Raw genomic sequence first — 72,089 nt, 5'->3', positions numbered from 1 at the left:
TAGTGACGCGCATATAAGCACATGTGCCTATGCCCGGGCATAAGCGTACCCTCACAAATATGCGCATGGGCTTATAAGTGAACCAAAATGCAGTACATCCCGCGACACACAGACACCACAAAAACACCATGTTCACATAGTTCAATGTGCATTGCAGTACTGCACTATGTGCATACTTATGCAAGGTACCGGTACACTAGCAACTCGGGTACATGCACCTATGTGTGAGACAAAACAATCCGCAAAATTTAAAAAATAACGTAAAAACTCACTCATAAGCGCATGGGCCTTATGTGCGTCACTACGGTATATCAAAAAGACGAAATGATTTTATCATTCTATTGTTGGTCAGATGCGTAAATTCTGCAAAACTGTAGCCATATTGGCTGTCACTGATCAACAAACTTTTGTGTCCTTCCGCAAAAGCTTTTCTCTCTGTTCACAACCGGATGTTTCCATTGCATTTAATTGCTAAATAGGTGATTCAGTATTTCTGATGGCCTTAGTTAACAGCCATTGAGATGTGAATTGTCCAGTTCTGAGCCACTTTACTTTTTGTTTTGATCATTGAGAATGTATGCATTGAATGAAGAGTGAGTAATGAGTATGGAGGTGTATACGTTTTTAATGGTTGCTAATGATGATTATTGTGCCTGTAGTATTTGGTCTTTCCATGCAGTAGGCATATCTGAAGCAACACAGGTCCTATTGAGCCTAAATAATGACATGTTGTTGGAAAAGATGAGCTGTGTATCTGAACTTTGCTTGAAATAATCTTTTCCAACAACATATTATTTAAGCTCAATATATTATATTGAGCTTAAATAATATGTTGTTGGAAAAGATGAGCTGTACTTTGCTTGAAATATAAAGGCATTACCGCAATAGTTTGATGAATAACACTACAGTCAGTATCGCCTATAGCGTTGGTGTTTGATTTTGAGCATTTTATCACTATAAGCGATATATTACTATGACCGATACTGCATGCAATGTATGCGAGTGGGGTGTCAAACGACTCAGCGCGCCGTGCACATACACACTACATACATGTACAATGTCATGTAGCTGGCTGTAGCTCCTGACACACAAAATCAGGATTTCCTCATGATGGAGGCATATTTTGGCAACTTGTACAAGCAAAACTCACCAAACAACACTCACTGGACAAGTTCTCATAGCCAGCAATCGCATGTCATCTCGTACATTGAAAATCAACATAATTTTGCGAATCGACCTTTTTTCAGGATCACTTTTCAACGAGGACGAAGCAAAGTCGGCCGAACGAAGCCTAGAGGAAGAAAATCACCCTCTCCACTTCACCATCACGATACTGACATAGATACGAGATAACTAAAAAATTCACAAGAAAACTGTACGACCATCATCGCGCTGACTTTGGTCTGACTTTGGTCTGAGAATTTCTATCACGATCAAAAATGTACGAGGAGCACTCAAAAATCAGCCACAGACGTACCTTTATCGCTCTCTACTCCTTTTTCAAGGCACAAAAGTCGACTCTCCACTTTCAAACCAGGAACCAGACATACCGGTGGTCCTTTTCAGCTGCTCCACGAGCGCAGGAAATGTTCACCAAGGGGCGCAGAGCAGCATCCATTCCAGAAAAATAGCTAAAATACGAGTGAGACTGCATGCCTGAGTACATGAGTACATGTATGAGTACATGCAGAAAATAGTCAATTTCAGCGTTTCTGCTCCAAACAGCAACTAGCTTCGACTAGAAACAAAGATTACACCAAAGGATCAAACAACAACCATTTTCTGCAGTTTTTTTGCAGATGGCTTCCTTGTGCTTGGCCCAGCACGCCAAAAATCACACCTCGGAGGAGTACAAAAATTACAACTCTCAGATGTCCTTGATTGCTGGCCATGTTCACGAAGAAGTAACACCCCGTTCTCCTCTGACATCGCTTGATTTTACATCAATCACTATAACCGATGCAAAATAGTGTAATAGACGTCTTTTGAAATATGAATTTGATCACTATAGGCGATATATTACTATAGACGATTATTACTATACGCGATAACTGTGAATACTTAGTTATGGCGAATGAAAATGAACTTGAGAAATTGATCACTATATCCGGTATATTACTATAGCCGCCAACATTATAGGCGATACGGACTGTACTTCTATTTAAGTGAATGCATTTTCGTATTCGCTTTGAAAACTGTGGTTTGGAGGCTTAAATAGTGCATCTAAAGTGCGCACTATTCTCCGACAAATACGGTCTAGTATGACTTGTACTACGGAAATCACACCATATCAAGTTGATGTACTTTTCACTGTACTTTGTGTTTGCATCTGGCAGATGTCTTTCCTGCGGAGTTATTTCAACTTCTAGTGGTGGTCATTTCCGAGAGGGAATAATATTGTAAGCACTATTGACGGAGTAAATTGGTTCTCCGTTTGCTTGCTGATGAGAGCAAATTTTGAGTACGGTATTACCCACCGCGTAACGTTTTCCCACATTCCATGCCAGATCTGGACAGGGATCTGTTCAAGATAGCCATTTCGACAGGGTTCAGCATGGGAACATTAGCAGCCGGGTGGTAAGGGAAAGGTTTGTAAAATGTGACTGGTGTGGTGTTCGCCAGGAAACACAGACATCTGAGAGTTGTAATTTTTACACTCGTCCGTGGTATGATTGCTGGCCTACGTCATGAACAAGAAGCAGCATTCTGCCAAAATGCAACCAAAAACGGTGCATAATGAATAGAGTTTTGATAAGTTGGCCTTTGCTTTTTCGATTTTTCCATTATTTTCTGTATAGACATAATTCAACATCCCTCCAGCATCAGTAACACGAGACCATACAGAAGATATTACAAGGCAAGTGCACCACTGTCTTATTTTGTTGAAGATCAGTGCTGTTGGGTCTTGCATGAATATGATGAATAGAGGTGGCTATAGGTATTAAGGATAGCCATGTGTTGTGCTATCCTGTGATGATATGGCTATCTGTTCTGACGCATGTATTGGGAAAAGGTTGTAGACAAATTGTATTTCAAAATTAGGAAAGATTGGTAGCCGTGCAATCCAGAACAGAACCAATCCAATTTCCTTGTTGGTCTGATGCGTAAATTCTGCAAAACTGTAGCCATATTGGCTGTCACTGATCAACAAGCATTGTGTCCTTCCGCAAAAGCTTTTCTCTCTGTTCAGAACCGGATTTTTTGCATTCCATTTAGTTGTTGACTAGGCGATTCAGTCATCCGATGGCCTTAGTTAGCAGCCATTGAGATGTGAATTGTCCAGTTCTGAGCTACTTACTTTTTGTTTTGATCATTGAGAATGTATGCTTCGAAAGAAGAGTGAGTAATGAGTATGGAGGTGTATCCGTGTATAACGGTTGCTAATGATGATATTGTGCCTGAAATAGTCTTTAGTCTTACCATGCAGTAGGCATATCTGAAGCAACACATGGCCTATTGAGCTTTAATAATGACATGTTGTTAGAAAAGATGAGCTGTACTTTGCTTGAAATATAGAAGCATTACCGCAATAGTTTGATGTATAACACTACTTCTATTTAAGTGTATGCATTTTCGTATTCGCTTTGAAAACTGTGGTTTGGAGGATTAAATAGTGCATCTAAAGTGCGCACTATTCTCCGACAAATACGGTCTAGTATGACTTGTACTACGGAAATCACACCATATCAAGTTGATGTACTTTTCACTGTACTTTGTGTTTGCATCTGGCAGATGTCTTTCCTGCGGAGTTATTTCAACTTCTAGTGGTGGTCATTTCCGAGAGGGAATAATATTGTAAGCACTATTGACGCAGTAAATTGGTTCTCCGTTTGCTGGCTGATGGGAGCAAGTTTTGAGTACGGTATTACCCACCGTGTAACGTTTTCACACATTCCATGCCAGGTCTGGACAGGAATCTGTTCAAGATAGCCATTTTGACAGGGTTAAGCATGGGAACATTAGCAGCCGGGTGGTAAGGAAAATGTTTGTAAAATGTGACTGGTGTGGTGTTAATCTAGTCGAAATGAGGTATGTAACATAGTTTTATAAACATCCGCTTGATCGGGGGAAAGTTTATGAAGGTTATGCAGTTGATGTCATTGATGTCATTTAAGGCAACTACAGTCCGTTTCAAAAAGATTTACAATCCTGGCGATCGCCCGCGGATTTTGGCGTCTTACCGTATGAGCACTCGAGCGCTGCCTGGAAAAACTCACTGTGAACTCGAAGAAATATTCCGCGCGAAAGCAGGAAAAATGACAACTCACTCACGTTGACACAGTCATGTACGTCTGGTTTACAACAAACGAGTTCTTCCTCGTATCGATAATGGAGAGAGGACATGTCGAAACGAAAGTGTTGTAAATGTTGACGAGCTGCATGGGCCCGTTTTGTGACCAAAATAGTTTCTTTGAGCTGCGATGCAATTTACTCACCGTGTGACGAAAACGACATCAACACGGACTCATTCCCAAGGCCATGACTTGGCAAAGCTATCCGTGTGACTTCGACGACATTTTGAGAAAAGCAGACGCTTGTGAATGCTGATCAGGGAGTCGTAAAATACCGGTATTTAAAATACCGGTATTTTACGACTCCCTGTCGCTGATAGAAGACGGCGTTGACTGCTAAATTCAAATAAATTGCCGATCTTGAAATACTAAAATAAATCTCAAAAAGCTACAGCACGATGACTTCCATTATAATTCACTCACACCATTGCAGTGTTGTGGGTGTGTTCACATGGCGTGAGCCAGTCAAGTGTCAGTCAGTTCGGCAGGAAGCGCGAGCTCCAACAACAAGTCGTTTTGTGCAGCCCAGGCATCTTCTTTGTCTTGTACCAGCTTGATCACCAAAACAATGAAAAAACGTTTGATTTGAGGATAGGTTGGGATTTGAACTCCCAACTTCATGGTCAGCAGACAGCATTCATAACCACAAGGCCAAAAATGAAAGGATAAATCGTGGGTTTTGATAAAAAATCGATACTGGCTTCCTGGGCAAATTGTAAACCATGGGAAAAGGCCGGAAACCTGGCCGAAATTCTAACTCCTTAACGGTTGGTCCAATTGTTCCGAAACCTTCACAGAACAATTTTCCGTGTCCTAACAAGCCATTCTATGTACTTTTTTGTCCAAATTTCCCTTATCTTCATACTTTTTAAGACCCAAACCTGATTGTAAATCTTTTTGAAACAGACTATAGCGGATTTGTTTAAGTGTACGGCGCGAGCCGGTCTAGATAAAGAATCATATTGGCATGTTTAGCAGCATCCCAAGTAATGTGTGCATATGATGACATCATCACCTGTAGATTACAAGCTATGATCTCTTCACACTCTGTGAGGACATCAGCCAGGTTTGTTTCCGGTGATTTTTCTGATGCATTCGTAGACCAGCATTGTACACACACTTGTGAGAGTGTGTTTTTGTCTTTTGATACACCGGATGATGTGGTAAACATACCATAGGACTAGAGGTTCAATTCTGCATTGAGACAAAATGCGGGCAGGAACCGCTCTGATTGGTGATGTATACACTGGAGTGTATGTGCAAAGATAGACAATGGCTGAATGGAATGGAGATGCGGAAAGATGCAGAGAAAGAAGAAATGAGCATTGCTATGTGAGACCATGGTGTAAGATGTGAAAACTAGCAAATGTGACTTATCATTGTTATCAATTCATAATAAATTTCATATATTATTTGTTTTCATATTCGGAGAAAAGGAGGTTTGTCAACTGACCATCATTCTATTCAGTTGCTATGAATAGCAGCTACCCGAATAGAGCGGTTGTCAGTTGGAGAAGAAGGAAGTGTTCAAATATTTGGTTATTGAACCGTGCGTGTGCTGCTGTTGCTGATGATGACACTGCTGGGTCCCTCACACTGGTACAAGACTGGACTGGTGCATGGGGTCTGGCCACGGCCTGCTCTTTGCAGTACCGGGTCTGAAGCATGCAGGACTATTGCCTTGCAGCCTTATAGCCATGCCGCCATTCTTGGTCATTGTTTGGTTCTAGTAAAAACCCTCATGATGGGCGAGGCCCGAAAAATTTACTGTTATTTTAAATTGAACCACAGTAAAGAGACTGTTTGGAGTTAAGGAGGTCAGTTTCATAAAATAAATAAGTACAACCAGCAACTTGTTTGTATGTAAACGGGATTCCTCCTGTTATACGAATAATAAAATCTGAAATCTGAATAAAAATCTGATTGGGATCACTTACAGCCTTCTGTTGCACAGTTTCTTTTTTGGAGGTGGCCCCAATGCTTTGCGAACGATTGTACATGTCGTTGCAAACTCGCTGGTTCTAAAAATAGCGCGGATTTTGGGCGGATTTTGGGCGATTTACATTGTGTATGCTATATGTGTAGTGGACAAATGAGGTTTAGCTCTTTCAAAATACTACAATTTACAAATTACAATGGTGGAAATACTGGTGAAAACACGTGATTAAATCGAAGGTAAACACTAGCTGGCCAGTTGTCTGCTCTCTGTTGCTCTATGTGGTGTTGCATGTGGGTTTCCAGTCTGCAAAGAGTGTGTTTTTGGCTCAAACTGTGAGCATGGCTAGAAAACCAGGACATCTGGGAGTTGTAATTTTTAAACTAGTCTGTAGTATGATTGCTGGCCTGGGTCATGAGCAAGGAGCAGTATTCACCCAAATATGGTGCATAATGAATATGAGTTGAGAAGTTGGCCTTTGCGTTTTCGATTTTTGCATTATTTTCTGCACAGGTACAATTCAACATGTCTCCAGCATCAGTAACACGAGACCATACAGAAGATATTGCAAGGCAAGTGCACCACTGTCTTATTTAGTTGAAGATCAGTGCTGTCAGGACTTGCATGCTTATGATGAATAGAGGTGGCTGTAGGTATTCAGGATAGCCATGTGTTGTGCTGTCCTGTGATGATATGGCTATCTGTTCTGACGCATGTACCGTATTTTACCGGTTGTAAGTCGACCCCGGTTATAAGTCGACCCCCCTATCTGGAGGTCTCAATTCTGCGTTTTAAAGTTTTCACCCAAAGAATCACTACTAACCACCTCCTGCTACTAACACATCAACAAATCATGTAAACATTCCTTATTGGAGGATATAACGTCCCAATCCTTGAAAAAGGCCAATAAACTGGCAAAATGTGTAAACATGGTGCACTCGTGCATGCAGTGCAGGTCATTTTTTTGTAAGATACTGATAGTTCCCGGTTATAAGCGAATCCCGGTTGTAAGTCGACCCCCACCCTTTCTCCTTCTATTTTAAGTCGTAAAAGGTCGACTTACAACCGGAAAAATACGGTATTGAGAAAAGGTTATAGAAATAATGTAGGACAAAATTAGGGAAGATTGGCAGCTATGCTGAAAGAAATAAGGCTTTACAATTTTCCAATTTTGATCAGATGCATAGATTCTGCAAACATGTGGCCTTATTGGCTGTCACTGATCAACTGGCTTTTGTGTTCTACCGCAAAAGCTTCCCTCTGTCCAGAACCAGATGTTTTCCATTGTTGATTTTCTGACTAGGTGATTCAGTGTATCTGATGGCCTTAGTTAACAGCCATTGAGATGTGAATTATCCAGTTCTGAGCCACTTTACCTTTTATTTTGATCATTGGGAATGTATGCATTGATATACATGGGGAGATGGATTTGTGAGTATGGAGGAGTATTAGTTTGAAAGGTTGCTCATGATGATATTGTGACTGAAATAGTTTTGTTTTGGTCTGCTTATGCAGTATGTATGTTGAAGCAATCCAGATCATAACTAAGTTATAGTTTTGAAATGAGTTTGACTTTTTTAAGTTATAGTTTTGAAATGAGTTTTGACTTTTTTAAGTTATAGTTGTGAAATGAGTTTGACTTTTGCAGTGTTAATGCAAGAGAGCGTGTGGGCTCTCCTCTTAACTGGTTGTGAAATGAGTTGTAGAAAGTCTCTTTGGACTGCTAGTTGCTCCCTGTTCAGGTTTTTTCACTTTTTATAATATATAAAATATCAGATGTGTTGGATTGAAGGAAGCCAGGATTTCAAATGGCTGATGGTCGTGTAGCTTCTGGAGACAAAGTATGGTCGAAAATCACTTCTGGAGCATTCAATGATTTGAGGATGTTTCTCTTCCTCTGTGTTTGGCCAAGTTTGCTTTGTCCTCCATGAAAAGTGATAGGCTAATTTTCTTTCTGTGTGTGAAGACCTGTGGTTGTTGGCGATAAAGTTGCCCATGTAAAGATAATCCCTCGTACTTTGTTTACATTTGACAGATGACTTGAATTAATCCACCCGTATCATTTTCATCACGTTCACGCTCTATGAGAGCAGTTGTGTTGATAACACAGTCGGTGCAAGCTTGTAGCTTAGCATGTTGGTAAGTTCAATCAATCTGCTTTGTCTTTTGTTCACATTATTCCCTAAACAGTGAAGCTGAAGTGTCCATCCAGGATCTCCTTCCATCATCTCATTGCCGGCAGTGTCATCAGATCACACACAGGTATATTGAACAGGCAAGTACACCAATCTCCAGCCATATAGGTGTTCTTGTAATGCACATCCTAGTACAGACATGCATATGATGAATAGAGGTAGCTACAGCTATTTGGCAGGATTACCATAGGATAAGTATCTGTTCTGATGCATGCACCCCTGTCAGACCCATTGTATGTAACAGTGCATGGCGTGAAGGGTTGTGCAGAGGTTGCATATGGCATACGTTAGGGCGATTGGCAGCTATATTAAACCCATCTGATTCTGAAATTTACCTTTGATGTTGGTCAGATGCATAAATTCTGCAAACTTGTAGCCATTTTGGCTGTCACTGACCAACAGGCTTTTGTGTTCTACCACAAAGGCTTTCCTCTGTTCACAACCGGATGTTTTCAATGGTATTGGGTTATTAAACTGATGGCCTTAGATCACAACCTGTACTATGAAAATGTCCAGTTATGGTCGATGTTACTTTTTGCTTTGATCATTGAGAATGTTTGTACTGAGATCATTCATTGATGTGTGAATGACAATGAAGGTGTGTAAGTTTGCAAGGTTGCTAATGATGAAGTTCTTACTGTATTAGTCTGGTTTCAACATGTCTATACAGTGTGTGCATGTCTGAAGCAATACAGAAAAATGTTGTTGAGTTTAAATGTGAAAAATGATATTGAAAAAGAGCCATGCTATTTCGGAATAGAAGGTGTTGTCCCACTATGTTCTTACTATCTTTTTTTTGACTGCCTGCATATTACAGATGTCTGACTGCCTGCATATTACAGATGTCTGACTGCCTGCATATTACAGATGCAATCTGTAATATGGAATCTAGGAATCCAGGTATACAACGAAGTGTGCCGTACTTTTGTGAGTGAGTATATGTTCTTGTACGTATTCATGGATTTACCAGAGTCCTGTAGCTGAAAGGGTGTGTGAGAGGGTTTCCAGGTAGGGGTCTGGGGTGTCCTAGGCGGGGGTGAATGGGGGGGGGGGGAAGGAGGCAGAGCCCCCCCCCCCAAAAAAAAGGTTGAGAAAATCTTTAAATTCCAAGCTTTTGAGAAACCCTCTCTGGAACTTTACATGACCATTGCCAATGTGTTCTGGTTCATTCACATCTTCGAATTTTGTATCAAAATTTAAAGGCATATTTTCAAAAGGTGTCAGCATCTGCGCTGAATGCCGCAAGGGGATTCCGTGCAACCTGGAAACACTGACAGCTATACACATGTACGCGTGGGAGGATGCAGGCACTGAATATGCTGAGAGTACTGAAGACCGTCAATACCGTGTAGGCAGACATAGTACACTGAAACAAACGCCATGCACAAGGTTAGGCTGTTGCTGGTGCCGAGATTAAAGTTAGTTTTCGTTTCTCTTTTTCTCTTTCGTGCAACTCGAAGAACACTAGAAGGACACTAGAAGGACACTAGAAGGACACTAGAAGGACACTAGAAGGACACTAGAAGGACACTAGAAGGACACTAGAAGGACACTAGAAGGACACTAGAAGGACACTAGAAGGACACTAGAAGGACACTAGAAGGACACTAGAAGGACACTAGAAGGACACTCGACGCTAGAAGGACGCTAGAAGGACACTCGAAGGACACTAGAAGGACGCTAGAAGGACACTAGAAAGACACTAGAAGGACGCTAGAAGGACACTAGAAAGACACTAGGAAGGACACTAGAAGGACACTAGAAGGACACTAGAAGGACACTAGAAGGACACTCGACGCTAGAAGGACGCTAGAAGGACACTCGAAGGACACTAGAAGGACGCTAGAAGGACACTAGAAAGACACTAGAAGGACACTAGAAGGACACTAGAAGGACACTAGAAGGACACTAGAAGGACACTAGAAGGACACTAGAAGGACACTAGAAGGACACTAGAAGGACACTAGAAGGACACTAGAAGGACACTAGAAGGACACTCGACGCTAGAAGGACGCTAGAAGGACACTCGAAGGACACTCGACGCTAGAAGGACGCTAGAAGGACACTAGAAGGACACTAGAAAGACACTAGAAGGACGCTAGAAGGACCCTAGAAGGACACTAGAAGGACGCTAGAAGGACACTAGAAGGACACTAGAAGGACACTAGAAGGACCCTAGAAAGACGCTACAAGGACGCTAGAAGGACACTAGAAGGACATTAGAAGGACGCTAGAAGGACACTAGAAGGACACTAGACTAGAGTAAGTAAAGGATGCAAACTGTAGTACATGTACTGTGTAATTTTGTGATGTTTTTAGTCATCTTGAATCTTGAATCTTGAATCTGGTTAGGCTGTTGTTGGTGTCTAGAACTGGCGACTCGAGTGCATTCGATCAGTTAGGTAAAAAGGTGGTAGTGGTGCTTATAATTTGCACCCCCCCCCCCCCGCACACACCACACCTCCAATAATGAGGTTAGATCTTGTCGGACCAACCGGAATGAGGTTGCTACAGACATGTTCAGTGTGTGCATATGATGACAACATCACCAGGAGCTTACAAGCTATGATCTCTTCACACTCTGAGGACATCGGCCAGGTTTTTTTCCGGTGATTGTTCTGATGCATTCATAGACCAGCATTGTACACACACTTGTGAGAGTGTGTTTTGACTTTTGATACACCGGATGATGTTGTGGTGCACATACCATGTGAGAGGTTCAATTCTGCATTGAGACAAGATGCAGGCAGGGAACCACTCTGATTGGTGATGTGCACTCTGAAGTGTATGTGCAAAGATAGACAATGGCTGAATGGAATGGAGATGTGAAGATTCGGAGAAAAGAAAAAATGAGCATTGTTGTGTGAGACTAAGGTGTAAGATGGGCTTTTAGCAGCTGACCTCATACAACAAAAGTGTGTGTGCTGCTACTAGACTACAAGAAGTATGGGACAGTGACCAATTATGCAATGAAGATGTAACCATTGTAGCCTTCCCATTCTTCCCATTCTTCTCATTTCTTTGTTCATTAGGCTTGTGTGTGTTCTTGGTTACGCATAATAACTTTCAAATATTATTTGTTTTCATATTCGGAGACTGACAAACCATTCTATTCAGTTGCTATGAATAGCAGCTGCCCGAATAGAGTGGTTGTCAGTTGGAGAAGAAGGAAGTGTTCAATTATTTGGTTATTGAACTGTGCGTGTGCTGCTGTTGCTGATGATGACACTGCTGGGTCCCTCACACTTGTACAAGACTGGACTGGTGCATGGGGTCTGGCCACAGCCTGCTCTTTGCAGTGCCAGGTCTGAAGCATGCAGCCTTATAGCAATGCAACACTATAGCCATGTCGCCAATCTTGGTCATTTTTTGGTTGTACATGTAATAAGTACCCTAATGATGGGCCAGGCCCGAAACATTTAGGGCAATTTTAATTTGTAGCCATGTAGCCATACCGCGAGTCTTGGTGTAAGTACCCTGATGATGGGCCGACCCCGAAAAATTTATTGTGATATAAAATTGGAACCGCAGTAAAGAAACAGTTTTTGAGTTGAGAAGTGAAGTTTCACAAATAAGTACAATCAGCAACTTGTTTTTATGTCACCGGAATTCCTCCCGATATAAATAAGAAATCTGAAATCTGAATAAAATATGAATGAAAAATCTGTTTGGGATCACTTACTGTCTTCTGTTGCACAATTCCTGAAGTAACCATGTCTACTGTAAGCTGCCTAACTTTCGCAACAGATTAATGTTCCCTATTTCCGCAAGAAGAGCATAATGTGTATATTCACCAGCGTGAAATCAAACTTCAACCGTAGGTATAACGTATGTGGCCTCAATGCTTCGCGGACTTTTGCGGTTGTAAACTCACTGGTTCTAAGACACAGCAAAATTTGTGAGGCGAATTTTGGGCGAAAATTCATAATGTGCTGAGTATGCTACTAGACAATGAGCTTTTGCTCCTTCAAAATTTTACCATATTCAAACTACTATGGGGGAAATACTGGTGAAAACACGGTGAATAAATCGAAGGAAAACACGAGCTGGCACGTTCTCTGCTCTCTGCTGATCTATGTGGTGTTGCATGTGGGTTTGTAGTCTGGAAAGAGTGTGGTTTGGGCTCAAACTGTGAGCATGGCCAGGACACACGGACATCTGGCAGTTGTAATGTTACACTCTTCTTTGGTACGATTGCTGGCCTGGGTCATGAACAAGGAGCAGCATTCTGCCAAAACTCACCCAAAAAAGGTGGATGATAAATATGATTTTTCAGAAGTTGGTCTCTACTTTTTCGACTTTCACTATTTTTCTCACAGGTACAATTGAACATGCCTCCAGCATCAGTAAAACGAGACCATTCAGAAGATATTGCAAGGCAAGGGCTCCACTGTCTTATTTAGTTGAAGATCAGTGCTGTCAGGTCTTGCATGCATATGATGAATAGAGGTGGCTAAAGGTATTCAGGATAGCCATGTGTTGTGCTGTCCTGTGATGATGTGACTATCTGTTCTGACGCATGTATTGAGAAAAGGTTGTAGACAAATTGTATTTCAAAGTTAGGAAAGATTGGTAGCCATGCAATCCAAGAAAATCATCTTTCATGTTGGTCATATGCAAAGATTCTGCAAAACTTTAGCCATATTGGCTGTCACTGATCAACAGGCTTTTGTGTCCTTCCGCAAAAGCTTTTCTCTCTGTTCAGAACCGGATGTTTTCCATTCCATTGAGTTGTTGACTAGGCGATTCAGTATAATTATCAGATGGCCTTAGTTAACAGCCATTGGGATGTGAATTGTCCAGTTCTGAACCATTTTACTTGTTTTGATCATTAAGAATGTTTGCATTGAAAGCAGAGTGAGTAATGAGTATGGAGGTGTATACGTTTATAACGGTTGCTAATGATGATATTGTGCCTGAAAGAGCCTTTAGTCTAACCATGCAGTAGGCATATCTGAAGCAACACATGGCCTTTTGAGCTTAAACAATGACATGTTGTTAGAAAAGATGAGCTGTACTTTTCTTGAAATATAAAAGCATTACCGCAACAGTTTGATTAACACTACTTTTATTTAAGTGATTGCATTTTTGTATTCACTTTTTGAAACCTGTGGTCTGGAGGCTTAAAAAGTGCATCTAAAGTGCGCACTATTCTCCGACAAATACGATATAGTACGACTTAAACTACGGAAATCACACTAGGTCAAGTTGATGTATTTTCGCTGTACCTTTTGTTTGCACCTGGCAGATGTCTTTCCTGCAGAGTTATTTCAACTTCTAGTGGTGGTCATTTCCGCGACGGAATAATATTGTAAGCACTATTGGCGGAGTATATTGTTTCTCCGTTTCCTGGCCGGTGAGAGCAAATTTTGAATACGGTAGTACCCTCCGTGTAATGTTTTCACACATACCATGCCAGATCTGGACAGGAATCTCTTCAAGATAGCCATTTCGACCGGGTTCAGCATGGGAACAATAGCAGCCGGGTGGTAAGGGAAAGGTTTGTAAAATGTGACTGGTGTGGTGTTGATCTAGTCAAAATGAGGTGGGTAACATAGTTTTATAAACATCCGCTTGATCGGGGAAAAGTTTATGAAGGTTATGCAATTGATGTCATTGAAGGGAACTAGCGGATTTTGTTTAAGTGTACGACACGAGCCGGTCTAGATAAGAATCATATTGGTATGTTTAGCAGTATCCCAAGTATTGTGTGCATATGATGACATCATCACCTGTAGATTACAAGCTATGATCTCATCACACTCTGTGAGGACATCAGCTAGGTTTGTTTCCGGTGATTGTTCTGACGCATTCATAGACCAGCATTTTACACACACTTGTGAGAGTGTGTTTTAACTTTTGATACACCGGATGATGTTGTGGTACACATACCATGTGAGAGGTTCAATAGAGACGAAATGCGGGCAGGAAACCACTCTGATTGGTGATGTGTACTCTATGTGCAATGATAGACAATGGCTGAATGGAATGGAGATGTGGAAAGATGCAGAGAAAGAAGAAATGAGCATATGAGGCACGGTGCGACTCCTTTCAGTTCAGACTTCATACAACGAAAATCATTTTGAGAAGAAGTAGCGACGACTCGGCCATAATGGAATCCAATACATTGTCAGTATCAATCTATATACCGGAATTGTCCTCGCTGTGGTGTTTTTGACATGAGTGCAGAGTTTGGATCGGTCAAGAGCCCAATGTGGTAGTGTGAAGTATGAGAATCATTTTCATATTTTTTTTATAGGCGGAGAAAAGGAGGTTAGTCAACTGACAAACTATCAGTTGCTATGAATAGCAGCTGCACGAATAGAGCGGTTGTCAGTTGGAGAAGAAGGAAGTGTTCAATTATTTGGTTATTGAACCGTGCGTGTGCTGCTGTTGCTGATGATGATACTGCTTGGTCCCTCACACTCGTACAACACTGGACAGGTGCATGGGGTCTGGCCACGGCCTGCTCTTTCCAGTGCCAGGTCTGAAGCATGCAGCCTTATAGCAATACAGCCCTATAGCCATGCCGCCATTCTTGGTCATTCTTTGGTTCTAGTAAGTAGCCCGATGATGGGCCAGGCCCGAAAAATTTAGTGTTATTTAAAATTGAACCACAGTAAAGAGACCTGGACTTAAGGAGGTCAGTTTCATAAATAAGTACAACCAGCAACTTGTTTGTATGTGAACGGGATTCCTCCTGTTATACGATATACAATCGAAAATCTGAATAAAAAATCTGATTGGGATCACTTACAGCCTTCTGTTGCACAATTCCTGAATTGACTATTGTCCACTTTGAGCTGCCTAAAATTCACAGTAGATAAATGTTCCCTATTTTCGTGAGAAGAGCATAACGCGAATATTAACCAGCGTGAAATCAAACTTCAACCATGGGTATGATGGAGGTGGCCCCAATGCTTTGCGAACAATTGTACATGTAGTTGCAAACTCACTGGTTCTAGAAAATTTTGTGAGGCGGATTTTGTGCTTTTGACATAATGTTTGCTACATGTATACTAGACAATGAGGTTTTGCTCCTTCAAAATACTACAATTTGCAAATAATAATGGGGGAAATACTGGTGAAAACACGTGATCAAATCGAAGGAAAACAAGAGTTGGTCAGTTCTCTGCTCTTGGTTGCTCTATGTGGTGTTCAATGGGGGTTTGTAGTCTTCGCAGAGTGTGTTTTTGGCTCTAACTGTGAGCATGGCCAGGGAACACGGACATCTGGGAGATGTTGAACGCCCGTGGTATGATTGCTGGCCTAGGCCAGGAGCAAGGAGTAGCATTCTTCCCAAACTCGCTCAAAAAAGGTGGATGATAAATATGATTTTGTTTTTAACCCAAGAACTTCCAAAATTTCAACTGCCCTAGAAGTACCAGAGGCATCATATGACTCCACTGAACTTAAACATACCTGCTTGGAATTATTTTCAGCAATATGTCCAGAAACAGAAGTCCTTGGGGTAAAAGGTACCTTTTAAAAGGAAGAACCAATGACAGGTCCACTATCTTGGAGACCAGCAGCTGGCATTGCGCGCAGCGAAAGGGTGACCTCTCGTCAGTTTACGGAAAATAAAAGAGCATTTGCTTGCCATGCTCATCCTGCGAACTCTACATTTCAGTCCATTAACCCGGAAATGGCAGCTGCTGAGCCAACCTGCTGGATTATTCTCAGCCAGGTTGGTCATTCTTCGACTACTGTGATAAATACATTTACGAGTGAAAGGAGAATGTGGTGTCGCGACTCATAGCAAACGAATAATTTCCGTTCGACGTAGTGTCCGGAGACCATCTTCGTGATCAAACTTCAAGTAGCAGAGTAGTTCATGGAAACTATTTTTAGGGATTTTACTTGATTATAATTATGGCGTCCATTCCTATCCAGCCGAAGGGCCGTCAGCAGATTATTGCGGGTACAGAGGACGCCCCTTGCGAAAATTTGCGAAACCAATGCCATGATATTGCTTTCACTCAAAGTAGAGTCCTGTCCAATTTTCTGTTTTCCCTCAAAACTTGTGTACTTGACCATGGATCATATTCCGGTCAATAACTGCAAATAATGCATCTGCCCCATCTTCAATATTGTGAATATCTCGGAAAAGCCCGCAAACTTTCGAAGCAACAACCGGTTGCGCGCATTTGCGCTTGCTTGGTGCAACACATTTCCACTATCTACCAATTTTGCCAGGGAACCCAGCTTCATGAAGGAAATCCTGCCCGAGTTTTGGAGATTGATGTTCTGTTATGTGTATGGCTCCATAGCTTTATCACCACCATTATCCTCTTGCTCCCTTGACTCTGGTCCCGTATCAGACTGCTCGAGAAGCCGGAGCAATTAGTATCTTCATCTGGAGCATATAACAATGTGTCTCTGTGTTCGGTCACTTGTAATTGCTCGCGCACAATGCTCCAGGCACTCTCCTCGCATTTATCCCCAAACCCTGCCCAAAAAAATTCAAAATCTTTTATCGGCAGCGACACTGCGCCTACTGAACATGGCTTCCGCCAGACCAACGTAAACTCAAAGGACGTTCCTAGATTATTATAACTGCCCTGGCACTTCATATCGTTCTATGCTGCAGATGACATAGTGAATCACTTTCCAAACTTAGGACAAAGAAATTTGTCTGTTTCGGCAGGATTCGAGATTACGATATAGAATGTCCATATGTACAAATCACCACCTTCATGGTCTCCAATCTCCTTGCTCCCAAATGTATTCCTCTTCACGTTATTCACGTGTGGTTCTAAGCCAAATTCGCCATTTTATTGATGCCTATGGTATGTGGAGTCATATGATGCCGCGCGGTAGTTCTAGGTAGCACCCCCGGCATTTCGGAACTGTTAAAACACAAGCCACTGCCATTAGCAAAATACAAAATAAATTAAAAGTCACAAAATTTGGGGAGGTTCTAAGCCCCCATATAACAGCAATCCCATTTTGAAATTCGCAAATGCATCATAATGCCTCCGGTACTTCTAGGGTTAAAGGGGAAGTTCAGGCGAAAATTAAAACTTCACCAGTTGTAGTCTTCGGGGTGCTGAGTCGAATGGTCTTGGTCCGAAAAAGCTGAGACGCTCCCTTCCTACTTGAATCCCAATCGAACTCGCGCACTTCCACCGAAACTGGGTGACTGCGCCCTACTAGATGGGGATTTGTATGCAAAATGTCACTAAAAGCGCCATTTCGTTCTTATAAAAGCACGGATGACCGCGATTGACCCATACGTTGTAGTCTTTTGGACGCTGAGTCGACTGGTTTTGGTCCGAAAAGGCTGCGATGCAGCGTTCCTCCATTATTCCCAATCGAACATGGTTGAACAAGCGGTCACGTGCTCCTGGGTGCCCAAATCACCTGGTCACCACGCCAGCAGGCGACAACTTTCACACCAAGGTTCAACTCGAGTTCAACTCGAGTGACAGGACTGCACCCAAAAAAGGTCAAATAGGCTAGTAAGTTGTACCCTGCAGGCACGGTGACCAGGTGACTGGCGTACGCAGGAGCACGTGACCGCTTGTTCAACCATGTTCGATTGGGAATAAAGGAGGAGCATTGCAGCCTTTTCGGACCAAAACCAATAGACTCAGCGTCCAAAAGACTACAACATATGGGCCAATCGCGGTCATCCATGGTTTTATAAGAACGAAATGGCGCTTTTAGTGACATTTTGCATACAAATCCCCATCTAGTAGGGCGCAGTCACCCAGTTTCGGTGGAAGTGCGCGAGTTCGATTGGGATTCAAGTAGGAAGGGACCGCCTCAGCTTCCTTGGACCACGACCATTCGACTCAGCACCCCGAAGACTACAACTGGTGAACTTCTAATTTTTGCCTTAACTTCCCCTTTGAATGGTCTCTACTTTTTCGACTTTCCATTATTTTCTGCACAGGTACAATTCAACATGCCTCCAGCATCAGTAACACGAGACCATTCAGAAGATATTGCAAGGCAAGTGCATCACTGTATTAGTAATTTGAAGATCAGTGCTGTCGGGTCTTGCATGCATATGATGAATAGGGATGGCTATAGGTATTCAGGATAGCCATGTGTTGTGCTGTCCTGTGATTATATGGCTATCTGTTCTGACGCATGTATTGGGAAAAGGTTGTAGACAAATTGTATTTCAAACTTAGGAAAGGTTGGTAGCCATGCAATCCAGAACAGAAATTTCCATGTTGGTCAGATGCATAAATTCTGCAAAACTGTAGCCATATTGGCTGTCACTGATCAACAAACTTTTGTGTCCTTCCGCAAAAGCTTTTCTCTCTGTTCAGAACCGGATGTTTTCCATTGCATTGAGTTGTTGACCAGGCGATTCAGTAACTTATATCCGATGGCCTTAGTTAACAACCATTGAGATGTGAATTGTCAAGTTCTGAGCTACTTACTTTTTGTTTTGATCATTGAGAATGTATGAATTGAAAGAAGAGTGAGTAATGAGTATGGAGGTGTATACGTTTATAACGGTTGCTAATGATATTGTGCCTGAAAGAGCCTTTAGTCTTACCATGCAATAGGTATATCTGAAGCAATAAATAATGACATGTTGTTAGAAAAGATGAGCTGTAATTTTCTTGAAATATAAAGGCATATTACCCCAACAGTTTGAATAACACTACTTTTATTTAAGTGAATGCATTTTCCTATTCGCTTTGAAACCTGTGGTTTGGTGGCTTAAATAGTGCATCTAAAGTGCGCACTATTCTCCGACAAATAAGATATAGTACGGAAATCACACTAGGTCAAGTTGATGTACTTTTCACTGTACTTTTTGTTTGCATCTGGCAGATGCGGAGTTATTTCTACTTCTAGTGGTGGTCATTTCCGCGAGGGATTAATATTGTAAGCACTATTGACGGAGTATATTGGTTCTCTGTTTCCTGGCCGGTGAGAGCAAATTTTGAATACGGTATTATCCACCGTGTAACGTTTTCACACATTCCATGCCAGATCTGGACAGGAAGCTATGTTATGATCTCTTCACACTCTGAAAGGACATCAGCTAGGTTTGTTTCCGGTGATTGTTCTGATGCATTCATAGAACAGCATTGTACCCCCACTTGTGAGAGTGTGTTTTGACTTTTGATACACCGGATGATGTTGTGGTACACATACCATGTGAGAGGTTCAATTCTTCATTGAGACAAAATGCGGGCAGGGAACTGCTCTGATTTTGTTCATTTGGCTTGTGTGTGTTCTTGGTCACGCATAACAACATTCATATAATTATTTATTTTCATATTCGGAGAAAAGGAGGTTTGTCAACCCGCGATATTCATGTTAAAACAAAATGGCGTCACGATTTATTGAAAGTGGTATAGTTGGTGGTACGAGTGTTCAAAACCATTTGAACTTCATACTGTTCGTCTTCTCTTTGACATGCTCTCTTTCCATCGTCCTTAGCTTTTGTTTGTTGAGAGCTGTTTTGGCTTTCTCCTATACCTCTGGGGGATGCCAAGTGATGGTTTTGAGAGGCTGGTGATGGCTGTGAGCGAGAGTTTGCCGATAGGCGTCGTCCTCGCTATAGCGATGAAAATACTAGTTACTGCGCACCTGGCAGATATCACAACACGTCGGAGCGTCCAGGAGCAAAGGAATCTTGGGTTTTCACTGGAATCTAGTTCCTCCAGCATCGTGTAGCCCACCGTCGGTGAATGGCGGTCCAGAAAGGTCGAACCTGGTCTTCTGCAGGGAGCCCTATGGTATGTGTAGGGCTCCCTGGTCTTCTGCAGCATCTCGCAGTCCTGCGAGGCACACTGAATACGCCTGTCATGTATTCTACAAATAAAAATCACGAAGTAGTGGACTTTACAGTGATGAGTCTATCCTGTATGCTGCAAAAGACGCAGGAAATGTGACTGGTGTCTGTACACTCAGTGACTGGACGCCAACACCCCAGTCTTCTCCTGCAGGATCTGTTTGACATTGACATTATGCAGTAGGTCGGCATTGACCTGGTTTGGCAGCTATCGTAATAGTATCTGCCTGGTTGGATGTAGCAGGTTGGTGTTTGCTCGTCGTCCAGTCCGGAATTTTCTTGTAACTCACGGTGGAGTACGCGCAGGGTTTGTGATCATCCCTGTTCACTTCAATATTATCAAACACAACGTTCCCTTTGTCACTCATCTTATCCTGAGTACTGAATTTGCTGACAATATTGCACCACACTTGTCACAACCTACCGCCACTGCTGGCAGTGGCGACTGGTTCGTCAATGGCGGTGACCAGGCTGACTGACTAGCTTCGAGACAGCGGCCTCGTTGTCAACCCCGCGGCAGCCTAAAGCCGGGTTGATTTTATCGATCCAGCCTCAGCGCCATGTTGACGATGCCCTAGTGACTGTGTGTCATGGATTGCCTTGCCATCAGCGGTCATTGCCGTCCACCTTGGTGCAGCCCTCAACAACTGGCTCACCCATGGGAGTCTCAAGTGGACAAAGTTGTTGCCAAAGTAGCTCAGAAGATTGGTGCATCGTGGTGTAGGTGAGCACATAACTAGGACTTCCCAGCGCCTATTTGTCCAGGCTGCGATACTATGTGACATGCTGTACTGCACATTCTTTTCAGCACTGCAAGGCCGGCAGCTGGACCGACTGCAGGGGCCGCGCACATGCAGGCCGCCTGTTGCCAGAGCAGCGTTCTGGAACGTTCCTTCCTTCTGAGATCCGTGGAATAATAACTTTCTTTGCTTCAAAGCAAGTTGCTTACCTTTCTGTTGTGCTCCCAGTGTCCTTACAACAATAACCTACAGCAATGTTCTATTTTCCATTCCCCAACCAATGAATACTACGATGTTGATTATATTTCTGAATACTTTAGTGTGTGCCCGCGCACGCACGTGTGTGTGTGTGTATACCTCACTCGCCACTCGAAGTTCTGTTCCCCATCACTGGAACACTGCCTGTTCGTTCAGGACCTGCCATCATCTGCGGATGGGCATTCAATGATTGTATTGTGTGTGTGTGTTTCATTCAGAATCAGATCCGCTATCGTTGCTATAAGAGAAAATCTGTGGGTTCACATCCAGTGCATTTGTAGATTTGCGTGATTTTCTCGCCACGGGCGCATACATGGGACATTGTGTGTGTGTGTGTGTGCGTCTGTGTGTATGGGGATATTGTCTGTATCGGCTTTTGGTACTAATGTTCAGGTCTGTGCTTGCATGTGTGAACATGAAATTGTTCGGTTCTGTGCATGCTATTGCTATGTTGTATATTATTGTATGTATGTGTGCATTTCCACGAACAGTGTAGATGAGCGTGGAGAGTGCATTCATCCCTCATCAACCACTTCCCCTTGGGCTTACGAGAGTTTTTTCTGCGTACCTCTCATTTTTGTTTGTTTATCTCTGATACTGTATTGATGCCGGTACCTGTAACTCGATGTGTTCCTCTATCTGCAGTCGCCTTTAACCTTCGGTCAAGTTAACGTTTATTGTGCTCTATTTATCGTGTGAATCAAAATAAACAATAATAACACAAGTCATGCTAGAGTGACGACATGTGCGTGTAGTAGGGTTGATGCAATGGGACGTTATAATTATGTGGAACAGAACACACATTGGGCAGATTGATTGGGCATCATTGATTGTGCTCAGTCTAAACAGTGAACGTAATAATTATCTCCAGTGACAGACTGTAGCGGCTAGCCTCCAATAGGTAGCTGGCACTAGTCGCTACTGCTTGTTTGACAGGTGCCGCCAGAACCCCTGTTGTGTCATGCTATAGATGCACATGCCCTATTCTGGAGCATACTAAGGTACTTTGATTTTGTTGACTGCATGTAGACAGCATCCAATAGTAGTATTCGTAGACCTTGGCTCTTTGTAGGTCAACCACCATCGCATGGATCGATCGGTGACTACACTTGGAGGTTGGAATAGCCCGCGCTGAACAGATCTTGCCATGGCCCAGGGAGTGAACTCGCTTACTCGACTATCCCGGTTTTAGTTAACCAGCATGAGTGGTGCAATTTGTCCATACCATGTTGCGAGCTCACAGTTGTTTGGGCAGGTTTTGAGCTGCACCACGGAACAAAGCGAAATAACGGCGTGACTGTAGAGCAAGGAAGCGGCGAGATGGCACTTCCAGGACGAGACAGGCAGTAGAGATGTGTTCACAGCACGAGCAACCTCTCAAACCCTGCCGGTACTCCACAGTGACAAGAAGAAGTCGGACTGGACGACGCGCCAATGCAAACCTGCTACATCCACCCACGCCAGATAGCTGCCCAACCAGGCCAATGTCGACCCACTGCATACCGGTATGTCAATGTCAAACAGATCCTGCAGGAGAAGACTGGGATGATATTGGCGTCCAGTGTACGGACACCAGTCACATTTCCTGCGTCTTTTGCAGCATACAGGATAGACTCATCACTGTAAAGTCCACTACTTCGTGATCTTTATTTGTAGAATACATGACAGGCGTATTCAGTGTGCCTCGCAGGACTGCGAGATGCTGCAGAAGACCAGGTTCGACCTTTCTGGACCGCCATTCACCGACGGTGGGCTACACGATGCTGGAGGAACTAGATTCCAGTGAAAACCCAAGATTCCTTTGCTCCTGGACGCTCCGACGTGTTGTGATATCTGCCAGGTGCGCAGTAACTAGTATTTTCATCGCTATAGCGAGGACGACGCCGATCGGCAAACTCTCGCTCACAGCCATCACCAGCCTCTCAAAACCATCACTTGGCATCCCCCAGAGGTATAGGAGAAAGCCAAAACAGCTCTCAACAAACAAAAGCTAAGGACGAGGGAAAGAGAGCATATCAAAAAGAAGACGAACAGTATGAAGTTCAAATGGGTTTGAACACTCGTACCACCAACTATACCACTTTCAATAAATCGTGACGCCATTTTGTTTTAACACGCATACGGTCCACTGACAAACCATTCTATTCAGTTGCTATGAATAGCAGCTGCCCGAATAGAGCGGTTGTTAGTTGGAGAAGAAGGAAGTGTTCAAATATTTGGTTATTGAACCGTGCGTGGGCTGCTGTTGCTGTTGATGACACTGCTGGGCCCCTCACACTGGTACAAGACTGGAATGGTATATGGGGTCTGTCCACAACCTGCTTTTTGCAGTGCCAGGTCTGAAGCATGCAGCCCTATAGCAATGCAGTCCTATAGCTTTGCCGCCATTCTTGGTCATTGTTTGGTTCTAGTAAAAACCCTCATGATGGGTGAGGCCCGAAAAATTTACTGTTATTTTAAATTGAACCACAGTAAAGAGACTGTTTTGGAGTTTAAGGAGGTCAGGTTTCATAATATTAATAAGTACAACCAGCAACCTGTTTGTATGTGAACGGGATTCCTCCTGTTAAACGAATAATACAATCTGAAATATGACTGAAACATCTGATTGGGATCACTTATGGCCGTCTGGTGCACAATTCTTGATGTGACCATTGTTTACTGTAAGCTGTCTAATATTCACAGCAGACTAATGTTCCCTATTTCCGTGAGAAGAGCGTAACGCGAATATTAACCAGCGTGAAATCAAACTTCAGCCGTGGGTATAATGGAAGTGGCACCAATGCCCCAATGTACATGTAATTGCAAATTCACTGGTTCTACTTGTAGTAAGAAAGCGAAAATTTTGAGGCGGATTTTGGGCGATTTACATGATGTATGCTACATGTGTGCTAGAGGTTTTGCTCCTTCAAGATACTACCATTTACAAATATTAATGGGGGATATATTGGTGAAAACACGTGATTAAAGGAAAACCCGAGCTGGCCAGTTCTCTGCTCTCTGTTGCCCTATGTGCTGCTGCATGTGGGTCATCATGAACAAGGTGCAGCATTCTGCCAAAATGCACCCAAATATGGTGCATAATGAATATGAGTTTTGAGAAGTTGGCCTTTGCTTTTTCGATGTTTCCATCATTTTCTGCACAGGTACAATTGAACATGTCTCCAGCATCAGTAACATGAGACCATTCAGAAGATATTACAAGGCAAGTGCATCACTGTACTAGATATTTGAAGATCAGTGCTGTCAGGTCTTGCATGCATAATATTATGATGAATAGAGATGGCTATAGGTATTCAGGATAGCCATATGTTGTGCTGTCCTGTGATGATATGGCTATCTGTTCTGACGCATGTATTGAGAAAAGGTTGTAGACAAATTGTATTTCAAACTTAGGAAAGATTGGTAGCCATGCAATCCCGAACAAAATATATTTCCATGTTGGTCAGATGCGTAAATTCTGCAAAATTGAAGCCATATTAGCTGTCACTGATCAACTGGCTTTTGTGTTCTACTGCAAAAGCTTTTCTCTCTGTTCAGAACCTGATGTTTTCCATTGCATTGAGTTGTTGACTAGGTGATTCAGTAACTTATATCCGATGGCCTTAGTTAACAGCCATTGAGATGTGAATTGTCCAGTTCGGAGCTACTTACTTTTTGTTTTGATCATTGAGAATGTATGAATTGAAAGAAGAGCGAGTAATGAGTATGGGGGTGACGGTTGCTAATGATATTGTGCCTGAAAGAGCCTTTAGTCTTACCATGCAGTAGGCATATCTGAAGCAACACATGGCCTATTGAGCTTAAATAATGACATGCTGTTAGAAAAGATGAGCTGTACTTTGCTTGAAATATAAAAGCATTACCGCAACAGTTTGATGATTAACACTACTTTTAGATAAGTGAATGCATTTTCGTATTCGTTTGGAACCCTGTGGTTTGGAGGCTTAAATAGTGCATCTAAAGTGCGCACTATTCTCCGACAAATACGATATAGTACGGAAATCACACTAGGTCAAGTTGATGTACTTTTCACTGTACTTTTTGTTTGCATCTGGCAGATGTCTTTCCTGCGGAGTTATTTCAACTTCTAGTGGTGGCCATTTCCGTGAGGGAATAATATTGTAAGCACTATTGATGGAGTAAATTGGTTCTCCGTTTCCTGGCCGGTGAGAGTAAATTTTGAATACGGTATTACCCACCGTGTAACGTTTTCACACATTCCATGCCAGATCTGGACAGGAATCTGTTCAAGATAGCCATTTCGACAGGGTTCAGCATGGGAACAATAGCAGCCGGGTGGTAAGGGAAATCTTTGTAAAATGTGACTGGTGTGGTGTTGATCTAGTCGAAATGAGGTGGGTGACGTAGTTATATTATAAACATCCACTTGATCGGGGGAAGGTTTATGAAGGTTATGCAGTTGATGTCATTGATGTCATTGAAGGGAACTAGAGGATTTGTTTTAGTGTACGACACGAGCCGGTCTAGATAAAGAATCATATTGGCATGTTTAGCAGTATCCCAAGTATTGTGTGCATATGATGACATCATCACCTGTAGATTACAAGCTATGATCTCTTCACACTCTGTGAGGACATGAGTTAGGTTTGTTTCCGGTGATTGATCTGATGCATTCATAGACCAGCATTGTACACACACTTGTGAGAGTGTGTTTTGACTTTTGATACACCGGATGATGTTGTGGTACACATACCATGTGAGAGGTTCAATTCTGCATTGAGACAAAATGCAGGCAGGGAACCGCTCTGATTGGTGATGGGTACTCTGGAGTGTATGTGCAAAGATAGACAATGGCTGAATGGAATGGAGATGTGGAAAGATGCAGAGAAAGAAGAAATGAGCGTTGCTGTGCGAGACTATGGTGTAAGATGGGTTTTAGCTGCTGACCTCATACAACAAAAAGTATGTGTGATGCTACTAGACTACAACAAGTATGGGACCGTGACCAATGCAATAAAGATGTAACCATTGTAGCCTACCCATTCTTCTCATTTCTTTGTTTCTTTTGGCTTGTGTGAAAACTAGTGAAGGTTTTAGTTATCAGCACATAATAATTTTCATATATTATTTGTTTTCATATTCGGAGAAAAGGAGTTGCTATGAATAACAGCTGCCCGAATAGAGCGGTTGTCAGTTGGAGAAGAAGGAAGTGTTCAATTATTTGGTTATTGAACCGTGCGTGTGCTGCTGTTGCTGATGATGACACTCCTGGGCCCTCCACACTGGTACAAGACTGGACTGGTGTATGGGGTCTGGCCATGGCCTGCTCTTTGCAGTGCTAGGTCTGAAGCATGCAGCCCTACAGCTATGCAGCCTTATAGCCATGGCGCCATTCTTGGTCATTGTTTGGTTCTAGTAAGTATCCCGATGATGGGCCAGGCCCGAAAAATTTAGTGTTTTTTTAATTGAACCGCAGTAAAGAGACTGTTTTGGAGTTAAGGAGGTCAGTTTCATAGAAAGTTAATAAGTACAACCAGCAACTTGTTTGTATATAAGCGGGATTCCTCCTGTTATAGGAATAGTAAAATCTGGAATCTGATTAAAAAATCTGATTGGGATCACTTACAGCCTTCTGTTACACAATTCCTGAAGTGACTATTGTCCACTGTAAGCCGCCTAATATTCACAGCAGATAAATGTTCTCTATTTCCGCGAGAAGAGCATAACGTGCATATTAACCAGCGTGAAATCAAACTTCAACCCTGGGTATACAATGGAGGTGGTCCCAAATCTTCGCGAACAATTGTACATGTAGTTGCAGACTCGCTGATTCTTAAAATAGAGAAAATTTTGTGAGGCGGATTGGGCGATTTACATTATGTATGTTTCATGTGTGCTAGACAATGGGGTTTTGCTCCTTCAAGATACTACCATTTACAAATAATAATGAAGGAAATACTGGTGAAAAAACGTGTGTAAATCGCAACCCCGAGCTGGCCAGTTCTCTGCTCTCTGTTGCCCTATGTGCTGCGTCATGAACAAGGAGCAGCAATCTTCCAAAACGCGCCCAAAAAAAGTGGATGATGAATATGATTTTTGAAAAGTGGGTCTCTACTTTTTCGACTCTCTATTATTTTCTGCACAGGTACAATTGAACATGTCTCCAGCATCAGTAACTCGAGACCGTTCAGAACATATTGCAAGGCAAGGGCACCACTGTTTTATTCAATTGAAGATCAGTGCGGTCGGGTCATGCATGAATATGATGAATAGAGATGGCTATAGGTATTCAGGATAGCCATGTGTTGTGCTGTCCTGTGATGATATGGCTATCTGTTCTGACGCATGTATTGGGAAAAAGTTGTAGACAAATTGTATTTCAAAATTAGGAAAGATTGGTAGTTAGGCAAACCAGAATGCAATTTCTTATCCAATGTTGGTCAGATGCAAAGATTCTGCAAAAACTGTAGCCTTATTGGCTGTCACTCCGGATCAACTGGCTTTTGTGGTCTACCGCAAAAGCTTTCCTCTGTTCAGAACCGGATGTTTTCCATTGCATTGAGTTGTTGACTAGGCGATTCAGTATTTCTGATGGCCTTAGTTAACAGCCATTGAGATGTGAATTGTCCAGTTCTGAGCGACTTTACTTTTTGTTTTGATCATTGGGAATGTGTGCATTGATATACATGGGAAGATGGATATGTGATGAGTATGGAGGAGTATCAGTTTGAAAGGTTGCTAATGATGATAATTATGACTGAAATAGTTTTGGTTTTAGTCTGTATATGCAGTATGTATGTCTGAAGCAACCCAGATCCTATTGAGTTTTAGTTGTGAAATGAGTTGTAGAAAAAGTCTCTTTGGACTGCTAGTTGCTCCATGTTCAGGTATTTTCACTTTTTATCTTTTGACTGTTTCCAAATATCAGATGTCTTGGATTGAAGGAAGCCAGGATTTCAAATGGCTGGTGGCCTTGTAGCTTCTGTATGGTCGAAAATCACTTTTGGGACACACAATGATTTGAGGTTCTTTCTCTTCCTCTGCGTTTGGCCAAGTTTGCTTTGTCCTCCATGAAAAGTGATAGGCTGATTTTCTTTCTGTGTGTGAAGACCTGTGGTTGTTGGCGATAAAGCTGCCCGTGTAAAGATAATCTCTCGTACTTTTGACGTTTTATATTTGGCAGATGACTTGAACTAATCCCCCGTGTCATTTTCATCACGTTCACACTCTATGACAGCAGTTGTGTTGATAACAGTCAGTTCAAGCTTGTAGCTTAGCATGTTGGTAAGTTCAATCAGTCTGCTTTGTCTTTTGTTTACATTATTCCCTAAACAGTGAAGCTGAAGTGTCCATCCAGGATCTCCTTCCATCATCTCATTGCCGGCAATGTCATCAGATCACACACAGGTATATTGAACAGGCAAGTACACCAATCTCCAGCCATATAGGTGTTCTTGTCATGCACATCCTAGTACAGACATGCATATGATGAATAGAGGAAGCTACAGCTATTTGGCAGGATAACCATAGGATAACTATTGTTCCGATGCATACACCCCTGTCAGACCAGTTGTATGTAACAGTGCATGGCGTGAAGGGTTGTGCAGAGGTTGTAGACAAAGTGCATATGGCATACGTTAGGTCGATTGGCAGCTATATTATACCAAGAGTACATAACCCAAGAGTGTGCAACTCCAGCTATGGGGTCTGCGACGGCAGAACTTCACATCACGTGATGAACCCGTGCACTCTAGTGCATGATAGATACTGGGTTGTACGCAGCCCAGCTTTGGGTACAACTCTCTTGTGGTCACTTTGCACTGTTTGCCAGCATAACCTTTTGAACCATGTCACGTGATGTGAAGTTCTGCCGTCGCAGCACAGCATAGAGGTTGTGCAGGCAGTTGCACACTCTTGGTTATGTACTCTTGATTATACCCATCTGATTCTGAAATTTACCTTTGATGTTGGTCAGATGCATAAATTCTGCAAACCTGTAGCCATTTTGGCTGTCACTGACCAACAGGCTTTTGTGTTCTACCACAAAGGCTTTCCTCTGTTCACAACCGGGTGTTTTCGGTTGTATTCGGTTATTAACACTGAGGTGTCAGCATTGAACTGATGACCTTTACATAACAACCTGAAATAAGAAACTGTCTAGTTATGACCGCTGTTTATATACTTTTTGCTTTGATCCGAGAATGTATGTACTGAAATAATTGATTGATGTGTGAGTGACAATGAACAGAAGGTGTGTAAGTTTGCAAGGTTGCTAATGATCAAGTTCTTACTGTATTAGTCTGGTTTCGACATGTCTATGTGTGCATGTCTGAAGCAATACAGAAACAGTTGTTGAGTTTTTAAATGTGAAAAGTGATGTTGGAAAAGAGCCATGCTATTTCGGACTAGAAGGTGATGTCCAACTATGTATATACTGTCTTTCTTTTGACTGCCTGCATATTACAGATGTCTTGAGTTGTAGGAATCCAGGTATACAATGAAGCGTGCCGTACTTTTGTGAGTGAGTATATGTTCTTGTACGTATTCATGGCTTTACTAATCCCGTAGCTGAAAGGGTGTGTGAGAGGGTTTCCAGGTGGGGGTCTGGGGTGTCCTAGGCGGGCGTGAATGGGGTGGGAGGGGGGGAGGAGGCAGAGCCCCCCCCCAAAAAAAAAGGTTTGAGAAAATCTTCAAATTCCAAGCTTTTGAGAAACCCCATCTGGAACTTTACATGACCATTGCCAATGTGTTCTGGTTCATTCACATCTTCGAATTTTGTATCAACATTTAGAAGACATATTTTCAAAAGGTTTCAGCATCTGCGCTGCACGCCACAAGTGGATTCCGGGCAACCTGGAAATACTGACAGCTATACATATGAACGCGTGGGAGAATGGAGCCACTGAATGTGCTGAAAGTACAGAATACCGTCAATACCGTGTAGGCAGACATAGTACACAGAAACAAACACCATGCATAAAGTTAGGCTGTTGTTGGTGCCGAGATTAAATTATCATTTCTCTTTTTCTCTTTCGTGCAACTCGAAGAACACTATAAGGACACTATAAGGACACTAGAAGGACACTAGAAGGACACTAGAAGGACACTAGAAGGTCACTAGAAGGTCACTAGAAGGTCACTAGAAGGACACTAGACTAAAGTGAGTAAAGAATGCAAGCTGTAGTACATGTACTGTCTAATTTTGTGATGTGTTTACAAGAATGTGCTGAGAGCATTATGTACCGCTAATACTGTGGAGGCAGACATGTTGACACAGAACAACATGCCATTGGCAAGATTAGGCTGTTGTTGGTGCCGAGATTAAATTGTCATTTCTCTTTTTTTACTCGTGTAACTCGAAGGACACTAGAAGGCACTAGTAAAGGATGCAAACTGTTGTACGTGTACTGTGCAATTTTGTCATGTATTTATATCTTGAATTTTAAATCTGTTCTTAGTGATCTCAGGAGATTGTTGTCTGCGGACTGCTGGGATGTCAGCTCCATGTGATGTTGGTGACTGAGTAGGAGGTAGCCTGCGTTGTTGAACTACTTCTGGAATGAAAAGTCTTGTTTGAAAGACAAGAAATATGCTACTCGGACTCGGTAAGTGTAAGTAAAAAGGCGTTGCGTTGTTTGATGTTGTTGCTGCTACTGGTGCTGCTGCCGCCGTTGCTGCTATGCACATGTAATGGATGTCTTTGTCAACTATCAACATGGCAGTTCCTCTAATCCACTCGCCATAACTTGTATTCGTTGTTCTGTGTGTGCATATGATGACATCATCACCTGTAGCTTACAAGTTATGATCTATTCACACTCTGTGAGGACATCAGCCAGGTTTGCTACCAGTGTTTGTTCTGATGCATTCATAGACCAGCATTGTACACACACTTGTGAGAGTGTGTTTTGACTTTTGATACACCGGATGATGTTGTGGTACACATACCATGTGAGAGGTTCAATTCTGCATTGAGACGAAATGCAGGCGGGGAACCGCTCTGAATGGTGATGGGTACTCTGGAGTGTATGTGCAAAGATAGACAATGGCTGAATGGAATGGAGATGTGAAAAGATGCAGTGAAAAAAGAAAGGAGCATTGCTGTGTAAAAGAGAAACCTTGCTTGGTTAGATCTGAACTTGAGTCCTATCAATTAAATTTTTCATATAATTTTCATAGTCGGAAAAAGGGAGATTCAACTGACAACCACTCTATTCAGTTGCTATGAATAGCCGCTTCTCGAATAGAGCAGTTGTGAGTGGACGAGCCTCATTTCTTTATAGAAGGAAGTGTTCAATTATTTGCTTATTGAACAGTGCGTGTGATTCTGTTGCTGATGATGATACTGCTGGGTCCCTCACACTGGTACAATACTGGACTGGTGCATGGGGTCTGGCCACGACCTGCTCTTTTCAGTGCCAGGTCTGAAGCATGCAGCCCTACAGCCATGCAGCCCTATAGCCATGTCGCCATTCTTGGTCATTCTTTGGTTCTAGTAAGTACCCTAATGATGGGCCAGGCCCGAAAAATTTATTGTTATTTTAAATTGAACCGCAGTAAAGGGACAGTTTTGAAGTGAAGAAGCGAAGTGTCACCAAATTTAATAAGTACAACCAGTAACTTGTTTTATGTCACCGGGATTCCCCCCGTTATATGGATAAGAAATCTGAATAAAAAATGAATAAAAAAAATCTGATTGGGATCAATTACGGCCTTCTGTTGCACAATTCCTGAAGTGACCATTGTCTACTGTTAGCTGCCTCATATTCGCAGCAGATCAATGAACACTATTTTCCCGAGAAGAGCATAATGTGAATATTCACCAGCGCGATTTAAACTTCAACCGTGGGTATTATGTATGTTGCCTCAATGCTTCGCGAACTTTTGCGGTTGTAAACTCGCTGGTTCTAAGAAACAGCAAATTTCGTGAGCGAATTTTGGGCGATTTACATAATGTACTGAGTATGCTAAATGTCTACTAGACAATAAGGTTTTGCTCCTTCAAAATACAGTCGTCCCTCTCTAATCCGGCACCTTTTGCTACGGCGTTTTCTGCTGGATTAACGAGTGTACTGGATTAAGAAATCCTGCCCTCCGACCCGGCCCTACCCAATTGCATGCATGTATCATATGTACGTCAATACGCAGGGTTTTTCCGTGTCGACCCAAGTATTTGGTGCACGGCTTTATATTCTCAATTGTTCTCCGGGAATATACACAGTGATAAAGTGATAAAGTAAAACAGAGAACATGTTTACATGTACTCTTGCACACACACACACGCACACACACACACACCTGAAAATTGGCAGGACACTACTCCTTGCTAAAATAAGAAAGTATGGTTGACTGCCGTTGTCTCCTGGACAAGCCTAGCCTAGCCTGGCCTGGCAAGGAGTGCACCTGTACGGTACGCGATTTGCGACTGCTGGATTATGAAACCAAACTACGTGCAGTTTGAGCGATTTGTTTCAAAAAGTCACTGCCGGAGGCGGAATTCATGTGCCGGATTAAGATATAGGAATTGAACGAAAAAAATCGGTTTCATCAGAAAGTGCGCCGGTTGGCAAGGGTTCCGGATAAACAAGTGCCGGATTAGAGAGGGACGACTGTACTACCAATTAATAATAATGGGGGAAATACTGGTGAAAACACGTGATTAAATCGAAGTTAAACAAGAGCTGGCCAGTTCTCTGCTCACTGTTGCTCTATGTGGTGTTGCATGTGGGTTTGCAGTCTGCAAAGAGTGTGTTTTTGGCTCAAACTGTGAGCATGGTCAGCGGGAAACCAGGACATCTGGGAGTTGTAATTTTTACACATATGTATGATTGCTGGCCTAGGTCATGAACTAGGAGCAGCATTCTTCCAAAATGCACCCAAATATGGTGCATAATGAATATGAGTTTTGAGAAGTTGGCCTCTGCTTTTTCGATTTTTCCATTATTTTCTGCACAGGTACAATTGAACATGTCTCCATCATGAGTAACACGAGACCAAACAGAAGATATTGCAAGGCAAGTGCATCACTGTCTTAGTTATTTGAAGATCAGTGCTGTCGGGTCTTGCATGCATATGATGAATAGAGGTGGCTATAGATATTCAGGACAGTGACTCGGTATATCTTAGGACCTTAGTTGACAATCATTACAAGTGAAAACGTCCAGTTATGAACAAAATTACATTTCTTTCCTCATTGGGAACGTTTGCGTAGAGACATGCAGGTGAAGAAGGAGGTGTGAATAAACATGGAGGTGTGTAACATTACCTTATAAGCTTGCTAATGATGATATTGTGACAGAAATAGTCTTGCTTCAACACCTGTCCATGCCGTAAGCATGTCTGAAGCAACAAAGGTCCTATTGAGCTTCAATGTAATTGGAAAAGATCCGTGCCATCGGGTTTGAACTACTGGGTGGTCCAAGTACAGCCATTTACTCTTTCTTTTGACTGTATTCCAGATGTGTTGTATTGGAGAAAGCCAGGACTACAACTTAGCTTATGCTGTACTTCTGGTGAGTAAGCAGATGTCATTAGTCAGCGAGATCACTTTGTCTTCAAAGCTGATCGTTGCGATGTTGACCAAGACAGATTGCAAATGGGATATCCTTTTGATAGACACTCAACACATTTTAGCAACACAGAAGAAGACAAAAAAAACAGTTTCTCGCAGAGGGAATTAGAGTTTGGTTCAATTGATAACTTTGTGCACACGTCAGACAGTTTCTTGGGATCGGGAGAGCTTGATTTGACTGAATTTGACTGACACTGCACAAGAGGTAAATAATTCTTGTTCTTGCTGTGAACTGAAAGAAGACGACGACTAAAGCGCAAGGCGCTTGCGCAGAGAAAAAAGGAGGAAAAAACATGGAGGAAGTCGCCAAGAGGTGAGTGAGTCAGTAGAAATAATAAACACGCGGCCCAGCTTCGGTGTGGGAACGCGGAAACAAAACCGGGGTAGAGAACACAAACTATGACGTGTACTGCAAATAATCTCATGACGTTGAACATCATGTCAACGTCGTGACACTCCCCCGCAAGAGATGCAGAGAAAAGGAGATAATTCGTAACAAAGTAACGTGGAAACAAAACACAATAAGTGCATATAACATACGCAAGGGTGAAAGAGAGTAGACCGTCACAGAGAGAGAGAGAGAGAGAGAGAGAGAGAGAGAGAGAGAGAGAGAGAGAGAGAGAGAGAGAGAGAGAGAGAGAGAGAGAGAGAGAAAGAGAGAGTTCAGATGTGAACTACCAACTGTCTAGCTGATTCAACTAAACAAGTTCGCTGCCAATTAATTGGCGAAGCGTCTGACGTTGCTTCTTAGCGGCAGCACGCTGTGGACGACTGGGTGGAGCAACAGCTGCTGGAACTGGCAGATCGGCTTGGCCAGTGGTGTGTGTGTCCGGAGCGGTGCTGTTGTTGTTAGCCTCGGAGTTAGCAGCAGGACAGATAGGGTACAGGAGAGACAGGGGTCGTTTGAGCTCTGTCTTCTCTGCAGTGATGACGGTTGCGGAACGTATCTCCATGTCCTTGCTTGTATGGAGAGCGACAATGCGACCAAGTCGCCATGAGCCACGGGGCATGTCATCCCTTATTAGTACAACATCGTCAACGGCTGGCTGTTCTGAAGCGGTAACGCGTGCCTGTCGGAGCTTCCGAGTGTGACTGTTGCGGAGATCAGCCAAGTAGTTGTCTCGCCAGACACGCCAGAACTGGTCCAATGTTCGTTGACCCTTCTTCCAGACAGAGAGAAGATTCTGAGCTGCAGTCGGAACTTCGATGTGGTCCGGATCGCCGTCATCAGCAGTGGGTTGCACGCCACCAGTAGTTGCGGACAGGCACAGAAAATGACTTGGGGTGAGTATCTCCTGCAAGTCATTGTCCACGTACACCAGTGGACGCGAGTTGACGACTGCTGACACTTCCATGAGAATGGTAGTCAGTTGCGACACAGTGAGGAGCGCGCGGCCAACGACCTTCTTCAGGCTTCGTTTGACTGTTCCAACGAGACGCTCGTAGAAACCACCCATCCAAGGTGAGATCGGTGGGTTATAGTGCCACTTCACACCAGTCCTCGACATGTACGACAGGACATCATCACTCGTTGCCATTTCTTCAAAGGCCACATCCAGAACAGACTTAGCTAGGATGAATTGTGGCGCGTTGTCAGACACTACCTCTTCAGGGCAACCACGCAACGACACGAACCTGCGGAACGCTAGCAGGAATTCCTCTGTGGTCATGTCTGCCACCAGTTCTAGATGGACAGCTCTAGTTGCCATACATGTCACTAGGAGGACCCATACCTTCTTGGTACTTGGCTGGTGCTTGACGAGCAGAGGACCGAAGTAATCTAGTCCCACATGGGTGAACGGGATAGATCTTGTTGCGCGGGCAGATGGAAGCGGGGCCATATCTGGGGTGCGGTATGGACCACCGTGGTGCTTCCGGCAAGTCAGGCACTTAGTGATGAATGACTTCACTGTTGCACGCCCTCGTGGTAACCAGTACTCGTAACGCAGTCTTGATAGCGTGTGTGCAACGCCGCCATGCATCGTCATCAGGTGACAATCGTTGATGATGAGCTGGGTGATGGGATGCGTTTGGGGAATCAGTACTGGATACTTTGCTTGATAGCAAAGTTCGGCGTTCTCCAAGCGTCCTCTGCATCTGATGAGGCGGTTCTCATCGAGGAAGAGCCGCAGCTTGTCCTTCGGGCTGTGCTTCTTACAATTTTCGACAGCACTGACGTCTGACAGATTCTGTTGTGCATGGTGTAGCCACATGATTTTGGCTACCTTGACCTCTGAGTTACAACTAGAATCCACCCCGAAGGACTTGCCGCCTTGTGGTCTCAACCTGGAGAGAAACCGCAAACACAGAGCAGAAACACGCACTAAGGCACTGAAAGACGAAAACCTGGCACAATCAATACCAAATGGTGGTTCATCACATGTTTTTTTTTGTTCGTGATGCGCATCAGGCTTTTTTTTCATTTCGGGTGCAAGCTCAGTGTCTGGACCGGTGGACTCTGTTGGGTGTGATACAGGTGCAGGTATCTCCGAAGTGCTTGAAGGACCCTCCCCAGCGGCAACGTTGACATGGTGATCAAGTGCTGGCTCGGCGTGATGGTCAGCAGTGGCAAGGAAGTGTGGACCGTGCCACCATAGCGAGCTGGCTTGAAGGGAAGGAACAGAGACACCGCGTGAAGGCAAGTCGGCGGGATTGTCGGCAGAGCGGACATAGCGATAGGCAACATCGGGAACCGCACGAATGGCATCAATACGGTTGTTGACGAAGACAGGTAGTTTGTCAGAAGAGGCCAGCCAATGGAGAACTGTGGTGGAGTCTGACCATAGAAAGGTAGAGGAGAAAGTGAGCGGAAGTTCCCGACGGACGAATTGGATCAGACGAACACCGAGAAGCGCGGCCATTAATTCCAGACGTGGAATGGTAGGTGAAGCAACAGGTGCAACACGGGACTTGCTGATTAGAAGGTTCGACGTGTGTTGATCGTCAAACGTAGTAGTAAGGTAAGCAACGGCACCGTAAGCCAGCCCAGATGCGTCGCTGAAGACGTGGAGAGAAAACCGAGCGTCGCTGGCACGTGGTGCACTGATGAATCGTGGACATTTCGTTGATGCAGCAAGTTCAAGTTGAGCCGCAATATCACACCATCTACAAATGATGTCTTGTGGAAGGTCGTCGTCCCAGCCGACGTTCAGCTTCCAAAGATCCTGAAGCAGAATCTTCGCACCAACAAGAACAGGAGACTGGAGACCAAGGGGGTCAAAGAATTGGGCAGTATGTCGAAGGATACTCCGCTTCGTTGTGGCCGACTTGGATACGGCACTGACAGGTGCAATATGTAGAGTATCATGTTCTGTATCCCACAGCATACCGAGGCACTTGTGGATAGTACCCTTGGCTCGGTCTGGTTCTGGAATGCTGCTAAGAAACTCTGCAGAATTACTAGACCACTCGCGAACATTCATAGACGCGACACTGAAGAGGCGCTTCGTGGCATCATAGATAGCAATCGCCTCCGTCCCAGAGTTGGCACCAAGGAACAGGTTGTCAACGTAAATATTGCGAGACACTAGGTCGGAATCTGTTGTATCAGCAGCGCTAAGATGATGCTGAATAGTGGCAGCCAAGAGATATGGACTGCTGACAACGCCAAACGGAACACGACAGAAACGAAGTTGTCGTATGTTGTCTGGAGTAGCTGAGCTGGATGCATCGTGCAGCCATAGGAAGCGGGTCACGTCACGATCATGTGAGTGCAGACCAATCTGCAGAAAGGCCTTTTCTACGTCTCCACTTATGGCTACCGGAGAAAGACGAAAACGAAGAAGAATACCGCAAAGGTCTGGAACAAGATTGGGGCCAGCGTGCAAGCAGTCGTTGAGACTGGCGAGTTTTTCGGAACATTTTGCGGACGCATCATACACTACCCTCAGCTTCGTGGTAGTAGCAGTAGGTTTGAGTACTGAATGGTGTGGAAGGTAGTGAATCTGGTTGGTTGTAAAACCACGAGGAACATCTTCTATCATGCCCCTGTCAAGCTGGTCTTGAATCACGGTATCGTACCGGTCAAGAAGTTCCGGATGGGCTTCGAGGCGACGCACTTGTGCCTTCAGGCGACCGAAAGCCAGACCGTAGTTTGTCGGAAGAGGAGGATGTGAGTCCCTCCAGGGCCAACTCACCGCGTACCGACCCTCGGCAAAGGAGATGGAGTTGGCGAAGCGCTCGCCCACAAGATCTTGCGACGACGTGTCGTCAAAAGTACCCAAGCTCTCTGTCGACCAGAACTTACGGAGGTCGAATTCAGGGTCCGTGTCTGTTTGATGAGCAAGACATGACTGCGCCTCTGTGGTGGCAGGCACAGGCAGACTGCCGGTACAGATAAAACCAAGAACGGAGTCGAGCAAGACCAGACCACCGCTTAGTTCGGTGCGGTCCTTGCCGATAATATCATAGTAGTGATCGAGACCAATCAAGACGTCTACGACCATGGGCTCTGCGCTGCTCGAGAGCGGTTCTGCAAGTGGCAGAGACTGTAGAAGAGGAAAAGAAGAAGCAAGTGGACATCGCGCAATTGGAGCGGTTATGTTCGGAAGTACACTGGCCTGAATCTCACGAGTGGACCCATCCTTACACTGCATGGTCAAACTCACCTTGGCGTACACGGTACTTTTTCTTTTGTTGTTCCCAAATGTAGCCAAGGAGAGTGTTTCATTTCCGATTGTGGGCAAATCGAGCTGATCTCGATAAGCTTGCGTGATGTATGTCTTGGTGGAGCCGGTATCAAAGAGAATACGGCCATTGATCGGCTTCAACTTGGAGGAGAGAAACGGTGCCACAGCAGTTTGCATCATGATCTGGTGATCGGCGTTTGCGACCGTGCTCGTGGCAGGCTTGGGTTTGAAGGACTGAGCATTCGGGCTCATAGTGGAAGCTTGCCTCTGAGTGGATGCAGCAGTGAATTTATCTGGACACAAGCTGCTGTGGTGTGCAGGATTGTGGCAATAGAAACACCGCCGTTTGCTAGAGCAATCGTGCACGGAGTGGCCTGATCGCAAACACTTGAAACACCTTTGTTTAGCTACGCTCTTCCTCGCTTCTACTGTAGTGTACTTATTGCATTCGTCAGAGAAATGTGCCTCCGAACTGCAAAAAACACACACTCTCTTGGGCTTCGCTTTTGAAGTAGCTGAAGCTGAGGCAACAAGAGATTGACCGGACGCACTGGCAGATGGTGATTCGTGCGATTTTTTCGGTGGCTGGCTGAGGCGATCTGCTGCTTCATTCGCTATTATGAAGTTGGCTACTGCAGCGCGCAAGTCCGAAACGGTCCAGGATTGTGGCCCCTTTTTTAATTCCAAAGCCGCTAGCGTGGTGCGTGGCAATTTGTTCGTAATCATTGACACAAACACCGCCTGATTAACATTCTCACCAAGCGCTGTGAGGCTTCTCAAGTGCACCTCCAACGCATCGTGCAACCTACGCAAAGATGGAGTAGCGTTGGACGCAGGCGGTAAGTCCATGATTGCCGTGTAGTGTGCATTGACGCGAAGCTGATCATTCCCGAAACGTTTGCGGAGAATGTCAAGCGCGGTTGTGTAGTTGGTATCTGATATGGGCAAGCCAGCTATGGCATCCCGAGCCAAACCCGTTACGTGATCTCTTAGGTACGACAGTTTCTGGACACCCGACAACCCTTGATTCGCATCAATAGACGCAACAAACATATCGTGAAACTCAGCCCATTTCAGGAAATCACCAGAAAATGTTGGTATTTCAAATTTGGGCAATTTGACTGAACTTGTGGGAGCTGGTTGTGGTTGAGGTGATGATGCTTGCATGTGTTGTACGACTAGTTGGTGTTGTTTGATTAGATCCTCTTGCGACTGTAATACTTGCTGGTGTTGACTATGTGTAATAGACTGCGTACGAACAAGATCTCCTATTGACTGTTGGATGCTGGACAAATCAACCATACTAGTTTCTTGTTTGATACCCGCACTGCCCGTACTCTTGGTGCTACTTGGTGAGCTAGTACTAGTAGTAGCAGCTTCTGGACGGTTCGTCTGGGCTCTGTACTGCGGAGATCGCTTGCATTCAACAATTGACCCTCTGATGCGTACCGAATACGCAACCACATCGCAGATCTCCGTTTGCAGAGCCTCATCTGAACCCTCCAGAGTCTCCGAGTCCAAAACACTGGCCAATGCATCACACGCCTCATCATATGCGTACAATTCTTCAACAATACAATCCACAAGTGTACTTAGCTTTTTTGGATCCGAGTCCACGTGTTCTGGCGACAACTCGTCGGCCCTTTGACCTCCTTCCTTCGATAAAAGGAGTTCGGCCTCTTTGACGAGTTCGTCGATGGATCCTTGCAGCTGCGCGATCTTGGCCCGGCGCATGATCTGCGTGCCGGTCGTCACTGCTCTCTTCGGCATGTTAGCTCGACGACCCAAATCGGGCAAGCTGCTTACAAATAATAATTATTTGAGTCGAGTCTATCTTTCTCAAGATTGGAATGGTACGCACGGCTCGTTTCGAGCTCCGGTGCGTCCCGGGTTTCGGCACCACTTTGTGCACACGTCAGACAGTTTCTTGGGATCGGGAGAGCTTGATTTGACTGAATTTGACTGACACTGCACAAGAGGTAAATAATTCTTGTTCTTGCTGTGAACTGAAAGAAGACGACGACTAAAGCGCAAGGCGCTTGCGCAGAGAAAAAAGGAGGAAAAAACATGGAGGAAGTCGCCAAGAGGTGAGTGAGTCAGTAGAAATAATAAACACGCGGCCCAGCTTCGGTGTGGGAACGCGGAAACAAAACCGGGGTAGAGAACACAAACTATGACGTGTACTGCAAATAATCTCATGACGTTGAACATCATGTCAACGTCGTGACAAACTTTGTCCTGGTTGTAATATCCAAGTGTGCAGATAGCCTTTTCAAACTATTGATACTGTGTACTTCAGCATTTCTCCAACTTCATTCAGTACTTGGTGCCATAAGGAAGACACCCAATTGTGGAGATTGTCCAGTTCTGAGCCACTCTTTACTTTATGTTTTGATCTTTGAGAATGTATGCACTGAGATTGTCTGAGTATGCAGGTGTACAAGATTGAAAGGCTGCTTATGATGATATTGGGACTGAAATCCTGTCTTGTTTTAGTCTGTTTATGCAGTATGTATGTCTGATGCAACACACTTGAGTTTTAGTGTTGAAGTTCTATGGGAAAGAGACTTGTCATTTCGGACTGCTAATTGCCACCTGAGCTGATTTATTCCTCTCTGCCTTTCATATTGTAGTTGTCTTGGATTAAAGAAAACCAGGATTCCCCATGGATGGTGGCCTTCTAGATTCTAAGAACAAAGTATGCTCGAGAAGTAATGAAATCTGTATAGAATATACGGTGTACTGCTAAAAGCTACGCATTTCAGAAGTTTGTACGGTTTTGCCTCCCGTACTCTTTCACCTGTACAACTTTTCATTGCCCACACTGGACCACAGCTGGCGGAACCCTATAAAACCCCAAGATCGAACTCATTATATGTACGGAAAGGGAGTTCTCGAAGCCACATGTATGGATATAAATGAAGCTCACAATAAGAGCCCAGCATTTCATTTGCTTATATTCCCATTTTAGTAGTACTCAGAGCTGTTGAGTTACCAGAAGACAATGTTCTTTCACGCCTCACCGATTGTCTTTGCAAACAAACCACAAAACCCAATATAACCAATATAAGGGTACGATGCAATGGAGATAATACAATGTCATATAACCCCGTTCTAAAATAGGTTGTGCATGGAATTCCGTACCCTCGTCAGACAGCACTTCAGTATCTCCCAGTAAACAAAGTCCGTGACAGTCCCCACTTCCGCTGCATAGCTCGCTGAGCATCCCATTGCTTTGTAAGTTGCTAATCCCTTCCCACTTTGTGTACGTGCTTTTCATTTTCTTTTTTTCTCTTCTTCCGTGGTTGGTCTCACCCTCTCCTCAATTCAATTGGCTGTCTTGACATGCCACGAGGTGCAGAAATAAATAAATAAATGGTAGGTCGGGTCTAATGGCTTGTTTGTGCCCTTCAGATTAGCCCTCAGGCTAACCTGTCGGGCACTACCAAGCCATAGGGCTCTCCCTGCCATGCTCTCTAGCCTAGAATTACTAGCGCCGGTCCCACATGCGGTTTGCCTTCCTACAGGGTACCCGCACCAATCTCAGACGTGACTTGCCACTTTTGCGCCATAGTTTCAGCGTGATGCATCTGACGTAATGTTATTACTATATCATACATTATCAAACGAAAATTCCGTGGAACAAAAAGTGATTAAAATTTAATGTCTCTACTCACGAGTTTCATGCGGAAATTCAATCATCAGGAGACATTGAGACATAACTTTCATGCAATGAGTAGAGACATTTGTTTTACAAAAAGTGATTAAAATTATTTTTGTTCCACCGGATTTTCGTTTGTACTAAGCTCTGCACGCCGTGTACTGAGCACTGTGACCGGTAGTTAAGGCGGCAGCCTACCCATAAATTTCATATGGCATTCAATTGACCGTAACTTTGGTGTTTCTTAATGGATTTGAGTGAAATTTTGACCACACGCTCCTGCCACTATGCTGGCCCTCAGGACATGATTTACAAGTTCTTGCGCCTCACTGACAGGCTTTCCAGGCCGGAAAAACTCAAATTTCCGGCATAGTGCCACGGTGTGCGAGCCACCCAGGAGGCGACCAAATGCATTTACAATTTTTTCACATTTTCGTGCCCATTCTGTCCATGCGCGGGACCCAAACCTAAAACAAGTCCAGAAGCAGCCATGGGTGGTGGGGTAGGGCCCCTCAACGTGGCCCTGGAATCTGTCACAACGGAAGGAGTGGGCGTTCTCTCACAGACTCCCACAGACCCATGTCAATTTTTGAATTTTTCTTAGGTTTAGCACGTGCTACGAGGTCGTTCCTTTGATACAACATCCAGTGCTGGGGCGTCCACAGCAAGCAATTTCCACAGCGCTGCACACCAAATCCAGGATACCCTCAGAAACCGGCAAAGACTACCACTCGCGTTCCACGACTGCCTAGTACTGAATCCTACCTGACTTCTTGACACGACTCAAACTTGCCAAAGTCACTAAATCAACGTCAACTACAATAATCAAGCCACATACATGCAACGTCACGAGGGTGCTGGCAAAAGTCCGTGCAGCCCAATACGTGGCTCAAAAACGTGATTTTTTGGACTTGGAGCAAAATTCTGCACACTTTCGCGTGTTTCCATGATACGACAAGTTGCGTACGGTCTGCTCACATTCAAATACAGTGCTGCCAACAAATGACAGCGTGCGACAAAAAATCTTTCCTTGCAAGGGCACATCTTCGGCCATAACTCTTGAACGGCTGGTCAGATCGGGACAAAATCTTCAGAGAATTTGCAGCTATTCATGCACTTTCAACTGATGTAGCACTCGATATGAATATACAAATTCGACTTTTCAGCGAATTTTTGGGTAGTCTACCACCTTAAGGTTCCTCTGTACAGTTATCATAACGTTACTCAATCTGCGGACAGAACTGTTTCGTCATTTGTGGACTCATCAGCACAGCATAGAGAAAATGAGGCCGAGCCTGATAGCAATGGAAAGTAAATTTCCCAAAGCCAGATTTAAACCAGGCCCGAGCGTACCTTGCCAGAGTGCTCAAACTGACAAGTCAGTGAGCTCTGCATAACGCAAACAGCAAAGACCCTAACCCACATGAGAGTGCTCAACTGGTACAAGAGCAGGAGCGATTATTCTCATAACGTTATGTGGAGCGAACAGCGGGTGGAAGGCTATTCCACCTATTGTGGGCAAGAACAAACAAGGACACAGAACCATAGCGTGAGCTGACAGTGGGCAGAACTAAGCCATTCGAGGCGTGGGAGCGAGCAGGGCGTACAGGGTCAGCAGCTGAGTGGAAAACAAACATTGCCCTTGCCACCACCAGAACCGCCACCGGCTCTGCTTGTGGCGGGGGATGGGGTGGATCCACCTACACCCGCGCTGGCATCACCAACTCTCACACGAATTGCCACGGCGCCCGCAGCACCTACTTAGCAAGACAGGCAATGCAGACCTCTCACTGAATCTACACCCTTAATCCAGAGACCTCGGAGGGCAACAGAAAACTACTCCACAGAGATTTATGCCAGAAACGGCCAAGGACCGCCCGTTGCGGACAGTAACAACAGGAGGAGGGTCGAGCAGTATCATGAGTCATTGAGTGAAGCGGATCTGGAGGAACAACTCCGGTCACGGGACGAGCAGCTAGCAAATGGGAGACAAGTGATCTGTACAGAAACGGAGGATGAGACGGATGATCAGTGGATGGAGGGGGAATTGGATGATGAAGCGGTGGGTGAAGAGACAGAGGACGAGGCAGATGATGGTAGTGAGGATGATCGTGAGGATGACGAGTGGAACGAGGAAGAGGGCGATGAGATGGACGAGGAGGAGTCGGATGGGAGAGAGCGAGATGAGGCGGATGAATGTGTTGATCGTAAGAAGTCGGCTGTGTATCTACACTAAGTCTTGTTATCTCGTCCTGACTGTCTTCGTGTGTATGATGACTCTCATTTTTTCGGCACTGTGTCGTGCGCATGTCCAACAGTTGAAAGTCCTTGAGGCAGTTTGTATACGTATTCATAAGCCTGTTTTGTGTAAGCAGAAAGAGCACGTTGTTGCACTGAAGTTGTATTCGTAGGTTGACACTTCGTTCAGTGCCTTCTCACCTTTGGTTACGTATTCTTGTTATGTTGGAGGCTGATAAGGAGTGCAGTGAGACTGAGCATCAAACGGATGATGAGGAAGTGACTGATGATGATGATGGTGGTGATGAGGATGATGATGATGAAGATGAGACGGAGGACGAGGATAGGGCGGAGGAGGTCGAAGGAAAGGAGCGGGATGAGACGGAAGAGAGCGACGTGAGCAAAAAGTCAGCTGTATTTTGTCACTTGTTATCACGTCCAGATTGTCTTAGTGTGTACGATGATTCTCACTTTTCTGTTTTGTGCCGTGCAAGTTATGTTAAGCAGTTGAAGTTTCTGGAAGCTGTATGTATTCGTGTGCATAATCCTGTTCTTTGTAAACAAAAGAAGCACGTAGTCGCGCTTAAGTTGTTCTCGTAGCTGGTTATCAGATGTAAATGTTGTGTCATGTTGCACTGTGTCACCTCTTGCTTTGTGGCTGCACTCAGTTATATACGTTAGCACTATGTTTGACACCTATTATGTAATGCTGTAGCATTTCCTTTGTTGCTCACACTTTTAATTAATTATGCTGTTATAAAATGTTCTATTTCTGTACACAGTACCCTCAGTGCCGATACTATTCACTGATGAGCGGAACACGAAAATCGATTTTGAATAACATAAAAATCCTTAAAAATTCCATGAACTCGTTGTTGTCTGGCCATGTCTGCATCGATTATACTCCTAATTGCACTAATAAAATTGCTTTCTCCACGCCGACTCTTTATTCTTGTTACCTTTTTGCTTTTCCTCTAGTGTTTTTATTGCACTTGTGTCATGATGTCATTTCTAACACCTTTCTATTACAGCGCTTAACTTCAGTTTCTTTGGTTGTATCATTTAGTTCCGTATTTTCCCCACCGATGATAGGACCGAGAAAATCGATTCTCGTTTCAATACTATATTTGTTATGAAATACACAGTCATACATGTCGAACAAGTAACGTAGTTGCGTGATGTCTGCGGCCTTCATCCTATTCATAGACGTTTGTAAGAGAACAACCTCCACCTGATACCACACCAGTAAACGCATCCCCCCACAACAATAACAATAATTCTTGCATTCGGATATGTACCCTGAACTGTCGTAGTATGAAACATAAATTGGCTGATATTACAGACCTCCTTGACCACCATAAAGTAGACATTTTGTGTATAACGGAAACCTGGCTAAACTCGTGTATCCCAGACGAGATCATTAAGATACCGGGTTACGACCTGTTCCGTCGTGACCGGTCCCAGTGCAGCACTACATGGAGCGACTTGGGTGGTGGTGGGGTAGCAGTCTTCTCTTCGTCCGCCCTTTGTGCTATGCGCCGCCGGGATCTAGAGTGCAACAATTCAGAGATGATAACTGTCGAAACAGGAGCTACAATCATTTCCTGTATGTACCGTCCTCCAAGACACGATAGTCTTGCATTCTGCAACTCATTCAGTCCTCTTCACCCCCTCGTTGACAACCGTCCAGTAATTGTCGTGGGAGACTTTAACTCCAAGAACAATGAGTGGAACAACGCAGACCCTACGAACACTGCAGGTAGACACATGCAGTCCGCCTTTGACGACTATGGCTTCACTATGGTCTCCAAGAACCATGGAACGAGGCCAACTAAAGATTCTAATCCGTCCCTAGACCTGATTTTAACTAATATGCCCCATCTTGTCACTTCATGTTACACATCCATGCCCATTGCAGACCACTGTCCTCTATTTTGCGCATATTCTCCACCAGAGAAACGCCACTCTAGAAGTACTGTCAACGCAGCCGCAGTCTCCAGAAAGATTGACATGCACCTCCTCAGGCAGAAACTGAGCACACTACCATTGGCCGAATGCATGCAGGGCACCAATGTGCACATCAGTTTCAGATGCATGGCCTACTCTGCACTGCTGGACCAGGCAATTCAGGCAGCAACGACCATCACACGCCGGAAAAACACCCAGTCGAACCAACCATGGTTCACAAAAAAACTTAAGACGCAACGTCAGCGAACTAACCGCCTCTATGTGCTCCACCGAAAGGAGCCACTCAACGATTCCTTACGAGCTGCATACAAACTCTCGCGCAACCTGTACCACCGGTCATTAAGAGCCGCCAAGGACACATACTTGTCAACGCTCGGATACACAATGCTTGGCAAGGAAAGAAAGGGTGGCTATGCGGGGTGGAAACGTGCCAAAGCAATATGCAATATTGACCAAACAAATAAAAAGGCAATTCCAGACCTGCAGAACGGCAATGAAATTCACAAAACAGATCAAGCGAAGGCCGAAACGCTGTGTACCTTCTTTGCCCGCCAATGCACCACTCAGTCAACGCCGCCAAATACTGTAGCAACTAGTATAACAATCAATGAAGCCGACGTCGATGGAAACAAATTTGGATTCGGAAACATACGCCCTGTTGAAGTCTTCGATGCAGCAAAGAGGCTGCAACAACATAAATCATCATCAGACATCAACCTGACAAACCGTATACTAAAGCAATTCGCAGACATCCTTTCCCAATCACTATCAGTATTGTTCAACTACAGCCTTGATGATGGTGTGTTCCCGTCCTCCTGGAAATCATCCACTGTAATACCGGTGTACAAGAATAGAGGGTGCGCCAAAGAGCCTACCAATTACAGACCTATATCCCTTCTCCCATGCATAGCGAAACTAATGGAAAAGATTCTCTCGGAACGTCTACTTCGATACTTGATGACCCATGGTGTAATTTGTAAAGGTCAATTCGCATATGTACGCAACAAGTCTGTAACGGACCAACTTATCTTGCTAACCCAATCAATGGCTGTAAATATTGATAGTGGCACAAATTTTGACCTGATATCTCTAGATTTCAGGAAAGCTTTCGACCGGGTCGACCACTCTATACTCCTAAAGAAATTCGGTAAGATTGCTACAGCTTCGTCAGTAAAATGGCTGAAGAGCTTCTTAGGGGATCGACAAATTGAAGTGAAGGTACATAGCACTAAATCGAAGAAGCGGAGCATCAACTGCGGAGTGCCTCAAGGTTCCCACCTTTCACCACTCCTATTCCTACTCTATATAAATGACCTGCCCAACGCTATGCAACATTGCACACAATATCTATTTGCAGATGATGTCACCCTCCTACTGGCTTACAAACCTGAAGACACCCTCGCCAGTAGAGCGAACATGCAGTCTGATCTCGACGCATGTCAAACATGGGGCAGGAACAATGGAGGTGAATTCTCAGCAAGCAAGACATCCGTGCTGTGCCATAGAGCTATCAATGATACACCACCTGCAGGAATCCAATACCAAATGTACAATGAGCCATTAACGGTGGTTTCTGAACTGCAACATCTTGGCATCACCTTGACCGACAACCTGGATTTCCGCAAACATGTCGCCTCAATAACTTCGAAGTTCAGATATCGAGTGCACCTACTGTCAATTATGTCCCAGCAACTTACGCCTTCGGCAATGATCATACTGTACAAAGGGTTCGTAAGACCTGTGATCGAATATAGCTGTACGGTGTGGTCGTTTGGATCTAATAAGAAACCCATGACCATTCTTGATCAATTACAGGCAAGGTTTGCTAGAGCTCTACTGAAAAAGAAAAAAATTGCATTTGATTACACTTCTTCCAAATCTGTCTTAAATTCTAAATGCTCCCTAGAGTCACTAGCCTATCGTCGTCAAATCATCAGTCTCACTACTTTTCACAGATATGTTTTCCATCATCGTGATTACCTTGCTGATTTCCATTTCAAGATTACGAATAGTGAGCGACGACCAAATAAAATCATTCTTCCCAAATTTAAATCATTGTCTAAGTCTCTCTTCATGTTCCGAACTGCTATTCTATGGAACTGTTTACCCCCCAGTCTAACATCGGAAGCCTCGCTCTATAAGTTCAAAGCTGCCCTCAGGAAATTTACAGCTGACTATGCTTATGCAATCAACGGAATTCCGCCACCTTGCAGTTGATTTTCCCCATTTCTCTCCTCATCAATCCCTACTTCTCTTTGTACATACATCTACATCTACTGTTCTTTCAATCAAATGAACCCCTCGATAGGCACATTGCCTTTGGGTCATTTCATAATAATAATAATAATAATAATAATAATAGCTATATTTTCCACTATATTCCAATTTTCCAGCCGATTTTTGAACAATTAGCTGATTTTGCGGCCGAATCTGATTTAATTTTGAGCCGGGCGAAAAGCCGAATAGGCGAAAAACGGGCCGATTAGGGGTGTTGTGAACCCTCTGGTTCTCTAAAGTATCAGGAACGAACGACCCCACACGGCACGAGGACAACTATTTATTCTCAACAATATATTTCACTTCCATCGACTAACAACAATGAACAATGAATGACTGAATGAACAACTGAAACTAACTGAATGAACAACTGAACAACTGAATGAACTGAACTAACTGAATGACTAACACTAAAACCACCAGGTAGTTATAGCGTGAAAATGACAGCGTATATGAGAAAAGCATACACATACAACATACAACTACAGCGCAATCAGCAAACCGCACATAGCGCATGTAGCGTATACTACGTCGTAAACATCAGCGGTACGGCGGAGTCGGGATACAGCTGCATTGGAACGAACACAATGTCACAAGCGAGAAGGCCTTTCACTCTCGAGAACTTGTGGTTTCACAACATTCTCCCCACCAAAGGGCTTCTCACCGCCGTACAACAACTCACAAGTCAAACGATTTGGGGCTTACAACGCGTCATCTTCTGTTGCGGTGGTGGCCATGGTAGAATATCACTAATGCCCACCAATTCAGAAAACTCGACATCGCGAAGCTTGCCGCTGTGGACTGTCGCACACGACACTGTCACCGATCCACTTCGACATGGGGTAGACGCTGGACCAGACAACACACAACCGATAATGTCATAAAGCTCGACGATGTGGGCTGTCACACACGACATGGTCACCGGTACACTGCTTCGACCCGCGGCGGGCGCAGAATCCGAGGACACACATCGGATCTCTGTGATCCACACAGTCTCGCCGCTTACTTCTTCCGTGCTAACCAGTAGTATCGCCCTTCTCATTTTCTCGGCTACTACGCCTTGCGTTTCTAAGTCTTGCGCCTCCAACTCTTGCGCCTCCAGCTCTTGCGCCTCCAACTCTTGCGCCTCCAACTCTTGCGCCTCCAACTCTTGCGCCTCCAACTCTTGCGCCTCTTGCGCCTCTACGTCGTTCGGCCGAGACTCCAGCTGCTTCTGAGCGTCTCCGACCGATGTCACCATGCACTGCACCGACCCAGTGGGCCTTGGATCTGATCCTCCCACTGGCTTCGAATACTCTTCTGACCGCTGCTTGTCTGTAAGCAAAGTCTTACACGCCTTATCCGGCGTCCTTCTGGGCGAGGCAAGCAAATCTCGCTTTGCTTCCTCATAATATGTACTGACGGCGATGCGCTCGGCCATCTTCTTGAGCTTTTCGTTAAACTCTGCGCGGAGCGCACACTCTTGCCGTCTAGCACTGCGCTCTTCAAACTCCTCGCTCTGTCGGAGCCTCTTCTCCACGTATTCTCTCAACCTATCGCCTTCAAATCCATACCGAATTCCGTTGGCGATAAAGCTGGCTTCAATGATCCATAGTTCCTGTGCCATGCTCGCTTCGTATCCTGGCGTGGTCGCCAAATGTTGTGAACCCTCTGGTTCTCTAAAGTATCAGGAACGAACGACCCCACACGGCACGAGGACAACTATTTATTCTCAACAATATATTTCACTTCCATCGACTAACAACAATGAACAATGAATGACTGAATGAACAACTGAAACTAACTGAATGAACAACTGAACAACTGAATGAACTGAACTAACTGAATGACTAACACTAAAACCACCAGGTAGTTATAGCGTGAAAATGACAGCGTATATGAGAAAAGCATACACATACAACATACAACTACAGCGCAATCAGCAAACCGCACATAGCGCATGTAGCGTATACTACGTCGTAAACATCAGCGGTACGGCGGAGTCGGGATACAGCTGCATTGGAACGAACACAATGTCACAAGCGAGAAGGCCTTTCACTCTCGAGAACTTGTGGTTTCACAACAAGGGGGAAAGCCTACATTAGACCGTGAGGGTGGCATACCGCATTTTCTTGTTGGGCTTTTATCCGAATGTACATGCCCTTCACTATTTTCCCTTGTCTGGTGATGTCTTCACAGAGACAATTTCTGACAAAATTCGAAGATTATGCCGGAAATTATGTACCTAACACCAGCATAGTCCGCCAAGGGCTACCTTTGTACTTCAAGTACATGTATTTTATTGGCCCTGTGCTGGCTAGCCCTTTCCCAAAGATGCTCGCCCCATTTTTCGGAACTTTTCTTTGTTAGGAAGAAATCACAACTTTCTTCATTTTCCGGAACTATTTCGCAACTTCTCCGCAACCTTGGCGCAATTGGCCCCATGGCACTACATGGATATATTGCATTGTTGGCCAAATGCATACTCTTGCTCGCTCATTTCTCGCTTGCCTTCAGGCTCATTTCTGAGAAACAGTAGATCAACGGTAGTTACGATAAATATGTGCATTCCCTTTTCCGTGCACTGTAATGATGCACATGTACATGTAGGATACATGCAACAGGCTACTGGCAATGTGTAAAGTGGTGCCACAGCAGGAAGGGGTGTACGAGTTTGCTGTCGTAGCGTCGCTGCATTTCTGCTCCCTGTTTTGCAGGTTTTGCACAAGAACTCTCCAATTTTGAGTTGCGACATTGGCAACTTTTGAGCTTTTTCTGAAAATATGGATGCGATTTCAGCAACTAGCACTTGTTTTGGCACGGTTGCGAAAAGCATAAGTTGCGAAAACTATGGCATCTTAGGGAAAGGGCTAGTACTGGCTGTATACATGTAGCTCGTGTAGAAAGTTTTAGTTAAGGGAGAAGTGCATCGATTTTTCGGGTAGGGTCCAGAAGAAAGACAATTTTGATATCGGTTCGAATGGCATATCTCTCGTTTCCATACGATAAGCCAAACTTACCAAATCGCCAATTGTATACTCACGTTGCCATAGCGACCAGCGGAGTGATGACGTACGAAAGGCTTAGCTCCTCCACAGAGAAGGTCGATCACTGCAGAAATTGGTCATTTTCAATTGTCTTATTGTATTCACGATGTGAAAGAAGTGCTGTGTTCAATGCTGTTAGTGCCGTGAACTATTTGTCGCCCTTCTCATGCATTTCCCTAGGCTGACTGTGCCTAGGAAATGGTTTCCTCCAGGACAAGATGCTTGGAATTCGCCGTCTCTCCTGAGACATTTTCAGCAAACTTTCAAACCTACGACATTATTTCATTCGTCAATCTCCACCACCCGTCGTCTCACCTGGCTTCAGAAGATGTTACGAGAGATAGGAGAGTCACCAGGAAGCATCACATTCATCTTCAGGACGTGGAAAGAGCAAACGGCATGGTCCTTGGTTGGGGGAAATGCTGAACGTCTCATTTGTCCCAACCAAGATTTCAGCATTTTGTTCGTCACTATTTTCGCTTGCCTGCTGGTGTCTCCGCGCTCCAGCTTTTCTCCTGTCGGTGTCACGTCCCAGTACACAACCGAGAGGACTACTAACAAACAGTTCACTGCACTTACAGCATTGAACACAGCCCTTCTTTCACTTCGTGAATACAATAAACCAATTGAAAATGACCAAATTCTGCAGTGATCGACCTTCTCTGTGGTGGAGCTAAGCCTTTCGTACGTCATCACTGCGCTGGTCGCTATGGCAACGTGAGTATACAATTGGCGATTTGGCAAGTTTGGCTTATCGTATGGAAGCGAGAGATATGCCATTCGAACCGATATCAAATTGTCTTTCTTCTGGACCATACTCGAAAAATCGATGCACTTCCCCTTTAAAAACAAAATCAAACAATCAAACAATAGGAGGATAGAGGAAGTTTTTTTACTCAGAGTTTCACGCACTAAGCGATCATCAGAAAACAAAATCTATTTCCCCGTAGATCTACTAGTAAATCTACGTGTACACTGGAGCTGGGACGCGTAGTGTCTGTACCCCATACCGTCTACTACAGTACAGGCTAGGTACGCGCATGCTGTGCCCCACGTGTAGATCTACGTGTAGAGTCTACGTGTGTGAGCCATGTGAACAGACCCTACATGTAAAGTAGATACAGCTAGCTACATGATGTACATGTAGCTACAGCCTACATGTCTTATGCCTGTTTCACATTTTTGTAGGCCGATTTTCCGGCCGACATGGTTTCCGACAGATCTGCGGCGATTTTCTCGTCGCACTAGTTTTAGGTGTTATGGTGGCAGTAAGCCCCCCGCCCCGTGTAATAATATGCCGGCATATTACTAATATGCCGGCATATTTTTGAGCATTTTCGGTACAATCCGCGAACCCAGCACTTTGGGCTCGTGATGCAGCATTTTGGGGGAAACGGAGCACTTGGCCGTTGTGTATCAAAATGAGAGAACAAAAACTTCCCAAACAAGAACGTCACTTCCGCATTCCGTGGGTTAGCTTCTTGTTGAGTAGTTTATGAATGCAGACTCGAGCAAGTCTCTTATTGAGTATTTTCTGACTCCCTGGTTTTGACGGCGTGTGCTGAGGATGACAAAAAAGTAAGCATTTTCCGAGCATTTTCGGCAAGGTTTGCGAGAATTTCCCAAAAGCATTTTCGGCAAAGTTTCGGGCATATTACACCGGGCCCTAGTGGCAGTCTGATACCGAAGCCGTTCATGTCGTTGACCCTGGCTAGCCGCCGCCAACCGTTCAGTGCAACCTCGGCTACGCAACAGCTCATCCGACACAGTCGGTGGATTTCTTGTCGGAATCGGTGTTGAAGCATCGGCCGGAAAATCGGCCAAGTGTGAACCAGGTATTACACTGAGTGTACAACGCAGCTCGTTCGCAGTCTACACAACTGCAAAGTTTAGCACTGCGTCTCCGACCTAGTGAAGTGGCGCAGCGCGGGTGAAGTTTGTATTCACACTTCGACTAACGGCAGTAACGCTCGGTGGTTGAAGAAAAGGAGACGGAATGGCAGAAAGGGAACCAGTCTACTGGCCGTGTTATCGCCTACGGTACCTGCTTTCTCTTCGACACCAGTGCTGTGCATCCATTCGAGGTAGACAGGAAGCGACTCTCGAGGAGGAACTCGTACAGACTATTCTACTGTTTCGACATTGCAGGGCCGTCAGTTCGCAGCTGGTTTCACAATTCAGCGGCTCAGTCGCTCGGCTTCCTCTGTTGTTGTGAGGTGACTTGAGAGTTCTGTGAAGATGGCGTGTACATTTCGTGGTAAGTGCCGTGCGTTAGTGTTCAGTATTTTACTTTTTACTTTGTGTGAGGCCATTGGTGAGTCTGTTCGACAGTCCAAATAACTCCGTCTTGCGAAACTGTATCTGCTGGACTGTGAATGGTGGCCGTCTTGCAAGGTAGTTTCTCCCAAGTGTAGTGTTCTGTGTGTGGATGTACCGGAGCGGAACACGAATTCTCAATGTTTGCTTTCTCCTTCGTTTCTCTCACAGGTGAATCCACCGTCCTCCGTTTTTGCCTAACTACCTTTGACTCGTGCTCTGGATGGCCTGGCTGAGTGACTGAGTGACTGCCTTGCTGTAGCCCCTACGCGAGTGACGGACTTTCTAGATTCCGACGGCAAGCACGCTGCCATTATCAGCTACCTTACTTAGTAAGTTGTTGCACTACCAAGCGTCGGGGTCAAATGTACTGCAAAGCTTCTATTGTATAAGCGACTTTCCAAGCACCGGTTGTACTCTGGCTGACAAAACCACTGCCAAGTGTTGGCTCCGGCAAGTTCCAAAGATCTATTTTCTATTCAGGGGCGTAGGAGGGGTTTTGGAAGTGGTACGGCCGAAGGTTGGTGCGGCAGAAGGCCGTGTCGGAGGGAGGGGAAATTTTTGTAAAAAAGACACAAAATCCTGCGTTCTGGGAACTTCTGGCACACTTCTGGCGCAGTGTACGTGTGCAGTCGAGTACAGTAGATCTACTCAGTAGATCTACGACTGCAGATGCATAACAGATCTACGAGTAGATCTACGTAGACGAGTCTAGAAAAAGGTCAAAGTCTGATGCGCATATGCTGCAAATTGTGGTGTTTGAGCACTTGAAAACTTGCCCAAGTCACTTCAAACTCTTGTCGTGAGCTTCTCCAGAGCACATGAAAGAGGGGAAGTGGAAAAACTTATGCTATTCCAATCTGCCAAGCCAGTCTACAGTGAAGTCCACCTGTTAGTAACAACGCTTCTCACCATCAGTTCTCAGTATGAATTAGTTTTGCTCGGGACGACTGAATAGAATGAATAACACCGGACCAAAACAAAGCAAAAATAATAAATCTTCTGAAAAGAGAAGATCAGCTGCTATGTAAACGTCTTGTTGGTCAGCTGTGGCCATGGTCAGCTTTCAGTGTCTAAAATCCAACGCTTGCATGGTCAAGATAAATGACCAACTTATTGTATTTGTTGGTAGGGATCCAGGATCTGGCCGACTGGGTTCGAGGACTTTCTCCGCGCGCTACACACAAAGGCTTGGTCATGCGATGACGGTTCATTCTAGGCCAGTGCGCTGGGATATGGTAAGTTTTGGAGGATTTTTGAAGTCACCAGTTGCTTACTGAGGTTCAGCTGTCCAATGTGGGGGTTTTGGTCGCCGCGGGACAAAATTAGGCCATTGCGATCTGTCAAAGAAGAAATTCAAGGCGATTTTCAAGTTTAAAACGACATCTTAGTGGTAAGTTTTGGAGGATTTTTGAAGTCACCAGTGGCTTCCTGAGGTTTTTAGCTGTCCAATGTGGGGGTTTTGGTCGCTGCGGGACAAAATTAGGCCATTGCGATCAGTCAAAGAAGAAATTCAAGGCGATTTTCAAGTTTAAAACGACATCTTAGGGGATTCTTAAACCGATTTTCAGCTTCAGCACCCAAAAACCTTTCGGAATCACGGTGTTTTTCTCAAGCAAGGTAGAGCAGCGCAACAAAATTTGAGTGCGCCGAGTAGGACTAAAAGCACCTCCGACATGGCGATTTTTCAAGTGCGAAGAAGAAGAGTAGATGTACGCTAGGAACTAGGTGTTACCCCCAGCGCAGGCAGCTGATCGTGGAATATCAAGCAGCACGAAGACCAGGATTGCGCTGTGCCTAGTGAGCACGACGTAGTACACTATTCTGTACTATCTCCTGTTTGCGAGGAACAAGGAGAACAGGCGGCGGCTTGGATTTACGACTCGTGCACTGGCGGAGAACAGTGAGCTGCCGTCATTACCGATCGAACTGGTTTGTGTCGGAGCTGATGCAGTATCTCTCACCATGATCAGCCTGATCCCAGCTCCCATCGACAGCGTCTTCTGGATTTCGTTCGCAACTAAGTTACTGGAATCACAAGCTCCACGGAAGACGGCATCCGCAACATCGGCGTGTTGGTGACTTGCCGTCCGTGTCGGCAATGGCCAAAGCCGTTCTGGTGACTTGATGTCCTTGTCCCGTGTGAAGAAGAGGGGTAGGTTCGCCAAATCGAAGCGTGCATATGCCATCCGGTCAAGGCAAGGATAAGAGCCCGGCTGTGAACCAAATAATTAATTTCATCTGATTCGTGTGAAAATGTATGTAGCTAGGTGGTGGCTATGCAGTAGTTTGACCATGTTTTGAGCCGATTTCCCATTTGATCGCCAGAGAAAAATACACCCATTTCGCCGTAGAAAAATGGCTATAACTTTAGAATGCCTGGACCGATTTCGTTAAAAATGGTACCATTGGATTTCTTATTACCTGGGTGACATTGTCCAAGAACAAGCTAGCTTGAATTATGAATTTGAATTTTATCCTGCAATCCCTACTGTTGGCCATCTTGCAAGGCAGCTTCGCCCAAGTGTAATGTTCTGTGTGTGGATGTACCGGAGCAGAACACGAATTCTCAATGTTCACATTGTCCTTTGTTTCACTCACAGGTGAATCTAGCGAACTTCTCTTTTGCTCAATGTTTATTGCTTCACCGTATTTTCTCCATTACCAGCGCTTGTATCTTTTCAACCAGTCCGGACAACGGGCTTATATTGGAGGTTGGGCTTCTACTAGAGACTGAGCTTACTTCGAAGTATAATTTTTCAACCACCTGGTGCATGTACATTGCCTATTATTTTTCATTATAAACGTAGCAGAAATATCCCAGCAGGTACCGGGACTGAAGTATTTTGCTTTCTGGTACACTGAGTCTGTATAGACTATCTCGAGTATCACAGTCCTACAACAGCATGACTGATTGTGTTTATGTGATACTGTGTGACATCAAACCTGCATGGACATGATCCATACGGTTCTCCATTACAAGCCCTGCGCTTATGTTGAAGACTGCGCGTGCATATCTTCGAAGCCCTCTTGGAGTGCGCTTATAAACTAGACAGAGCTTCTACCAGAGACTGCGCTTGTAATAGAGGTAACACGGGTTTACTTTTTCACTGCAGCCCCTTAGAACCTTAGTTACATCGCATATTTCACAGTGCATAACAAATACGCTGGGAGTTGTAATTTTTACACTTGTCCGTGATACAATTGTTGGCATGGGTCATGAACAAGCAGCAGCCATCTCAGCGGCCAAAATCACCCAAAAAAGGTGCAAAAGGAATATCATTTTTGAGACCCTGCTTTTTCGATTTTCCATTACTTTATGCACAGGTACAATTCAACATGTCTCCAGCATCAGTAACACGAGACCATTCAGAAGATATTACAAGGCAAGTGCACCTCTGTATTATGTATAGTTGAAGATCAGTGCTGTTGGGTCTTGCATGCTTATGATGAATAGAGGTGGCTATAGGTATTCAGGATAGCCATGTGTTGTGCTGTCCTGTGATGATATGGCTATCTGTTCTGACGCATGTATTGAGAAAAGGTTGTAGACAGAAAGTAGGACAAAATTAGGGAAGATTGGCAGCTACCGTAGTGACGCGCATATAAGCACATGTGCCTATGCCCGGGCATAAGCGCACCCTCACAAATCATAGCCAGCAATCGTATGTCATCACGTACATTCAAAATCAACATAATTTTGCGAATCGACCTTTTTTTCAGGATCACTTTTCAACGAGGACGAAGCAAAGTCGGCCGAACGAAGCCTAGAGGAAGAAAATCACCCTCTCCACTTCACCATCACGATACTGACATAGATACGAGATGAAACAACTAAAAAATCCACAAGAAAACTGTACGGCCATCATCGCCCTGACTTTGGTCTGACTTTGGTCTGAGAATTTCTATCACGATCAAAAATGTACGAGGAGCACTCAAAAATAAGTCACAGACGTACCTTTATCGCTCTCTACTCCTTTTTCAAGGCACAAAAGTCGACTCTCCACTTTCAAACCAGGAACTAGACATACCAGTGGTCCTTTTCAGCTGCTCCACGAGCGCAGGAAATGTTCACCAAGGGGCGCAGAGCAGCATCCATTCCAGAAAAAGAGCTAAAATACGAGTAAGACTGCATGCCTGAGTACATGAGTACATGTATGAGTACATGCAGAAAATAGTCAATTTCAGCGTTTCTGCTCCAAACAGCAACTAGCTTCGACTAGAAACAAAGATTACACCAAAGGATCAAACAACAACCATTTTCTGCAGTTTTTTTGCAGATGGCTTCCTTGTGCTTGGCCCAGCACGCCAAAAATCACACCTCGGAGGAGTACAAAAATTACAACTCTCAGATGTCCTCGATTGCTGGCCATGATGCGCATGGGCTTATATGTGAACCTAAATGCAGTACATCCCGTGACACACAGACACCACAAAAACACCATGTTCACATAGTTCAATGTGCATTGCAGTACTGCACTATGTGCATACCTATGCAAGGTACCGGTACACTAGTAACTCGGGTACCTGCGCCTATGTGTGAGACAAAACAATCCGCAAAATTTAGCAAAAACTCACTCATAAGTGCATGGGCCTTATGTGCGTCACTACGGTATGCAAAAAAGACGAAATGATTTTATCATTCTATTTTTGGTCAGATGCGTAAATTCTGCAAAACTCTAGCCTTATTGGCTGTCACTGATCAACAAACTTTGTGTCCCTCCGCAAAAGCTTTTCTCTCTGTTCAGAACCGGATGTTTTCCATTGCATTGAGTTGTTCACTAGGCGATTCAGTATATCTGATGGCCTTAGTTAACAGCCATTGAGATGTGAATTGTCCAGTTCTGAGCCACTTTACTTTTTGTTTTGATCATTGAGAATGTATGCATTGAATGAAGAGTGAGTAATGAGTATGGAGGTGTATACGTTTATAATGGTTGCTAATGATGATTATTGTGCCTGAAATAGTCTTTGGTCTTTCCATGCAGTAGGCATATCTGAAGCAACACAGGTCCTATTGAGCTTTAAAAGTAATGACATGTTGTTGGAAACGATGAGCTGAACTTTGCTCGAAATATTAAAGCCTTATCGCAACAGTTTGATGGATAACACTACTTTTATTTAAGTGAATGCATTTTCGTATTGGCTTTGAAACCTGTGGTTTGGAGGCTTAAAAAGTGCATCTAAAGGGCGCACTATTCTCCGACAAATACGGTCTAGTATGACTTACACTACGGAAATCATACCATGTCAAGTTGATGTACTTTTCACTGTACTTTTTGTTTGCATCTGGCAGATGTCTTTCCTGCGGAGTTATTTCAACTTCTAGTGGTGGTCATTTCCGCGAGGGAATAATATTGTAAGCACTATTGTCGAGTAAATTGGTTCTCAGTTTCCTTGCCGATCCTTTTGAGTTCTGAAGTGCTATGGGAAAAGAGCCTTGTCATTTCAGACTGCTAGTTGTTCCTGAGCTGTTTCATTCCTTTCTTTCTTTTGACTGTTTCCATTATAGCAGATGTATTGGATTGAAAGAAGCTCTGTATCCTTCTCTCTTTGCTACCTTGGTATTGGGATGAAAATTCCGTTTGGAACTTGCAATTCCCAATGGGCTGTGGCCATCCTGGTTCTACAAACAAAGTAAGCTCGAGAAAATACTTTTTCGTATATTAAATAGTTTGCCGCTGTTGCTGCTGCTCCTGCTGCTGCTGCTGATACTCCTGCTGCTGCTGCTGCAGTGCAAGTGACTTTAAGTGTCTTCTTTCTCCGGGCAAATATGGACATGGCCAATTTCCGTGCCTCAAATCCAACACTTGCACTGTCTATAAAGAACTAAATAGACATGTTTAGCAGTTTCCATAGTTATATGTGCATATGATGACATCATCATCAGTAGCTTGCAAGCTGTGATCTATTCACACTCTGTGCAGACATCGGCCAGGTTTGCTTCCGGTGATTTTTCTGATGCATTCGTAGACCAGCATTGTACACACACTTGTGAGAGTGTGTTTTGACTTTTGATACACCGGATGATGTTGTGGTACACATACCATGTGAGAGGTTCAATTCTGCATTGAGACCGGAAAAATGCGGGAGGGAACTGCTCTGATTGATGATGGGTACTCTGGAGTGTATGTGCAAAGATAGACGATGGCTGAATGGAATGGAGATGCGGAAAGATCCAGAGAAAGAAAAAATGAGCATTGCTGTGTGGGACTATGGTGTAAGATGGGTTTTTAGCTGCTGACCTCATACAACGAAAAGTATGTATGATGGTACCAGACTACAACAAGTATGGGACCGTTACCAATACAATGAAGATATAACCATTGCAGCCTTCCCATTCTTCCCATTTTTCTCATTTCTTTGTTCATTTGGTTTGTGTGCAAACTGGTGGACCTTCGATACACAAAAATAATTTTCCCTCAAACTAGTGAAGTTATATTATTTGTTATCATATTCGGAGAAAAGGAGGTTTGTCAACTGACAACCACTCTATTCAGTTGCTATGAATAGCAGCTGCCCGAATAGAGCGGTTGTCATTTGGAGAAGAAGGAAGTGTTCGAATATTTGGTTATTGAACCGTGCGTGTGCTGCTGTTGCTGATGATGACACTGCTGGGTCCCTCACACTGGTAGAAGACTGGACTGGTGCATGGGGTCTGGCCACCGCCTGCTCTTTGCAGTGCCAGGTCTGAAGCATGCAGCCCTATAGCAATGCAGCTCTATAGCCATGCCGCCATTCTTGGTCATTATTTGGTTCTAGTAAGTACCCTGATGGGCCAGGCCCAAAATATTTACTGTTAAAGGGGAAGTTAAGGCAAAAATTAAAATTTCACCAGTTGTAGTCTTCGGGGTGCTGAGTCGAATGGTCTTGGTCCGAGAAAGCGGAGACGCTCCCTTCCTACTTGAATCCCAATCAAACTCGCGCACTTCCACCGAAACTGGGTGACTGCGCCCTACTAGATGGGGATTTGTATGCAAAATGTCACTAAAAGCGCCGTTTCGTTCTTATAAAAGCACGGATTACCGCGATTGGCCCATATGTTGTAGTCTTTTGGACGCTGAGTCGACTGGTTGTGGTCCGAAAAGGCTGCGATGCAGCGTTCCTCTATTCCCAATCGAACATGGTTGAACAAGTGGTCACGTGCTCCTGGGTGCCCAAATCACCTGGTCTCCACGCCAAGATTCAACTCGAGTTCAACTCGAGTGACAGGACTGCACCCAAAAAAGGTCAAACAGGCTAGTAAGTTGTACCCTGCAGGCACGGTGACCAGCTGACTGGTGTACGCAGGAGCACGTGACCGCTTGTTCAACCATGTTCGATTGGGAATAAAGGAGGAACGCCGCATCGCAGCCTTTTCGGACCAAAACCAGTCGACTCAGCGTCCAAAAGACTACAACATATGGGCCAATCGCGGTCATCCGTGCTTTTATAAGAACGAAACGGCGCTTTTAGTGACATTTTGCATGCAAATCCCCATCTAGTAGGGCGCAGTCACCCAGTTTCAGTGGAAGTGCGTGAGTTCGATTGGGATTCAAGTAGGAAGGGAGCGTCTCAGCTTTCTCGGACCAAGACCATTCGACTCCGCACCCCGAAGACAACAACTGGTGAAATTTTAATTTTTGCCTTAACTTCTCGTTTAATTTAAATTGAACCACGAGTTAAGGAAGTGAGTTTCATAAAATTAATAAGTACAACTAGCAACTTGTTTGTATGTGAACGGGATTCCTCCTGTTATACGAATAAGAAAATCTGCAACTGATGGAGTAAAAATCTGATTGGGATCTCATACTGCCTTGTGCTGCACAATTCCTGAAGTGACTGTTGTCCACTGTAAGCTGCCTAATGTCAAGAGTACATAAACCCTCTGGGATTTATGTACTCTTGCTAATATTCCCAGCAGATAAATGTTCCCTATTTCCACGAGAGGAGCATAACGCAAATTTGGAACAGCGTGAAATCAAACTTCAACCGTCGGTATAATGGAGGTGGTCCCAATGCTTTGCGAACGTTTGTACATGTAATTGCAAACTCGCTGGTTCTAAAAATAGCTAAGATTTTGTGAGGCGGATTTTGGGCGATTGACATAATGTATGCTACATGTCTACTAGACAATGAGGTTTTGCTCCTTCAAAATACTACCATTTACAAATAATAATTGGGGAAATACTGATTACACGTGATTAAATTGAAGGAAAACAAGAGCTGGCCAGTTCTCTGCTCTCTGTTGCTCTATGTGGTGTTGCATGTGGGCTTGTAGTCTGCAAAGAGTGTGAGCATGGCCAGGAAACCAGGACATTTGGGGGTTGTAATTTTTGCACTCATCCGTGGTATGATTCCTCGCCTAGGTCATGAACAAGGAGCAGCATTCTGCCAAAATGCACCCAAATATGGTGCATAATGAATATGAGTTTTGAGAAGTTGTCTTTGCTTTTTCGATTTTTCCATTATTTTCTGCACAGGTACAATTGAACATGTCTCCAGCATGAGTAACACGAGACCATTCAAAAGATAAATCAAGGCAAGTGCACCACTGTCTTGTATAGTTGAAGATCAGTGCGATCGGGTCATGCATGAATATGATGAATAGAGGTGGATATAGCTATTCAGGATAGCCATGTGTTGTGCTGTCCTGTGATGATATGACTATCTGTTCTGACGCATGAATTGGGAATAGGTTGTAGGCAAATTGCAAGTCAAAATTAGGGATGATTGGTAGTTAGGCAAACCAGAATTGCACCTCGTATCCGTTGGTCAGATTCAAAGATTCTGCTAAACTGTAGCCATATTGGCTGTCACTGCGGATCAACTGGCTTTTGTCCTCTACCGCAAAAGCTTTCCTCTGTTCAGAACCGGATGTTTTCCATTGCATTGAGTTGTTGACTAGGCGATTCAGTATTTCTGATGGCCTTAGTTAACAGCCATTGAGATGTGAATTGTCCAGTTCTGAGCCACTTTACTTTTTGTTTTGATCATTGGGAATGTGTGCATTGATATACATGGGAAGATGGATGTGTGATGAGTATGGAGGATTATTAGTTTGAAAGGTTGCTAATGATGATATTGCGACTGAAATAGTTTTGTTTTAGTCTGTATATGCAGTATGTATGTCTGAAGGAACACAGATCCTAAGTTTTAGTTGTGAAATGAGTTGTAGAAAAAGTCTCTTTGGACTGCTAGTTGCTCGATGTTCTGGTATTTTCTCTCTCTCTTTCCAAAATATCAGATGTCTTGGAATTAAAGAAGCCAGGATTTCAAATGGCTAGTGGCCTTGTAGCTTCTGGAAACAAAGTATGCTCGAAAATCACTTTTGGGGCATTCAATGATTTGAGGATCTTTCTCTTCCTCTGCATTTGGCCAAGTTTGCTTTGTCTTCCATGAAAAGTGATAGGCTAATTTTCATTCTGTGTGTGAAGACCTGTGGTTGTTGCCTGTGTAAAGATAATCTCTCTTACTTTTTACGTTTCATGTTTGGCAGATGACTTGAACTAATCCACCCATGTCATTTTCATCACGTTCACACTCTATGAGAGCAGTTGTGTTGATAACAGTCAGTTCAAGCTTGTAGCTTAGCATGTTGGTAAGTTCAATCAGTCTGCTTTGTCTTTTGTTCACATTATTCCCTAAACAGTGAAGCTGAAGTGTCCATCCAGGATCTCCTTTCATCATCTCATTGCCGGCAGTGTCATCAGATCACACACAGGCATATTGAACAGGCAATTGCACCAATCTCCAGCCATATAAGTGTTCTTGTTAAGCACATCCTAGTACAGACATGCATATGATGAATAGAGGTAGCTACAGCTATTTGGCAGGATAACCATAGGATAACTATCTGTTCTCATGCATGCACCCCTGTCAGATCAGTTGTATGTAACAGTGAAGGCGCGTAGCACCAGCGTTGGAGGTGGTCCGGCTGGAGGGGGGTCGAGGGAACGGTCTCCCCATGGGAAATTTTAGAAATTAGGGTGCAAACTCCTGTATTCAGGTCGTGGGCGGGCGAAAAAGTGGTGGGGCCATAGGCGAACCAGCCGGGCATCCCTGCAGTGACATGAAGGGTTGTGAACACGTTGTAGACAAAGTGCATGGAATACGCTAGGGCGATTGGCAGCTATAGAATAATCATGCAGCTTACCTTTTACCCACGTCTGGCCAAGCGCTTTGGCTATCGTCAAGTCTTCCATGGTGGCTTTAGCGTGTTCTTTTGCACCATTTTGTTAATACCCTGGCTGACCAAGTCTCCCAGTAACCAAGACCTAACAGTCTTATTTGATAATAATAGTAGCACTGCACTGCTGTGTCTTAACCATAGCCTGTCGTCTGGACCCTACTACTACAATGAGATCAGCAGTTTGACGAGCACCACTGTTGTGGAGGATATACATTAAATTCTTGTTTCTCTTTTCTTCTGGCGTAACTCGAAGGACACTAGAAGCACACTAGAAATACACTAGTAAAGGATGCAAAGTTTTGTTCATGTACTGTGTAATTTTGTGATGTATTTATATCTTGTATTTTGAACCTGTTCTTAGTGATCTCAGGAGATTGTTGTCTGCGGACTGCTGGGGTGTCTGCTCCATGTGATGTTAGTGACTGAGTAGGAGGTAGCCTGCGTTGTTCTGGAATGAAAAGTCCTGTTCGCGAGACGAGAAATATGCTAGTGACTCAGTAAGTGTAAGTAAAAAGGCGTTGCGTTGTTTGTTGTTGTTGCTGCTACTGCTGCTAGTACTGCTGCTGCTGATGCTACTACTGCTGCTGATGCTACTACTGCTGCTAGTACTGCTACTGCTGCTAGTACTGCTGCTGATGCTACTACCGCATTTGCTGCTATGAACATGCACATAGATGTCTTTGTCAACCATGAATATGGCCGTTCCTCTTATCCACTTGCCATAACTTGTATTCGTTGTTCTGTGTGTGTGCATATGATGACATCATTACCAATAGCTTACAAGCTATGATCACACTCTGTGAGGTTAACAGCAAGGTTTGCTACTGGTGATTGTTCTGACGCATTGTACACACACTTGTGAGAATGGGTTTTGACTTTTGATACACCGGATGATGTTGTGGTACACATACCATGTGAGCGGTTCAATTCTGCATTGAGACAAAATGCGGGCAGGGAACTGCTCTGATTGGTGATGGGTACTCTGGAGTGTATGTGCAAAGATAGACAATGGCTGAATAGAAAGGAGATGTGGAAAAATGTGGAAAGATGTGTAAAGATGCAAAGAAAGAAGAAAGGAGCGTTGCTGTGTAAAAGAGGAATCTTGCTTGGCGATAATACAAACCTACTTGTGCAATCATATTTTCATATCATTTTCAAAGTCGGAAAAAGGGAGGTTCGTCAACTGATAACCACTCTATTCAGTTGCTATGAATAGCGGCTATTTGCTTATTGAACCTTGCGTGTGCTGCTGTTGCTGATGATGATAGTGCTGAGTCCGTAACACTGGTACAAGACTGGACTGGTGCATGGGGTCTGGCCACGGCCTGCTCTTTGCAGTGCCAGGTCTGAAACATGCAGCACAGCCATGCAGCCCTATAGCCATGCAACCATTTTTGGTCATTTTTTTGATTCTAGTAAGTACCTGGCCTGCGGCCTGAGCCGCACCACTTTTTCGGCGTCCACACCGCAACAAAGCGCTATGATCGCAGCTCGGCGCAAACGTGGCAATTCCTTGCCCCTGATCTTGGTTTATTGCAGAATCAAAAAGTCTTTCAGTACAGTTGCACTGAAATGGCACCAAATGCCCGGAAATGCTTGCAATTGGTTTCAATTTTTTTCTAGGACCCCCTTTCCATCGCCACCCCACCTATGACGGGCCTGCTGTGTTTTGGCTGGGACTGAGCATGGCCAGGAAACCAGGACATCTGGGAGTTGTAATTTTTACATTTGTCCGTGGAATGTTTGCTTGCCTGGGTCATCAATAAGGAGCAGTATTCTGCCAAAATGCACCCAAAACAGGTGCATAATGGATAATAATATTTGAGAATTTGGTCTCTACTTTTTCGCCTTTCACTAATTTCTGCACAGGTAAAATTCAACATATCTCCAGCATCAGTAAAACGAGACCATTCAGAAGATATTACAAGGCAAGTGCATCACTGTCTTAGTTATTTGAAGATCAGTGTTGTCGGGTATTGCATGAATATGATGAATAGAGGTGGCTATAGGTATTCAGGATAGCCATGTGTTGTGCTGTCCTGTGATGATATGGCTATCTGTTCTGACGCATGTATTGAGAAAAGGTTGTAGACAGAATGTAGGACAAAATTAGGGAAGATTGGCGGCTACACGATTGACTCGCATATAAGCACATGTGCCTATGCCTGGGCATAATAGCAACCCACAAAAATGAGCGCACGGGCTTATAAGTGAACCTGAATGCAGTACATCCCCCGACACACAGACACCACAAAAACACCATGTTCACATAGTTCAATGTGCATTGCAGTACTGCACTATGTGCATACTTATACAAGGTACCGGTACACTAGCAACTCGGGTACATGCGCCTATGTGTGAGACAAAACTATCCGCAATAATTAGCAAAAAAAGCAAAAACTCACTCATAAGCGCATGGGCCTTATGTGCGTCACTACTGTATGCAAACAAGACGAAATAAAATTCATTCCATTTTTGGTCAGATGCGTAAATTCTGCAAAACTCTAGCCTTATTGGCTGTCACTGATCAACAAGCTTTTGTGTCCTTCCGCAAAAGCGTTCCTCACTGTTCACAGCTGGATGAATTGCTAACTAGGTGATTTAGTATTTCTGATGGCCTTATTTAACAGCCATTTCTATGTGAATTCTCCAGTTCTGAGCGACTTTACTTTTTGTTTTGATCATTAGGAATGTATGCATTGAAAGAAGAGTGAGTGATGAGTATGGAGGTGTATACGTTTATGACGGTTGCTAATGATGATTGTGCCTGAAGTAGTCTGTAGGCATATCTGAAGCAACACCGGTCCTATTGAGCTTTAATAATGACATGGTGTTGGAAAAGATGAGCTGGACTTTGCTTGAAATATAAAAGCATTATCGCAACAGTTTGATGGATAACACTACTGTTATGAATGCATTTTCGTATTCGCTTTTGAAAACTGTAGTTTGGAGGTTTAAATAGTGCATCTAAAGTGCGCACTATTCTCCGACAAATACGGTCTAGTATGACTTATACTACGGAAATCATACCATGTCAAGTTGATGTACTTTTCACTGTACTTTGTGTTTGCATCTGGCAGATGTCTTTCCTGCGGAGTTATTTCAACTTCTAGTGGTGGTCATTTCCGAGAGGGAATAATATTGTAAGCACTATGGACGCAGTAAATTGGTTCTCCGTTTGCTGGTTGATGAGAGCAAATTTTGAGTACGGTATTACCCACCGTGTAACGTTTTCCCACATTCCATGCCAGATCTGGGCAGGGATCTGTTCAACATAGCCATTTCGACAGGGTTCAACATGGGAACAATAGCTGCCGGGTGGCAAGGGAAATGTTTGTAAAATGTGACTGGTGTGGTGTTGATCTAGTCGAAATGAGGTGTGTAACATAGTTTTAAATACATCCGCTTGGTCGGGGAAATTATGAAGGTTATGCAGTTGATGTCATTGATGTCATTGAAGGGAACTAGCGGATTTGTTTAAGTGTACGACGGGAGCCGGTCTAGATAAAGAATCATATTGGCATGTTTAGCAGTATCCCAAGTAATGTGTGCATATGATGACATCATCACCTGTAGATTACAAGCTATGATCTCTTCACACTCTGTGAGGACATCAGCCAGGTTTGTTTCCGGTGATTGATCTGATGCATTCATAGACCAGCATTGTACACACACTTGTGAGAGTGTATTTTGACTTTTGATACACCGGATGATGTTGTGGTACACATACCATGTGAGAGGTTCAATTCTGCATTGAGACAAAATGCGGGCAGGGAACCGCTCTGATTGGTGATGGGTACTATGGAGTGTACGTGTAAAGATTGACAATGGCTGAATGGAATGAAGATGTGGGAAGATAAACAGAAAGAAGAAAGGAGCATATGAGGCACGGTGTAAAATTGATGACTACTTTCAGTTGAGACTTCATACAACAAGAATCATTTTGAGGAGAAGTAGCGACGACCGGGCCATTATGGACTCCAATACATTTTCAATATCAATCTATATAATATTATCGGAATTGTCCTCGCTGTGGTGTTTTTGACGTGAGTGCAGAGTTTGGATTGGCCAAGAGCGCAATAAATGAATGAAGGAATGAATGAAGAAATGAGAATCATTTTAATTTTTTTTGTCATAGTCGGAAAAAAGGGGGATAGTCAGTCAACTGACAAACTATCAGTTGCTATGAATAGCAGCTGCCCGAATAGAGCAGTTGTCAGTTGGAGAAGAAGACAGTTTTCAAATATTTGTCTATTGAACCGTGCGTGGGCTGCTGTTGCTGATGATGACACTGCTGGGTCCCTCACACTGGCACAAGACTGGACTGGTGCATGGGGTCTGGCCACGGCCTGCTCTTTGCAGTGCCAGGTCTGAAGCATGCAGCCTTATAGCAATGCAGCCCTATTGCCATGCTGCCATTCTTGGTCATTGTTTGGTTCTAGTAAGTACCCTAATGATGGGCCAGGCCCGAAAAATTTAGTGCTATTTTAAATTGAACCGCAGTTAAGAACGTCAGTTTCATAAATAAGTACAACCAGAAACTTGTTTGTATGAGAACGGGATTCCTCATGTTATGCGAATTATTCAATCTAAAATCTGATTGGGATCACTAACAGCCTTCTGTTGCACAATTCCTGAACTGACTATTGTCCACTTTAAGCTGCCTAATATTCACAGCAGATAAATGTTCCCTATTTTCGTGAGAAGAGCATAACGCGAATATTAACCAGCGTGAAATCAAACTTCAACCATGGGTATGATGGAGGTGGCCCCAATGCTTTGCGAACGATTGTACATGTCTTTGCAAACTCGCTGGTTCTAAAAAAAGCGCGGATTTTGGGCGGATTTTGGGCGGATTTTGGGCAGATTTTGGGCGATTTACATTATGTATGCTATATGTGTAGTAGACAAATGAGGTTTGGCTCCTTCAAAATACTACAATTTACAAATTACTATTGTGGAAATACTGGTGAAAACACGTGATTAAATCGAAGGAAAACACTAGTTGGCCAGTTGTCTGCTCTCTGTTGCTCTATGTGGTGTTGCATGTGGGTTTCCAGTCTGCAAAGAGTGTGTTTTTGGCTCAAACTGTGAGCATGGCTAGGAAACCAGGACATCTGGGAGTTGCAATTTCTAAACTAGTCCGTGGTATGATTGCTGGCCTGGGTCATGAGCAAGGAGCAGCATTCACCCAAATATGGTGATTAATGAATATGAGTTTTGAGAAGTTGGCCTTTGCGTTTTCGATTTTTCCATTATTTCCTGCACAGGTACAATTGAACATGTCTCCAGCATCAGTAAAACGAGACCATTCAGAAGATATTACAAGGCAAGTGCACCACTGTCTTATTTTGTTGAAGATCAGTGCTGTTGGGTCTTGCATGCATATGATGAATAGAGGTGGCTATAGGTAGTCAGGATAGCCATGTGTTGTGCTGTCCTGTGATGATATGGCTATCTGTTCTGACGCATGTATTGAGAAAAGGTTGTAGACAAAATGTACTTCAAAATTAGGAAAGATTGGTAGCCATGCAATCCAGAACAGAACCAATACTATTTCCATGTTGGTCTGATGCGTAAATTCTGCAAAACTGTAGCCATATTGGCTGTCACTGATCAACAAGCTTTGTGTCCTTCCGCAAAAGCTTTCCTCTCTGTTCAGAACCGGATGTTAAATTTTAGTTGTTGACTAGGCGATTCAGTATATCCGATGGCCTTAGTTAGCAGCCATTGAGATGTGAATTGTCCAGTTCTGAGCTACTTACTTTTTGTTTTGATCATTGAGAATGTATGCTTCGAAAGAAGAGTGAGTAATGAGTATGGAGGTGTATCCGTGTATAACGGTTGCTAATGATGATATTGTGCCTGAAATAGTCTTTAGTCTTACCATGCAGTAGGCATATCTGAAGCAACACATGGCCTTTTGAGCTTAAATAATGACATGTTGTTAGAAAAGATGAGCTGTACTTTGCTTGAAATATAAAAGCATTACCGCAATAGTTTGATGTATAACACTACTTCTATTTAAGTGTATGCATTTTCGTATTCGCTTTGAAAACTGTGGTTTGGAGGATTAAATAGTGCATCTAAAGTGCGCACTTTTCTCCGACAAATACGGTCTAGTATGACTTGTACTACGGATATCATACCATGTCAAGTTGATGTACTTTTCACTGTACTTTGTGTTTGCATCTGGCAGATGTCTTTCCTGCGGAGTTATTTCAACTTCTAGTGGTGGTCATTTCCGAGAGGGAATAATAATATTGTAAGCACTATTGACGCAGTAAATTGGTTCTCCGTTTGCTGGCTGATGGGAGCAAGTTTTGAGTACGGTATTACCCACCGTGTAACGTTTTCACACATTCCATGCCAGATCTGGAGAGGAATCTGTTCAAGATAGCCATTTTGACAGGTTTAAGCATGGGAACATTAGCAGCCGGGTGGTAAGGAAAATGTTTGTAAAATGTGACTGGTGTGGTGAAATGAGGTATGTAACATAGTTTTATAAACATCCGCTTGATCGGGGGAAAGTTTATGAAGGTTATGCAGTTGATGTCATTGATGTCATTTAAGGCAACTACAGTCCGTTTCAAAAAGATTTACAATCCTGGCGATCGCCCGCGGAGTTTGGCGTCTTACCGTATGAGCACTCGAGCGCTGCCTGGAAAAACTCACTGTGAACTCGAAGAAATATTCCGCGCGAAAGCTCACTCACGTTGACACAGTCATGTACGTCTGGTTTACAACAAACGAGTTCTTCCTCGTATCGATAATGGAGAGAGGACATGTCGAAACGAAAGTGTTGTAAATGTTGACGAGCTGCATGGGTCCGTTTTGTGACCAAAATAGTTTCTTTGAGCTGCGATGCAATTTACTCACCGTGTGACGAAAACGACATCAACACGGACTCATTCCCAAGGCCATGACTTGGCAAAGCTATCCGTGTGACTTCGACGACATTTTGAGAAAAGCAGACGCTTGTGAACGCTGATCAGGGAGTCGTAAAATACTGGTATTTTACGACTCCCTGTCGCTGATAGAAGACGGCGTTGACTGCTAAATTCAAATAAATTGCCGATCTTGAAATAAAATAAATCTCAAAAAGCTACAGCACGATGACTTCCATTATAATTCACTCACACCATTGCAGTGTTGTGGGTGTGTTCACATGGCGTGAGCCAGTCAAGTGTCATTCAGTTCGGCAGGAAGCGCGAGCTCCAACAACAAGTCCAAAACAATGAAAAAAACGTTTGATTTGAGGATAGGTTGGGATTTGAACTCACAACTTCATGGTCAGCAGACAGCATTCATAACCATAAGGCCAAAAATGAAAGGATAAATCGTGGGTTTTGATAAAAAATCGATACTGGCTTCCTGGGCAAATTGTAAACCATGGGAAAAGGCCGGAAACCTGGCCGAAATTCTAACTCCTTAACGGTTGGTCCAATTGTTCCGAAACCTTTACAGAACAATTTGCCGTGTCCTAACAAGCCATTCTATGTACTTTTTTTGTCCAAATTTCCCTTATCTTCATACTTAGACCCAAACCTGATTGTGAATCTTTTTGAAACAGACTATAGCGGATTTGTTTAAGTGTACGACGCGAGCCGGTCTAGATAAAGAATCATATTGGCATGTTTAGCAGCATCCCAAGTAATGTGTGCATATGATGACATCATCACCTGTAGATTACAAGCTATGATCTCTTCACACTCTGTGAGGACATCAGCCAGGTTTGTTTCCGGTGATTTTTCTGATGCATTCGTAGACCAGCATTGTACACACACTTGTGAGAGTGTGTTTTTGACTTTTGATACACCGGATGATGTTGTGGTAAACATACCATAGGACTAGAGGTTCAATTCTGCATTGAGACCAAATGCGGGCAGGAACCGCTCTGATTGGTGATGTATACACTGGAGTGTATGTGCAAAGATAGACAATGGCTGAATGGAATGGAGATGCGGAAAGATGCAGAGAAAGAAGAAATGAGCATTGCTATGTGAGACCATGGTGTAAGATGTGAAAACTAGCAAATGTGACTTAGCATTGTTATCAATTCATAATAAATTTCATATATT

General features: G+C 44.0%; 1 protein-coding gene and 1 long non-coding RNA gene across 2 annotated transcripts; one reads left to right on the top strand and one right to left on the bottom strand.

Moving 5' to 3' along the window:
* Positions 1 to 34,421: 34,421 nt before the first annotated feature.
* Positions 34,422 to 40,121, bottom strand: LOC135816518 (uncharacterized). The gene has a single exon (XM_065329714.1). The coding sequence runs from the start codon at positions 40,119 to 40,121 to the stop codon at positions 34,422 to 34,424; it is 5,700 nt and encodes a 1,899-aa protein (XP_065185786.1).
* A 13,429-nt stretch (positions 40,122 to 53,550) lies between these two features.
* LOC135816570 (uncharacterized) lies at positions 53,551 to 57,223 on the top strand. The gene is made up of 3 exons (XR_010553383.1): positions 53,551 to 53,778; positions 54,009 to 54,169; positions 57,165 to 57,223. It is a non-coding gene; the product is annotated as an uncharacterized LOC135816570 (long non-coding RNA).
* The last annotated feature ends 14,866 nt before the right edge of the window (positions 57,224 to 72,089 follow it).

The sequence above is a fragment of the Sycon ciliatum genome, chromosome 5, assembly GCF_964019385.1.
Source record: "Sycon ciliatum chromosome 5, ocSycCili1.1, whole genome shotgun sequence".
Classification (NCBI taxonomy): Eukaryota; Metazoa; Porifera; class Calcarea; order Leucosolenida; family Sycettidae; genus Sycon; species Sycon ciliatum.
This window is presented reverse-complemented; position numbering and strand designations above follow the sequence as displayed.

Coding starts and splice junctions, on each gene's coding strand:
- LOC135816518 (XM_065329714.1), bottom strand. CDS start 40,121: ATGCCGAAGAGAGCAGTGACGACCGGCACGCAGATCATGCGCCGGGCC.